General features: G+C 32.8%; 6 protein-coding genes across 15 annotated transcripts; 2 read left to right on the top strand and 4 right to left on the bottom strand.

Moving 5' to 3' along the window:
• On the top strand, positions 1157-2459 carry LOC109335551 (F-box protein At5g07610-like). The gene is made up of 2 exons (XM_019571687.1): positions 1157-1986; positions 2375-2459. The coding sequence occupies exons 1-2, from the start codon at positions 1157-1159 to the stop codon at positions 2457-2459; spliced, it is 915 nt and encodes a 304-aa protein (XP_019427232.1).
• LOC109335966 (probable ADP-ribosylation factor GTPase-activating protein AGD14) lies at positions 5048-26631 on the bottom strand. Of its 8 annotated transcripts, none has more exons than XM_019572254.1 (14): positions 26248-26628; positions 25725-25786; positions 11858-11945; positions 11706-11767; positions 11528-11624; positions 10675-11124; positions 7571-8560; positions 7331-7417; positions 7120-7233; positions 6943-7029; positions 6349-6481; positions 6118-6163; positions 5384-5464; positions 5048-5346 (listed from the first exon to the last, which is right to left on the bottom strand). In XM_019572254.1, the coding sequence occupies exons 1-13, from the start codon at positions 26341-26343 to the stop codon at positions 5410-5412; spliced, it is 2367 nt and encodes a 788-aa protein (XP_019427799.1). In that variant the 5' UTR covers positions 26344-26628; the 3' UTR covers positions 5048-5346; positions 5384-5409. The 8 variants fall into 8 exon arrangements, with proteins under 8 accessions (XP_019427799.1, XP_019427802.1, XP_019427798.1 ...); XM_019572256.1 differs by lacking the exons at positions 5048-5346; positions 5384-5464; positions 6118-6163; ... (7 more) ...; positions 11706-11767; positions 11858-11945 and adding exons at positions 17982-18280; positions 18318-18398; positions 19052-19097; ... (7 more) ...; positions 24640-24701; positions 24792-24879; XM_019572257.1 differs by having other exon boundaries at positions 5048-5464; positions 7162-7233; positions 26248-26629.
• On the top strand, positions 28028-33009 carry LOC109336420 (chaperone protein dnaJ 72). 3 transcript variants are annotated; one of them, XR_002106350.1, is made up of 4 exons: positions 28035-28611; positions 29800-29869; positions 32455-32617; positions 32743-33009. XR_002106350.1 is itself a non-coding variant. In XM_019573010.1 (3 exons), exons 1-3 carry the CDS (start codon positions 28175-28177, stop codon positions 31618-31620), a joined length of 546 nt encoding a protein of 181 aa, XP_019428555.1. In that variant the 5' UTR covers positions 28028-28174; the 3' UTR covers positions 31621-32280. The 3 variants fall into 3 exon arrangements, 2 of the variants coding, with proteins under 2 accessions (XP_019428555.1, XP_019428553.1); XM_019573010.1 differs by lacking the exons at positions 32455-32617; positions 32743-33009 and adding an exon at positions 31582-32280 and having other exon boundaries at positions 28028-28611; XM_019573008.1 differs by having other exon boundaries at positions 32455-33009.
• LOC109336419 (ABSCISIC ACID-INSENSITIVE 5-like protein 2) lies at positions 35408-39111 on the bottom strand. Its single transcript, XM_019573007.1, has 4 exons — positions 39075-39111; positions 37696-38615; positions 37533-37604; positions 35408-35701 (listed from the first exon to the last, which is right to left on the bottom strand). The coding sequence occupies exons 2-4, from the start codon at positions 38512-38514 to the stop codon at positions 35621-35623; spliced, it is 972 nt and encodes a 323-aa protein (XP_019428552.1). The 5' UTR covers positions 38515-38615; positions 39075-39111; the 3' UTR covers positions 35408-35620.
• Positions 42473-43960, bottom strand: LOC109336447 (TMV resistance protein N-like). The gene is made up of 2 exons (XM_019573050.1): positions 43457-43960; positions 42473-42756 (listed from the first exon to the last, which is right to left on the bottom strand). The coding sequence occupies exons 1-2, from the start codon at positions 43912-43914 to the stop codon at positions 42501-42503; spliced, it is 714 nt and encodes a 237-aa protein (XP_019428595.1). The 5' UTR covers positions 43915-43960; the 3' UTR covers positions 42473-42500.
• Positions 48361-53089, bottom strand: LOC109336445 (L-2-hydroxyglutarate dehydrogenase, mitochondrial). The gene is made up of 5 exons (XM_019573048.1): positions 52711-53089; positions 51562-51843; positions 50963-51399; positions 49849-50008; positions 48361-48506 (listed from the first exon to the last, which is right to left on the bottom strand). Exons 1-5 carry the CDS (start codon positions 53035-53037, stop codon positions 48393-48395), a joined length of 1320 nt encoding a protein of 439 aa, XP_019428593.1. The 5' UTR covers positions 53038-53089; the 3' UTR covers positions 48361-48392.

Genomic DNA, 53636 nt, shown 5'->3' with positions numbered 1-53636 from the left:
TATATGATAATTCTCTTTTTCTCCATAAATGTTATATATATTACTAACAAACAATTACGACTTTAAAATTTTCTAATCATTTATATATGATTCATATTTTTTTCTAAAAACAATATTAATATTTTTACTTTTATGAATAAACTATATATATTGTAATACATTTCGAACTTTCAATTGATGCAAGATTTTATTATAAAAAAGTAATTAGAAAAACTGTGGAATCGAATCGAATGAGAGCGGTTTGATTCGGTTCAATTCTTACGGTTAAATTTGTGTTTAATTGAGCGGAAACAAATCAAATGTTTGTAATCAGTTCGGTCACATAAATATACAAAAAATCGAAGTGGGCTGAACTTTTCCACCCAAAAAATAATAACAAACATTGATTGTTATACTCTTTGGATTTATCTTCATAATATACTATATTTTGTGTAATTTTTCACCCTTCATTTTCTATTTAAAAATTTATACTTATATATCCAATTGTAAGATATGTACATAATTACGGATGATTTAGGTAGGTTTAAAAAATGAAGAGTAGGTTATCCAATTTTACTAAAATCAAAGGATATCATAATTTACTTATTTTTTAATTATCAATTAAAAAATTGTATTTTGAGCAGCATATAAAATGCCATGAAATAAAACAACAAATTTAATTCCCGAACGAAAAGTCACCTAAAACTAGTGTTGGCTGTTGGTTTAAAGTGCGGATACAAACAGGCAAAGGTTACATAGACTGTATGCAGCAAGCAACTAGATGTTGGTTTAAATAGTACATGTTTGATTTCTTTTAAGTAAGATATTGGGTTTGAATCTTGTTGATGGAAAAAAATATTCGTTAGGAGAATTAACCCTATGTACTTATGTATTGGGTTTCTGGCTCGGTCCGAATTGCCTTAAGTAAGTGTAAGGATACACGTGGGAAACAAAACAAACTGTAGGTAACAATGTTGGTAATGCATGTGTTCACGTCTCATAGAAACCCTAAATGCTTAAATAGTTATGATTACAAATTACATCATTCAACAATCTGAAAAAATAAGTGAGATTTCAACAGACCCACGTTCCAACTATATATATATATATATATATATGCTATCTTGTTTAGTTATCTTCTACAAGTTTCTCTTTTTTCATCATCCTTTTCTCTCCAATGGCCACCATAGTTGCATCCCTTGAATACCTTGTCAGTGAGATTCTTCTTCGTTTGCCAGTGAAGTCAGTACTCAGATTCAAATGTGTTTCAAAACAATGGCTTGCACTCATTTCTGAACCAAAGTTCTGCCACTCACACACTCTTCGACTTTATAGAACCTCTCGAGTTTTTCCTTCTGCTATCTTGCTAGCTCCCGGTGATTCACCAACCTGTCAAATTTTCCCTTTAAAATCTATTAAGGCTTCTGATTCTTCTGAGTTTCATAATGTGAAAGTTCCTATAGGAACTGTTATTCAATCCTGCAATGGTCTATTACTTATTGAAAGAAGTACTTCGGAAGATTCATTAGAAGTTGAGTACTTTGTATCCAATCCAACCACCAATAAATCTGTTCCTGTTATTTTCCCTACCCAAGAATTTAGTTCTTCAGTAATCTCACTTTTTATCTGTTTTGAACCGTTGAAATCACTGCATTACAAGCTCGTTTCCATTAGAGTCAAGAATTATAAACCACAAATTGATCCTGATTACGTTATTACTGTGTTTTCATCAGAAACTAGTTCATGGAGTGAACCTGATTTTACTTTCACTCCTCCTCATTTTAAACTCCCGATTCAGACTAACACTGTTTACTTTAATGGTTCATTGTATTGGCACAGTGATAATCTTGGAAAGATTTTTTACTTTGACGTAGATTCTCAGATTTTTAAGACATGTCCAATGCCCTTGAACGTTAAGGAAAATGGAGTTTCGAAATTCTGTGAATCAAGTGGGCATTCTGATTTCGTTCTTTACATTATGGAGTTGAATGAAGAGAATTCTGAATGGTCATTGAGATTCAATATTAAATTATGTGAATCACCTTTTCGATTACTATTATGTTTTCCATATTGTGTTGTTAAGCAAGAGAATGATGAGGACTCCATGCTTCTGATTTGCTTGAATGAAGAGGTTTTGTTCTACAATATAGGGTTTGCTACATTTAAAGACCTTAATAGTTATAGCCCTTTTCTGAAGATTGAATCTTGTGCATTCGTTTACCAACATTATGAGAATCTTTCATGGGTTGCACCAACTGAGAAAAATTGTAAGTTACATGTTCTTTTTCTTTTCCTATTATTTGTTTCCATTTTTGGGTGAATGGTTTTTTTCATGTCTCAATTTGTTATCAACTTTTATCTTATGCATGTGATATTCGATGTTTCATTGTTGCAGGAAGTTAGATTTTGATGTTGTTGTTGCTACATGGTATAATCTGCTGAAGAATCAAAGTTTATATCGATTAGGACCTTCTATCTAATTTTATTTTATGTTTTCTACACTGTTATTGTATCATTCTGGTTTGTTGTTTTGATATTTTGATTATTGGTGTGAACTTGGTATTGGATCAGTTAAGTGTTACTTTAATTTTCTTATATTTGTCTTTATAATTTGTTGCGTGTGAGTGCAAGTGTGCAAGTATACACTCTTCTTGTTTTGATCACGGGTTTATGTTTAGGTTAATTATGAAAGACGTTAGTAGTTAATTCAGTTGTTGTGTATATTATTTTTGTTTATGTTGTTATAATAGAACGGATTTATTAGATCTATATTGACTGGGTAAGAGTTTTGATACTGTCAGCACATCATTCACAATTGATTTGTTAACCATGATTCTCAAACAAACAAAAGTAAAGTAAGAGTGGATGATGTGTTGACGGTAGAGAAAAACTCTAAGAGAACAGTGGTAGAATCTACTAATGATATTTTGAAGAAAAAAATCAGATTTTTCATTATAAAGTTGACGTAGGATTAAAATAAGAGGGTGATCTATCATGAGTAAAATATGGGACGATTATGGCTAATTAAAATAGGGGACTAAGTCTAAGTAATATTACTTGAACCGAAATGAAAATATATTTTATGTTTTAAATTTTATATTTACTTTTTTGATCAAAAACTGACTATAAATGTGTTACAAATTGAAATTATTTTATAAAAACAAGAAATGTTTATTGTTATTCTATCCTCACAAGTTATTTGGGACGCTCGACTTTGTTAGGTATGCAGATTTCATGTAATTAATTATTTTACTTCATCTTTTGATAAGTTTCTATTGGAAAAACTAAATCTTATTTGTATATGCTTATTTTCTATACTTACAAAATTAAGGTTTTTTTCTTTTATAATTATCGAAAATATGAGTCTTATATAAGTATATAAGAATGTTTTGGAGCATAAAACATGCAACATTATACCATTCTTATATTCTTTATAATTTTGTTTATCTTTGAGTATTGTTGTGATTGTACTTAGTTAATGTACTTCTTGTTGATTCATATATAAGAACTATTCGTTTTAGTGAGTGTGTATTGGTGCAAATGAATTGGATTTAGGTTATCTAGGCATAAAGTTTCATGTTTGATTAGTAGATTAGATTAACGTGTAACTAAAATTAATATAGAAAATGATCTATTGTAAACTTTTGACTGTATCAAAAAAGATTAATTTCTTGTCGACCTAGAATACTCTAAAAAAAAGGTGGCACAAATGCTAAAAGATTTTGGCTCTAGAAACAAAATTTGATTGTTTCTTTTCTTTGTTATAAAAGAAACCATTTATTTGGCTTCAATAATTGAATTAGGGGAGGAGATTCACTTATTTCAAGAGTAAGTGAAAAAAGCTACTTCATATCTTAATCATTGATTCTAGGGAAATCTAATAGTTAAAATCCACTCACTAATTGAAAGTATTGAATTTCCCCAGAATAAACAGTTAAAATGTGGAATAGTTTTATGTAAGTGGATCCATTCTCATTAAATTATGCTTATTTGAATGAATAAATTTGTTAGCTTTTGCTAAGTCACTTGGTTTAACCTCCATTTTTTTTGCATACATTTTTTCTATAATAACAAACAATCATTGACATGTTGTCATGTCTCCTATAAGTGACATAAGTTCATTATCTAGGTGTTTCATTATGACATGCTCTTTCTTTCTAACATCACCTAAGTATTCTAAGCATGTTAAGTCACTAATCCATTGCAATAACTCATCGTTGATCACAAGAAGTGTATACATAGCCTTCCCAATTCTAATCTTCCACTTTCTTTTCTCCACACTAGTTAGCGTCATTCTCTTTCAAACACTAATAATGAACCACAAATCGGCGAATAATACTTATCTCATATTCTTTTATATGTATATACACAATCCTAAAACAAATGTTAGTATATTAGTATTTTGTTGGGAATTAGACTCGAACCCACAATCTTCTTCATTTGATTATTCAGACCTTTCACCATAAACATCAGATCACCTTATGACTCTCAACTAATATGTTGTGTCCCCTATAAATTACCACTTGGTCCCTAATGACCTCGTCGTCACAACCTTCATCTCTACCATTGTTCACCACCACCCTACCTCAACAAAATTTCTGGACACCCACCTCAACCCGATCACCAGCATCAATTGTCCCTGCCCTTCATTCAGCAATGGTGGTACCAGATCCTCTTTAATTTGTAATGGTGGTATCAAGACTGCGATGTTAGATCCGAAAAAATGAGCAGTGGCAGTGGGTTGGAGCGGCATGGTGGTAACCGAGTGGCCATGAATGAGGTGATGCTGCAATAGAGGGTACAACGCCGTGATGGCAGTGGTGAATGGTGGTAGCTTGTTGCTGGAGGAGAGGAATATAGATCCGGTAGCGGCGGAGAAAATTGGACAGAGGAAGAGGAGTAATTTTCTAAATTATTTCTGAAAAGTCCTTTTAAGGGACTAAATAATAATGGGATGCATCATGCCTCCTACCAATGGAGCTGCATAGCAACCATTCCCCCAATCTACACAGACAAATACAACAATTTGAACACTTCAAAGAAGAAAAATATCACATAACCAGCATTATAGAATAGATGTGAGATGAACATTTGATGCTCTTGAACTCTTGCATAAGTACAATTATGAAGAAAGTGGAAAATAGTCTCTCAATCTAACTTCAAATTGGTAAAATTCAATACCTGTAAGAACTACTTAATAAAACATTAACAATTCTGACTATAATGTCATTCAGTCACAATTTTACAAATGCATGCCCTCTACATAGTGGGGATAATGAATTGCATTGTCTTACTCAAGCACAAGTAATGAACTTCATTGCTCTAACAAGGGATAAAAGCATTTAAATTACTTCCACGAGTAAAGATTAAGACTGGCTACACATGAATTTCTCTTATGAAAGTTGACACTACATTTTACAGGATAATCTTTTATGCAAAAGGATTTCCCCCAAAAGAAGCAACTGGTTCTGGTGTCTTGACGTTCCTGTAAATATGCAACTCAAATGAGACAACGAACAATTGAAAATGCTCAGAAAATATATACATAGAACAGACCATTTACCAAAAAAATTGAAGAAAAAACGACCATTTACCAAAAAAATTGAAGAAAAAACGACCATGTTGCCAGAAATTGATCAATCAAACACTATATATGCACATCAGATATTAATGCGGAAACTTGAGATATGAATAATCTCAGACTGTTGGTCAACAAAGAAGTTCATTCGGTACCACCAATTAAGCAACTTTCTTTTTCTTTCAGGATTAGTAAGGAATTGATACTATATAGTATATACTATCACATAGCTAAGGATACTTATAGAGAGGGTGGTCATTCCGAACACTTCAGAAAACCTAAGTGATGTTCTTTTTCTTCCAATATTATTTAATTGCCTCCCTCCATTGTGAGTATCTCAGGGTATACCAGTTAGATTTTGATGCATTATTTTTCGTATGTGAATTAAAATTAGAAATGTCAAAAAATAACAATCGGTAACAGTTACATGTTTAAACCTACAAAAATTCAATCTTGGTAGAAAGAATGAGACGAGAAAAACACAAGTTCATTGACTGCAATGAATTACATCATATACAAAAATAAAACAAAGATAGAAAAGAACCATCTACCAAACTTACTGAATCTGAGAACTTAGTGGTTGCGCAGACATGAATGACAAACCACCTACATAATTGAATCATAAGAGTAGGATTAATGTAAAAAAATTGTTCTGGGATGATCATTTAAATTGCATAAACTTGCATGGGCACAAAAGAGAATTGAATAAGCAGAGCATAAATAAAGATGGTATAGAATAAATGTTTTAAATTTATGATTTTGAAACTTCAGTAAGACACTTAGATGATTACCTTGGTCTGTCGAGGAAATACATGAGGTTGACATATTTTGAGGATGCTGCCATGGTTCAGCTATACCACCACCAAAGGTGGCAGGCAAAAGGGCATCCGGCAGAGAAGCTTGCAAAGAGCTCACATCAAGGAACTGCAATTGAAACACAAGGAATGTTAGATATTTGGAAACTAAAAAACAAATTACAATCACAACGTCTCCTATAACTCATGATTCAGGTTGTCAAATATGTATCTTTTCAGTAGCAGAATTACTACCATGGTACTGAAATCCTTTCCAAGCTACATGAATTAACTGAAATCCAATCCTTTAGATTTTTGGAGCTGTGGATGGTCTCTCACAAATCTTTAAATGGTCAGTCATAACATGAAAATGAATTGACTAGGAAGACTCTGGTACAATGCAGAATAGAAATGCTAACAATCACAAGCTAGGAACTTTCAAGAGTGAGATCAGAGGATTGACGACCATCATGAAAACAATTATCATTAGGAACTAGTTGAATGTGAGCATGATGGACACATGGAAAACTATAAAAAAAAACTAGTAATATTGATTAATAGATGAATGTTTATTCACAGTCCGCCACATACCATATTGGTGTGTTCTACATCAGAATCATAGGGATAATCAAATGGATTTGTTGACTTAGAACCGATTCCATTAGATTGCATATCTCCCTGAAAGAAGCAAAAATTAATAACTGAATAAAACGGAAAACAGAAGCACTCTTAATGTAAGAAAATCTCAATCAATCTTAGAGCACAAACCACTAGAGGAAGAGTGCGTGAAAGGTTTGGTGAAGCACTGACATGTGGTGGGATGTCATGATTATCAAATCCAACAAAAGAGGCAATCCCTTGTATACCACCTTCCTTGGATACCTGGTTGATTTTAAAATAAAATAAAAAGAAACCAAAAAAACACTGGTAAGATTCTTTCAAGATCATACAGAATCTTATGATAATATAGCATACGTACACCAAACTCAGAAGCTCTTGAACCCAAAAATTGATTATCAGCGTCCACAGGAAGATGGTTACCAGAACTTTCAAATGCATTCCATGGCTGTTCAGTCACAACAAACAAAACCTTATTTAAGTTGCAACTTATGAAATAATGTCTTCAAATTTGAAGTGAAAGAAGACACATTTCTTTTTCCTATGGAGTATAGCACAACACTGCAAAAACCATCCATGCATAATACTTTATTGTACTTACTTGAGTGTCTGTTGCAATATCAGGAACCTTTTCTTCTACATTCCACACACCATCAAGCCATAAGTTAGATGTAGCTGAAGAAGGTGGTGAACTAACAGATGGCAATTGCATGTTTGCATTGAAGTTTGAAAATGGGTCAAATCTTTCCTGCGAAGATCCTTCACTTGAAGGTGCTGCAGCAGGAGTCCCAACTTGTGCAGTAGATGATGTGCTCTGAGGCATATCAAACACTGCCCACCCTTCATTTTTAGGGACAGATAACTCCAGTGACTGCTCATCTGAGGTTACTGTAGAAGGCTTCTGAGAGACATCTGCAAAGAAGTCAATTGGTGGTGTTTGGGATGTTTGGGTAGATTGATCCTCAGTGAATGATGAAACTGCAGACAAAACGGATGATTGAAACAGGTTTACTGATGGAGCTTCATTTGGAGCTGTTGGGTTTGTAGTAAATGGCGGCTGAGAATGATCTTCAAAGAAGTCAATAGATGAGGGTTGCAATATTTGTCCAGGATGATTCTGGTTGAAAGATGGAGCAGCAGACAAAACAGAGGATTGAAAGAGATCCACCGATGGAACATGAGATGTTGCTGCTGAGGTTTCAGTAGATGGCTGCTGACCAAGATCTGCAAAAAAGTCAATAGATGAGGGTTGGGGTGTTCGCATAGGTTGACTCTCATTGAAAGATGGAGCTGCAGACAAAACAGATGATTGAAACAGATTCGCCAATGGAGCTTGAGGTGGTGCTCCAGGTAACTGAAAAAGATCAATAGATGGAGTTGATGAGGGAAACAGTTCAGAGGCCAGTGGTAACTTGGAAAGATTCATGCTAACAGATCTTGTAGGACCAGATGAATGGGGAGCACCAGCAGCTTTATTATGAAGGGATCCTGAAGCTTGGACAGGTTCAGAGAAAAAATCAACTACACCAACAGAATTGTAAGATCTTAAGGATGAAAAGTTGCTGTTTGCTGATTGTAATGATGTAGTTCTCTGGGGGAAATGGCACAAATTGATGTCATGTAAAGAGTTAGAGTAAGCTTGCTTCAAAAACAAGGCAACAAGCACTTGGAATGTGATGTAACAAACAAAACCAATGCATATTTACAATGAAAATTTATCAGTAACAACAAATTACAAAATGGAGTCAACTTCTAGTTTTTAGGAAGGTAAATTTAAATGTTTGGACATTGCACAAGTTAGGGTTAAAAAGAAGACCACATCTCAACTTCTAAATAGACCCTCATTCACTTAGGAGGATTGACATTAATAGACAATGAGATCTAGTAACCATCAAACGAGAAACCAAAATTTTGATAGCTAACAGCTCCAATTCCATCATCCTCCACAAATTGCAGATCTATGACCTTGATGGTTGATTTGTTCGGCTGATGGCAATAAGGATACGGTGTGAGTTGGGTGGGGTTTGATGGCATTGGTAGGTCATGGGTTTCTGGCGCTGGGGTTAGTAGGCGCTTTATTTGGGTTGTGTTTATTTGGCCCTTGTGGAGATGGTGAGGTTGAGTTGTGCAAAGGTTGAGATTGGAGCTTGCAGGAGGAGAGGAGAGGGAAAAGAGAGGACAAGAAGGATTTTATTGTACGGGGTGGACTTGTGAGGGTGAAGTGAAAGAGAGGAAAACAATGATGCTGGTGGCAGGAGTTAGAGGGTGGTAGGGTTGTGTGGAGGTGGTAGTGGCGAAGAGACAGCAAGAAGAGGAGGATGGGTGTGGTTGCATAATAGATGGTGGAGAGGAGGCAAACGTTTAATACCACATGTGGCAAGTACGATTTAGTGGTCTGTTAGCCATGTCATTACTTAACAGATCTGTGATAAAGTCAGGAACCAAAAGCTCACCGTTTTTAAAGGATTTGGATTCAAATTTCAAACTGAATCCAAAATTAAATAGGGACTGAAACCAAAAAGTAATATATTTGACAATGACCAAGAACATCTTAAAGTCTAGATCTTTTTATCCTTTTGATGTTCCCAACCCTGAACATTACTGTGATGATTACTTTCTTCGCATAATGTTATTTGATAAGAAATATCATAAACCAGAAACATCATGTACACTATGTTTAGTTGATTAAAAAACCATTTTTCTGTGGACAAAATTTATATACCAACTCCCCAAACCAATATGGTACATTAGAAATGAATAAAACTTAGAACCCTAACGTCTCATTTTAGACCACATTGCAGTGTTGTCCATGGCAGATGGCAGCCAATGGTGGTTGCCAAAATTCCGCCGTCATAGTGTTGCGGCCAAATAGCGGACATCATCATTTGACAAAAAATAATTAAAAAATTTAACACAATATAAAAACATAAACTGCATTTCAGAATATATATATATATAAACTGCAGTCCATAAAAAAATATAGAAACTGCAGTAGAGAAAAAAAATAATCTGCAGTTCGGGAAAAAATAACATAGAATACAGATTATGCATTTAACTAATAACAGTTTAATAAAATTAAAAGTTTACTATAAAACTAAATTGCAGTTCATAAAAAAATAGAGTATTAGTTTTAAAGTAAATAATATAATAGATAAGAAAAATAAAGAAAATGGAAAATGAAGAGACCGCATATGACAATGGAGAGGTGACGGAAGCCAGTGACAACAGCGGCGGCAGACGGCAACGGCGAAATACCGGCGGAGGCAGAAGACAGCAACGGCGAAACTACTGGCGGAGGCAGAAGACGGCAGAGAGGGGGGAAAGTTTCTCTAAAAATAGAAAGGATTTAGGGCTTATCCAGAATTGGGCCTAAAAACCTGACCCGATCTGCTATTTATTTCACCAAACCTACCTAGAAAAGCCCATTTACATTGAGTTCTGCCTTTTCCACCATGGCGCTTCCACTGCCATACCGCCATGGCGCCACTTTTGTGTAAATGGCGGATTTTTTGAAACGGCGATTGGCTAGAAAAAGCCATGGCGCCTATTTAACAACACTGCCGCATCATATCAAAAAAGAGGGGTGAAAACATAAATAAAAAACATTTGAAGCACTCCCATAATATTAATATAACTTTTGAGTAAAAAGTTAATGAAGCACAAAGATGGTTATATATGCTAGAAGCAAGAGCAAGAAAAACAAACCTGTGGACCATGAGTTCCACCTGCATCTCTTTTGGCATTAGTTCCCAGAACTGTATTCCTTGCTTGAGACCATACATCTTCAATTGAGTTGGATCCAGAACCCTGATAGGATGGACTGCTAAGCCCAACGTCCTTATGAAACGTAGGAGACTGAACATCAGATTTGAATTGGTCACCAGCACTAGAAACAGAGAAGTCAGAAATTCTCGGACCAGAACCCTCATTTGCAAATCTGTCGTCAAATGCATGATCACTAAATCGACCAGGACTATAGATAATATTAGACATCTTCCCTTCATATCGAACTTTATCAGAACCTGGCTTCCTGGTCAGAGAAGATGCCTGTTTCCCATATCGTCGATCCTCATATTGATTATCATATGGAGGACTTTGAGAAAATGAATGATAAGAACTGGCACGTCTTAAGTCATCCTCTTGGACTGTAGGGCTCTACAATGAATTGCACATATAATATATTTAGCATTTTTACTACAGGGTAAGTTAGTTTAATGATAAGATACCAATTCATGTCAAGTTGATTCTGATAGTGATTGCTAAGGCGACTTCACTACATGCACAAGTTCTAGTTTCCATTTAACAATTATATGCACAATACTAAAAATAAAATTAGTCCGCTCACATTATTCATTTATTTCTGTATTTAGTTACTAAATACTAAATTATTATATTTAAGAACAAAGAAGCATTAACAAATATCATACACCACAAAAATATGACCAGAAACACAATAACTTGTTTTCAGGAAAAATCTAGATCTCAAATACAAGACTACACCAAGCTTAAGACAAAATTGTTATCCAGATAAACAAATCAATAGCTAAGTATATATTGCCTGTGGATCTCTTGGAGGCTTTTCGGAAGACTTCGCTCCAGCATATCTTCTGTCCACATACACATTTCTTATGAACTCCCTTATTTTAGCAACATTGCTGCAAAAGCACATGATAATTTCACATGATGAGTTATGCATATTCATATAGGTAAAAAAACAGCAAACGACAGAATTGCACCTGTTATCTGGCAACCGCTGCCTTTGGAAGTCCCAACTATTCAAATATGTTTCCCTTGCACGCTTTAAAGGATATAGCCACATGTAAATCTCATTTCAGCAAGGAAAAAATGTAGCTCCATATATAAAAAAGAAGTAAATTCATCCTTGTACCTGGTTACCACCATTTTGAAGAGCATCAACTTCTTGTGAAGTGAACTTTGCCATAGACACAGACTTCACACGATGAGTAAACTCACGACTGTATGACATGAAAATAAAAAGGGGACTTTAAGAATCATAGACTATCACCAAATATAACTACTAATTCATCTTCAATAAAATTCCATAGATAGATAAAAAGGAAGTCCATTGCATGAAGCTCCCACACTAGTGGGGTCCGGGGAGGATAGATGTATGCATCCTTACCCTCACAAGTGAAGAGGTTGTTTCCAAGGATTTGAATCCATGACCTCTAGGTCATAAGGCAAGCAATATAACATTATGACAAGGACAAGACAGCATAAATAAATACCAACCATAAATAACAATAATTGAGTACCATTAAACCATGATGACAAGGACACCATAGTGCAGTGAGCATACAACATCAAAAATTAAGTGCAGAAGATAGAATATAATGCTAAAAAATACAAGCAAGGCAGGTAATTTTGACTGTACATTGTATTCAGATCATATATTTATGTGAATATGTAATCTATTTATTGAACATAAAAATCAAATATTTCCATTAATAAAGTAATCATTAATGTTAGGATGCTACCTCTTTTTCTATGACCTAATGGAATACCAAGTATGGTCCACAAGTACAAAATTAAAAGAATTCTCATTCGCAAATTTCAATTAAAAATTTCTCGCGACTATATGTGCTTTATCAACTATTTCAAAGAAGATACTTTTAAAGAATACATAAAACAGAATGCCTCATGGTCTCACCAAAAGAAAATCAAGTAAAATTATTTGTAGAAAAATGAGTGTTAACGAATATTCTCAACCAGGAGCATTTAAATTGCCATGGAATTACAAACATGTTATGACTTAAAAGTACAGTACAATCACTGTCTTGAAACCATAGATATAACAATAATACAATAATAATTCACTGAACCTGACTATGGAACCCAATGTATGCAATCATTCACTAACAAATAAGGTGTTTCTGAAGTTCCACAAATTTAAACATTCAGGTTAACCGGACTTTAATGGATGAATATCATATATATATATATATATATGATAATTCTCTTTTTCTCCATAAATGTTATATATATTACTAACAAACAATTACGACTTTAAAATTTTCTAATCATTTATATATGATTCATATTTTTTTCTAAAAACAATATTAATATTTTTACTTTTATGAATAAACTATATATATTGTAATACATTTCGAACTTTCAATTGATGCAAGATTTTATTATAAAAAAGTAATTAGAAAAACTGTGGAATCGAATCGAATGAGAGCGGTTTGATTCGGTTCAATTCTTACGGTTAAATTTGTGTTTAATTGAGCGGAAACAAATCAAATGTTTGTAATCAGTTCGGTCACATAAATATACAAAAAATCGAAGTGGGCTGAACTTTTCCACCCAAAAAATAATAACAAACATTGATTGTTATACTCTTTGGATTTATCTTCATAATATACTATATTTTGTGTAATTTTTCACCCTTCATTTTCTATTTAAAAATTTATACTTATATATCCAATTGTAAGATATGTACATAATTACGGATGATTTAGGTAGGTTTAAAAAATGAAGAGTAGGTTATCCAATTTTACTAAAATCAAAGGATATCATAATTTACTTATTTTTTAATTATCAATTAAAAAATTGTATTTTGAGCAGCATATAAAATGCCATGAAATAAAACAACAAATTTAATTCCCGAACGAAAAGTCACCTAAAACTAGTGTTGGCTGTTGGTTTAAAGTGCGGATACAAACAGGCAAAGGTTACATAGACTGTATGCAGCAAGCAACTAGATGTTGGTTTAAATAGTACATGTTTGATTTCTTTTAAGTAAGATATTGGGTTTGAATCTTGTTGATGGAAAAAAATATTCGTTAGGAGAATTAACCCTATGTACTTATGTATTGGGTTTCTGGCTCGGTCCGAATTGCCTTAAGTAAGTGTAAGGATACACGTGGGAAACAAAACAAACTGTAGGTAACAATGTTGGTAATGCATGTGTTCACGTCTCATAGAAACCCTAAATGCTTAAATAGTTATGATTACAAATTACATCATTCAACAATCTGAAAAAATAAGTGAGATTTCAACAGACCCACGTTCCAACTATATATATATATATATATATATGCTATCTTGTTTAGTTATCTTCTACAAGTTTCTCTTTTTTCATCATCCTTTTCTCTCCAATGGCCACCATAGTTGCATCCCTTGAATACCTTGTCAGTGAGATTCTTCTTCGTTTGCCAGTGAAGTCAGTACTCAGATTCAAATGTGTTTCAAAACAATGGCTTGCACTCATTTCTGAACCAAAGTTCTGCCACTCACACACTCTTCGACTTTATAGAACCTCTCGAGTTTTTCCTTCTGCTATCTTGCTAGCTCCCGGTGATTCACCAACCTGTCAAATTTTCCCTTTAAAATCTATTAAGGCTTCTGATTCTTCTGAGTTTCATAATGTGAAAGTTCCTATAGGAACTGTTATTCAATCCTGCAATGGTCTATTACTTATTGAAAGAAGTACTTCGGAAGATTCATTAGAAGTTGAGTACTTTGTATCCAATCCAACCACCAATAAATCTGTTCCTGTTATTTTCCCTACCCAAGAATTTAGTTCTTCAGTAATCTCACTTTTTATCTGTTTTGAACCGTTGAAATCACTGCATTACAAGCTCGTTTCCATTAGAGTCAAGAATTATAAACCACAAATTGATCCTGATTACGTTATTACTGTGTTTTCATCAGAAACTAGTTCATGGAGTGAACCTGATTTTACTTTCACTCCTCCTCATTTTAAACTCCCGATTCAGACTAACACTGTTTACTTTAATGGTTCATTGTATTGGCACAGTGATAATCTTGGAAAGATTTTTTACTTTGACGTAGATTCTCAGATTTTTAAGACATGTCCAATGCCCTTGAACGTTAAGGAAAATGGAGTTTCGAAATTCTGTGAATCAAGTGGGCATTCTGATTTCGTTCTTTACATTATGGAGTTGAATGAAGAGAATTCTGAATGGTCATTGAGATTCAATATTAAATTATGTGAATCACCTTTTCGATTACTATTATGTTTTCCATATTGTGTTGTTAAGCAAGAGAATGATGAGGACTCCATGCTTCTGATTTGCTTGAATGAAGAGGTTTTGTTCTACAATATAGGGTTTGCTACATTTAAAGACCTTAATAGTTATAGCCCTTTTCTGAAGATTGAATCTTGTGCATTCGTTTACCAACATTATGAGAATCTTTCATGGGTTGCACCAACTGAGAAAAATTGTAAGTTACATGTTCTTTTTCTTTTCCTATTATTTGTTTCCATTTTTGGGTGAATGGTTTTTTTCATGTCTCAATTTGTTATCAACTTTTATCTTATGCATGTGATATTCGATGTTTCATTGTTGCAGGAAGTTAGATTTTGATGTTGTTGTTGCTACATGGTATAATCTGCTGAAGAATCAAAGTTTATATCGATTAGGACCTTCTATCTAATTTTATTTTATGTTTTCTACACTGTTATTGTATCATTCTGGTTTGTTGTTTTGATATTTTGATTATTGGTGTGAACTTGGTATTGGATCAGTTAAGTGTTACTTTAATTTTCTTATATTTGTCTTTATAATTTGTTGCGTGTGAGTGCAAGTGTGCAAGTATACACTCTTCTTGTTTTGATCACGGGTTTATGTTTAGGTTAATTATGAAAGACGTTAGTAGTTAATTCAGTTGTTGTGTATATTATTTTTGTTTATGTTGTTATAATAGAACGGATTTATTAGATCTATATTGACTGGGTAAGAGTTTTGATACTGTCAGCACATCATTCACAATTGATTTGTTAACCATGATTCTCAAACAAACAAAAGTAAAGTAAGAGTGGATGATGTGTTGACGGTAGAGAAAAACTCTAAGAGAACAGTGGTAGAATCTACTAATGATATTTTGAAGAAAAAAATCAGATTTTTCATTATAAAGTTGACGTAGGATTAAAATAAGAGGGTGATCTATCATGAGTAAAATATGGGACGATTATGGCTAATTAAAATAGGGGACTAAGTCTAAGTAATATTACTTGAACCGAAATGAAAATATATTTTATGTTTTAAATTTTATATTTACTTTTTTGATCAAAAACTGACTATAAATGTGTTACAAATTGAAATTATTTTATAAAAACAAGAAATGTTTATTGTTATTCTATCCTCACAAGTTATTTGGGACGCTCGACTTTGTTAGGTATGCAGATTTCATGTAATTAATTATTTTACTTCATCTTTTGATAAGTTTCTATTGGAAAAACTAAATCTTATTTGTATATGCTTATTTTCTATACTTACAAAATTAAGGTTTTTTTCTTTTATAATTATCGAAAATATGAGTCTTATATAAGTATATAAGAATGTTTTGGAGCATAAAACATGCAACATTATACCATTCTTATATTCTTTATAATTTTGTTTATCTTTGAGTATTGTTGTGATTGTACTTAGTTAATGTACTTCTTGTTGATTCATATATAAGAACTATTCGTTTTAGTGAGTGTGTATTGGTGCAAATGAATTGGATTTAGGTTATCTAGGCATAAAGTTTCATGTTTGATTAGTAGATTAGATTAACGTGTAACTAAAATTAATATAGAAAATGATCTATTGTAAACTTTTGACTGTATCAAAAAAGATTAATTTCTTGTCGACCTAGAATACTCTAAAAAAAAGGTGGCACAAATGCTAAAAGATTTTGGCTCTAGAAACAAAATTTGATTGTTTCTTTTCTTTGTTATAAAAGAAACCATTTATTTGGCTTCAATAATTGAATTAGGGGAGGAGATTCACTTATTTCAAGAGTAAGTGAAAAAAGCTACTTCATATCTTAATCATTGATTCTAGGGAAATCTAATAGTTAAAATCCACTCACTAATTGAAAGTATTGAATTTCCCCAGAATAAACAGTTAAAATGTGGAATAGTTTTATGTAAGTGGATCCATTCTCATTAAATTATGCTTATTTGAATGAATAAATTTGTTAGCTTTTGCTAAGTCACTTGGTTTAACCTCCATTTTTTTTGCATACATTTTTTCTATAATAACAAACAATCATTGACATGTTGTCATGTCTCCTATAAGTGACATAAGTTCATTATCTAGGTGTTTCATTATGACATGCTCTTTCTTTCTAACATCACCTAAGTATTCTAAGCATGTTAAGTCACTAATCCATTGCAATAACTCATCGTTGATCACAAGAAGTGTATACATAGCCTTCCCAATTCTAATCTTCCACTTTCTTTTCTCCACACTAGTTAGCGTCATTCTCTTTCAAACACTAATAATGAACCACAAATCGGCGAATAATACTTATCTCATATTCTTTTATATGTATATACACAATCCTAAAACAAATGTTAGTATATTAGTATTTTGTTGGGAATTAGACTCGAACCCACAATCTTCTTCATTTGATTATTCAGACCTTTCACCATAAACATCAGATCACCTTATGACTCTCAACTAATATGTTGTGTCCCCTATAAATTACCACTTGGTCCCTAATGACCTCGTCGTCACAACCTTCATCTCTACCATTGTTCACCACCACCCTACCTCAACAAAATTTCTGGACACCCACCTCAACCCGATCACCAGCATCAATTGTCCCTGCCCTTCATTCAGCAATGGTGGTACCAGATCCTCTTTAATTTGTAATGGTGGTATCAAGACTGCGATGTTAGATCCGAAAAAATGAGCAGTGGCAGTGGGTTGGAGCGGCATGGTGGTAACCGAGTGGCCATGAATGAGGTGATGCTGCAATAGAGGGTACAACGCCGTGATGGCAGTGGTGAATGGTGGTAGCTTGTTGCTGGAGGAGAGGAATATAGATCCGGTAGCGGCGGAGAAAATTGGACAGAGGAAGAGGAGTAATTTTCTAAATTATTTCTGAAAAGTCCTTTTAAGGGACTAAATAATAATGGGATGCATCATGCCTCCTACCAATGGAGCTGCATAGCAACCATTCCCCCAATCTACACAGACAAATACAACAATTTGAACACTTCAAAGAAGAAAAATATCACATAACCAGCATTATAGAATAGATGTGAGATGAACATTTGATGCTCTTGAACTCTTGCATAAGTACAATTATGAAGAAAGTGGAAAATAGTCTCTCAATCTAACTTCAAATTGGTAAAATTCAATACCTGTAAGAACTACTTAATAAAACATTAACAATTCTGACTATAATGTCATTCAGTCACAATTTTACAAATGCATGCCCTCTACATAGTGGGGATAATGAATTGCATTGTCTTACTCAAGCACAAGTAATGAACTTCATTGCTCTAACAAGGGATAAAAGCATTTAAATTACTTCCACGAGTAAAGATTAAGACTGGCTACACATGAATTTCTCTTATGAAAGTTGACACTACATTTTACAGGATAATCTTTTATGCAAAAGGATTTCCCCCAAAAGAAGCAACTGGTTCTGGTGTCTTGACGTTCCTGTAAATATGCAACTCAAATGAGACAACGAACAATTGAAAATGCTCAGAAAATATATACATAGAACAGACCATTTACCAAAAAAATTGAAGAAAAAACGACCATTTACCAAAAAAATTGAAGAAAAAACGACCATGTTGCCAGAAATTGATCAATCAAACACTATATATGCACATCAGATATTAATGCGGAAACTTGAGATATGAATAATCTCAGACTGTTGGTCAACAAAGAAGTTCATTCGGTACCACCAATTAAGCAACTTTCTTTTTCTTTCAGGATTAGTAAGGAATTGATACTATATAGTATATACTATCACATAGCTAAGGATACTTATAGAGAGGGTGGTCATTCCGAACACTTCAGAAAACCTAAGTGATGTTCTTTTTCTTCCAATATTATTTAATTGCCTCCCTCCATTGTGAGTATCTCAGGGTATACCAGTTAGATTTTGATGCATTATTTTTCGTATGTGAATTAAAATTAGAAATGTCAAAAAATAACAATCGGTAACAGTTACATGTTTAAACCTACAAAAATTCAATCTTGGTAGAAAGAATGAGACGAGAAAAACACAAGTTCATTGACTGCAATGAATTACATCATATACAAAAATAAAACAAAGATAGAAAAGAACCATCTACCAAACTTACTGAATCTGAGAACTTAGTGGTTGCGCAGACATGAATGACAAACCACCTACATAATTGAATCATAAGAGTAGGATTAATGTAAAAAAATTGTTCTGGGATGATCATTTAAATTGCATAAACTTGCATGGGCACAAAAGAGAATTGAATAAGCAGAGCATAAATAAAGATGGTATAGAATAAATGTTTTAAATTTATGATTTTGAAACTTCAGTAAGACACTTAGATGATTACCTTGGTCTGTCGAGGAAATACATGAGGTTGACATATTTTGAGGATGCTGCCATGGTTCAGCTATACCACCACCAAAGGTGGCAGGCAAAAGGGCATCCGGCAGAGAAGCTTGCAAAGAGCTCACATCAAGGAACTGCAATTGAAACACAAGGAATGTTAGATATTTGGAAACTAAAAAACAAATTACAATCACAACGTCTCCTATAACTCATGATTCAGGTTGTCAAATATGTATCTTTTCAGTAGCAGAATTACTACCATGGTACTGAAATCCTTTCCAAGCTACATGAATTAACTGAAATCCAATCCTTTAGATTTTTGGAGCTGTGGATGGTCTCTCACAAATCTTTAAATGGTCAGTCATAACATGAAAATGAATTGACTAGGAAGACTCTGGTACAATGCAGAATAGAAATGCTAACAATCACAAGCTAGGAACTTTCAAGAGTGAGATCAGAGGATTGACGACCATCATGAAAACAATTATCATTAGGAACTAGTTGAATGTGAGCATGATGGACACATGGAAAACTATAAAAAAAAACTAGTAATATTGATTAATAGATGAATGTTTATTCACAGTCCGCCACATACCATATTGGTGTGTTCTACATCAGAATCATAGGGATAATCAAATGGATTTGTTGACTTAGAACCGATTCCATTAGATTGCATATCTCCCTGAAAGAAGCAAAAATTAATAACTGAATAAAACGGAAAACAGAAGCACTCTTAATGTAAGAAAATCTCAATCAATCTTAGAGCACAAACCACTAGAGGAAGAGTGCGTGAAAGGTTTGGTGAAGCACTGACATGTGGTGGGATGTCATGATTATCAAATCCAACAAAAGAGGCAATCCCTTGTATACCACCTTCCTTGGATACCTGGTTGATTTTAAAATAAAATAAAAAGAAACCAAAAAAACACTGGTAAGATTCTTTCAAGATCATACAGAATCTTATGATAATATAGCATACGTACACCAAACTCAGAAGCTCTTGAACCCAAAAATTGATTATCAGCGTCCACAGGAAGATGGTTACCAGAACTTTCAAATGCATTCCATGGCTGTTCAGTCACAACAAACAAAACCTTATTTAAGTTGCAACTTATGAAATAATGTCTTCAAATTTGAAGTGAAAGAAGACACATTTCTTTTTCCTATGGAGTATAGCACAACACTGCAAAAACCATCCATGCATAATACTTTATTGTACTTACTTGAGTGTCTGTTGCAATATCAGGAACCTTTTCTTCTACATTCCACACACCATCAAGCCATAAGTTAGATGTAGCTGAAGAAGGTGGTGAACTAACAGATGGCAATTGCATGTTTGCATTGAAGTTTGAAAATGGGTCAAATCTTTCCTGCGAAGATCCTTCACTTGAAGGTGCTGCAGCAGGAGTCCCAACTTGTGCAGTAGATGATGTGCTCTGAGGCATATCAAACACTGCCCACCCTTCATTTTTAGGGACAGATAACTCCAGTGACTGCTCATCTGAGGTTACTGTAGAAGGCTTCTGAGAGACATCTGCAAAGAAGTCAATTGGTGGTGTTTGGGATGTTTGGGTAGATTGATCCTCAGTGAATGATGAAACTGCAGACAAAACGGATGATTGAAACAGGTTTACTGATGGAGCTTCATTTGGAGCTGTTGGGTTTGTAGTAAATGGCGGCTGAGAATGATCTTCAAAGAAGTCAATAGATGAGGGTTGCAATATTTGTCCAGGATGATTCTGGTTGAAAGATGGAGCAGCAGACAAAACAGAGGATTGAAAGAGATCCACCGATGGAACATGAGATGTTGCTGCTGAGGTTTCAGTAGATGGCTGCTGACCAAGATCTGCAAAAAAGTCAATAGATGAGGGTTGGGGTGTTCGCATAGGTTGACTCTCATTGAAAGATGGAGCTGCAGACAAAACAGATGATTGAAACAGATTCGCCAATGGAGCTTGAGGTGGTGCTCCAGGTAACTGAAAAAGATCAATAGATGGAGTTGATGAGGGAAACAGTTCAGAGGCCAGTGGTAACTTGGAAAGATTCATGCTAACAGATCTTGTAGGACCAGATGAATGGGGAGCACCAGCAGCTTTATTATGAAGGGATCCTGAAGCTTGGACAGGTTCAGAGAAAAAATCAACTACACCAACAGAATTGTAAGATCTTAAGGATGAAAAGTTGCTGTTTGCTGATTGTAATGATGTAGTTCTCTGGGGGAAATGGCACAAATTGATGTCATGTAAAGAGTTAGAGTAAGCTTGCTTCAAAAACAAGGCAACAAGCACTTGGAATGTGATGTAACAAACAAAACCAATGCATATTTACAATGAAAATTTATCAGTAACAACAAATTACAAAATGGAGTCAACTTCTAGTTTTTAGGAAGGTAAATTTAAATGTTTGGACATTGCACAAGTTAGGGTTAAAAAGAAGACCACATCTCAACTTCTAAATAGACCCTCATTCACTTAGGAGGATTGACATTAATAGACAATGAGATCTAGTAACCATCAAACGAGAAACCAAAATTTTGATAGCTAACAGCTCCAATTCCATCATCCTCCACAAATTGCAGATCTATGACCTTGATGGTTGATTTGTTCGGCTGATGGCAATAAGGATACGGTGTGAGTTGGGTGGGGTTTGATGGCATTGGTAGGTCATGGGTTTCTGGCGCTGGGGTTAGTAGGCGCTTTATTTGGGTTGTGTTTATTTGGCCCTTGTGGAGATGGTGAGGTTGAGTTGTGCAAAGGTTGAGATTGGAGCTTGCAGGAGGAGAGGAGAGGGAAAAGAGAGGACAAGAAGGATTTTATTGTACGGGGTGGACTTGTGAGGGTGAAGTGAAAGAGAGGAAAACAATGATGCTGGTGGCAGGAGTTAGAGGGTGGTAGGGTTGTGTGGAGGTGGTAGTGGCGAAGAGACAGCAAGAAGAGGAGGATGGGTGTGGTTGCATAATAGATGGTGGAGAGGAGGCAAACGTTTAATACCACATGTGGCAAGTACGATTTAGTGGTCTGTTAGCCATGTCATTACTTAACAGATCTGTGATAAAGTCAGGAACCAAAAGCTCACCGTTTTTAAAGGATTTGGATTCAAATTTCAAACTGAATCCAAAATTAAATAGGGACTGAAACCAAAAAGTAATATATTTGACAATGACCAAGAACATCTTAAAGTCTAGATCTTTTTATCCTTTTGATGTTCCCAACCCTGAACATTACTGTGATGATTACTTTCTTCGCATAATGTTATTTGATAAGAAATATCATAAACCAGAAACATCATGTACACTATGTTTAGTTGATTAAAAAACCATTTTTCTGTGGACAAAATTTATATACCAACTCCCCAAACCAATATGGTACATTAGAAATGAATAAAACTTAGAACCCTAACGTCTCATTTTAGACCACATTGCAGTGTTGTCCATGGCAGATGGCAGCCAATGGTGGTTGCCAAAATTCCGCCGTCATAGTGTTGCGGCCAAATAGCGGACATCATCATTTGACAAAAAATAATTAAAAAATTTAACACAATATAAAAACATAAACTGCATTTCAGAATATATATATATATAAACTGCAGTCCATAAAAAAATATAGAAACTGCAGTAGAGAAAAAAAATAATCTGCAGTTCGGGAAAAAATAACATAGAATACAGATTATGCATTTAACTAATAACAGTTTAATAAAATTAAAAGTTTACTATAAAACTAAATTGCAGTTCATAAAAAAATAGAGTATTAGTTTTAAAGTAAATAATATAATAGATAAGAAAAATAAAGAAAATGGAAAATGAAGAGACCGCATATGACAATGGAGAGGTGACGGAAGCCAGTGACAACAGCGGCGGCAGACGGCAACGGCGAAATACCGGCGGAGGCAGAAGACAGCAACGGCGAAACTACTGGCGGAGGCAGAAGACGGCAGAGAGGGGGGAAAGTTTCTCTAAAAATAGAAAGGATTTAGGGCTTATCCAGAATTGGGCCTAAAAACCTGACCCGATCTGCTATTTATTTCACCAAACCTACCTAGAAAAGCCCATTTACATTGAGTTCTGCCTTTTCCACCATGGCGCTTCCACTGCCATACCGCCATGGCGCCACTTTTGTGTAAATGGCGGATTTTTTGAAACGGCGATTGGCTAGAAAAAGCCATGGCGCCTATTTAACAACACTGCCGCATCATATCAAAAAAGAGGGGTGAAAACATAAATAAAAAACATTTGAAGCACTCCCATAATATTAATATAACTTTTGAGTAAAAAGTTAATGAAGCACAAAGATGGTTATATATGCTAGAAGCAAGAGCAAGAAAAACAAACCTGTGGACCATGAGTTCCACCTGCATCTCTTTTGGCATTAGTTCCCAGAACTGTATTCCTTGCTTGAGACCATACATCTTCAATTGAGTTGGATCCAGAACCCTGATAGGATGGACTGCTAAGCCCAACGTCCTTATGAAACGTAGGAGACTGAACATCAGATTTGAATTGGTCACCAGCACTAGAAACAGAGAAGTCAGAAATTCTCGGACCAGAACCCTCATTTGCAAATCTGTCGTCAAATGCATGATCACTAAATCGACCAGGACTATAGATAATATTAGACATCTTCCCTTCATATCGAACTTTATCAGAACCTGGCTTCCTGGTCAGAGAAGATGCCTGTTTCCCATATCGTCGATCCTCATATTGATTATCATATGGAGGACTTTGAGAAAATGAATGATAAGAACTGGCACGTCTTAAGTCATCCTCTTGGACTGTAGGGCTCTACAATGAATTGCACATATAATATATTTAGCATTTTTACTACAGGGTAAGTTAGTTTAATGATAAGATACCAATTCATGTCAAGTTGATTCTGATAGTGATTGCTAAGGCGACTTCACTACATGCACAAGTTCTAGTTTCCATTTAACAATTATATGCACAATACTAAAAATAAAATTAGTCCGCTCACATTATTCATTTATTTCTGTATTTAGTTACTAAATACTAAATTATTATATTTAAGAACAAAGAAGCATTAACAAATATCATACACCACAAAAATATGACCAGAAACACAATAACTTGTTTTCAGGAAAAATCTAGATCTCAAATACAAGACTACACCAAGCTTAAGACAAAATTGTTATCCAGATAAACAAATCAATAGCTAAGTATATATTGCCTGTGGATCTCTTGGAGGCTTTTCGGAAGACTTCGCTCCAGCATATCTTCTGTCCACATACACATTTCTTATGAACTCCCTTATTTTAGCAACATTGCTGCAAAAGCACATGATAATTTCACATGATGAGTTATGCATATTCATATAGGTAAAAAAACAGCAAACGACAGAATTGCACCTGTTATCTGGCAACCGCTGCCTTTGGAAGTCCCAACTATTCAAATATGTTTCCCTTGCACGCTTTAAAGGATATAGCCACATGTAAATCTCATTTCAGCAAGGAAAAAATGTAGCTCCATATATAAAAAAGAAGTAAATTCATCCTTGTACCTGGTTACCACCATTTTGAAGAGCATCAACTTCTTGTGAAGTGAACTTTGCCATAGACACAGACTTAACACGATGAGTAAACTCACGACTGCACGACGTGAAAATAAAAAGGTGACTTTAAGAATCAGACTATCACGGAATATAACTACTAGTTCATCTTTAATAAAATTTAATATCATACCAGAAAGGAATAAATACTAACTATAAGTAATAATTTATTAACATTAAGCCATGACGAGAAGGACACATCATAGTGCAGTGAGCATACAACATCACCAAGTGTAGAAGATAGAATATAATGTTCAAGAATACAAACAAGGCAATTAATTTTGACTGTATGTGGTATTCAGATCATACGGTTATGTGAATATGGAATCTCGACCGCACGTTGTATTCACTGAATATGGAAACTATTTATTAAACATAAAAATCAATATTTCCTTTTATAAAGTAATCATTATTGTAAGGATGCTTCCTCTTTTTCTATGAATTTTATCAAATACTAAGTATGGTCCACAAGTAGAAAATTAAAAAGATTCTCATTTGGAAGTTGGAATTAAAAACTTCCTATAACTATATGTGCTTTATCAACTACTTCACAGAATATGTTTTTAAAGAAAACAGAAAAAGAAAACCATATACAATCATGATCAATTACAAACATGGTATACCCTATTATGACTTAAAAGTACAGTCACCGTCTTGAAACCAGGTATACCCTATTATGACTTAAAAGTACAGTCACCATCTTGAAACCAAATATAGATATAATAATAACAATTAGATGAACCTGGCCGTGGAACCCAATCTATGCTATTATGCACTCACAAATAAGTTGTTTCTGAAGTCCCACAAATATAAACATGCAGGTTAACTTACTTTCATTGGAAGAATATCACAAAGCATGAGTTAGTTAAGTGGAAAGAAACTCACTGTATTCCACTGCATGTCACACAAACAAAGGTCCAGAAACTTGTACAAACATACTGAGGTCCCTGTACAAATTATGATATTTCAATTAACTGAGAATCATCTTATAAGAGATATCAAACCTTCATAAGTTCCTATATAAAATATCATCATCTTACCAAAACTTCATAATATTAGTCGATGTACCAAAAAAAGTTATGAAGGTTTTCCAAAGGTGCTGAGTATAAAAATCACAGAATCAATTTACTTTTTCTCTTTTTTATAATCACCCTTTAAAAGTTATAACCAATCACAACTTCAGAATCAATATAAAGGAAGGTGACAGTTAAAAATTAAAACTTTCAATGTCAAAATCCTGAAACACTTTCAACCCTTCACAATTCTCAGCAAATAATCCCAACTTCAGAGCCAAAAGCTTGCAGATTTTCAGCTTCAAAACTTCGAATTGATCAATCATATAACACATAAACCTAAAACAGAAAGGTAACTGAACTAAACCCCAAATTGAAAAGGGAGTTGAATTTACCATGCTATTACAGTTTATACATCTTCGATTGGGTGGAAGCTTCATGAGACCCCTGATAATTTTCTCTCTCTTCTCTTCTTCCTTTCTGCTTCCCATTTCCGATACTCCCAAATCAGAAACCCTAGAAACTGCAACCAAAATCAGAGAATTTCCCAGGAAAAGTAAAATAATATTTCCCAGAAATTCGAATTTCAGCCACAATAAAGAGGAATTTCCACCACCTAGAATCACGAAACGGTGGTGTTAGCAACAGATCTAGGGTTTTGATGGGTTCTTGAATCAGCGAAAAGTTAGAAGATGAAGAAAGCGAAAATGCGTTGTGATTTGTTTGGTTCCAATGAAAAAATGAACCGCTGAACACCGCAAACAAAAGATACAATAATGATAGTCTATCAATTAGATTTTATAGTGTATACCGATAGTATAAGAGTTTGAGTTTTTTACACTACTAACTATCATTGACTCTCAAACAAAAATAATATAAATCAATAATAAATATACCGATAGCATAAAAAATTTACATTATAATACATTATAAGTGCATAGATTTTATGCTCCAATAAATTAACTTAGTAGTAAAAATGAAAAAACTCACAGTTTGGGATGGAAAAAAAATCAATATATTACTTATTTACTTACCATAAATTTATGGTATCACTATTTTATTATTAATAAATAATTATTTTTACTAGTGTGGCCACAGGCATGAAGTAGTGGACCTACATTTTTTTTTGGTATCAAATCTTTTTTTAAAATAAATATATTTTATATCATAATTTTTATTGCGTGCATTTTATATTATATTTTTTTGTCTTTGTTTTATTGGTCAAATTAAGGTAAAATGATAGTTAATATATTCATAGTGGTTACATATGATTATATTGTTTTTTGTGTAGAAATTAAAAAATAATAAGAACAAAATAGTAAAATTATATCATGATGGCAGTTGCACCATATTTTCCCTTTATATATAATTAGCGTGACGACTGTAGTCCTACATTTTTTTACCTTTTTGCATCAAATATTTAATTTTATATATTTTATTTTGGGTGAATTAGCATATTTTTTTAAATTAAATATACTTAATATTGTAATTTTTATTGGTACACTTTATATTACATTTTGTGTCTTTATTTTAATGGTTAAGAACAAAATAATAACATTATACCATAGTTATAATTACAACATGATTTCTCTTTACATCTATATCTATACTTCTATATCTATACTATTAATAAAGGGAAAACACAAAATAACCACCTATCATGGTGTAATTTGTGTTTTCCGATTTTGCCCTCAATATCTTTTTATTTCTACCAAAAAACCATATAATATTATTTTCTTATTTTATCCTTATTATCTTCTTATTTTAAAAGTGTATTTAAAAAATTGAATATTAAACTAATTGAATAAATTCAACCATAAATTTAGCGCAAAAAATTATATTTGAATTTATAAAATACAAACTATACATTACAAACGATAGGAAAGCGGATTGACAGGCACGACAGTGCATGTCAACACGCTAGTATAATATAGAATATAAATATATTAATTATTACAAAATATATAAATATATAATAAAAATGTATTTGTATATACTAATACATACTATTCATACACAAACTCACAAATAATGTGGGTTTAAAATGTGCCCACCCACCTCCATGCCATCCTTACTCAAAATCATACTTAAATATATTAAATTTAAAAATTATAATAATTTATAAAATAATATATAAGACCTAAATTTAAATGAAAATTAGTAAAAGGTGGAATAATGAGTATACCTATATGCGAAGGAAAGAAGTGGCCACATAATTGACACGACTCGTTTTATTGCGCGCCATGAATAACCAATTCGCAGATCTAAAACCTCATCAATGTTTTCAAAATCCTTCACCTTCAAACCAAAACCACAACAAAAATGGATCATTACAAGATTCTAGGTTTACACAAAACCGCATCAAAAGCAGAAATCAAAACAGCGTTCAAGAAATTAGCCTTTCAATTTCACCCAGACAAGCATTCTCAATCTCCCAAATCCGTTAGAGACACCGCTACTCTTCGATTCAAACAAGTTTCCGAGGCCTATGAAGTTCTCATGGACGATCGCAAACGCGCCGATTACAATATTCGATTTCGCTCCGGCGCCACCGGTTACGGTGGTGGTGGCGGTGGTGGTGGTGGTTATTATAGTTCTTATGGTTATGGATATGGTAGGAGTGGGAGTGGTTATGAATCTTCTAGGTATAAGAATTCTGCTACGTCTAGGTTTAGTGGTGGTGGATTTGCGTCGAAGTTTGAGATTGTTATGAGGATTTTGACGGCGAGATCTTCTCTTCTCAATCTTGGTTTTGCAGCGTAATTGAATCTGTTTTCACTTTCTCGTTTAATGCGTTTTTATGCAGTTTAATGTTATGGATTTGGAATTTGATGTTTGTTAATATATATTGTTTTGAAAGAATGTTAGTTACATTTTCATCCCTGTTAGTGAAGTGTGATATGTTTTTGTGGAGTATTGTATTTCTGCAATATTTCAATAAAATATGTTGCTATGTTGGTGCTACATTGGTTCAATAAATGAGTAATGCTAACAATTGTTCTGAAATATGTTTCTCAATTTATGGCCTTTTCCAAGGTTTTAAATAGCTATTGCAGTTTCGGAAAGTGCAGCCGATGTGGCCAAAATGTTGGTCGCGATACAGGTTTGGTGACTCGCAAAACCTTAACATGTATGTGTCTGTAATGGTCATAGACCCGCTTTTAAAACTTTGGTTTTTTCACTGCAGAGTATGCAAATAACTCACTAGAGTTTATTGTTTTAACTTTTAAGCAACTTGTAAGATCTAGTGATCTATAGAATGCTAGGAAATGTGGTTCTAACATTAAAAAGGAAATGGGCTTCCAAGTTAAATTAAAACTTATTTGACTTATATAGTGACTTCTTATAGGCACAGACAGTTTGTATTTTGTGTTATATTAATTTGAAGATGTTTATTGGCTGAATTGATCATCACATTGATAACAGCTCAATCTGAATTCTTTGACGTGGCCAGGTTTCTTTGTATATTACAATTTGTATTTATGTACACCTATAGTATTTAATATTTTCTTCTTGGTCTATGCCATGAAGTTTATTGCCTTTTCGTTATAAACATCCTAAATTCTTAGAGTTGAAATTAATACCTTATTAATATATAGGTGAAAAGAAAAATATTTACCTATTACTCTCTTTCAGTCTTTGCTTATGTACATGTTTTTTAAACTTTTACTTTAGTTCTGTGTGCTATTAGAAGTTTAGAACTATTTATGCTATTTTTAGACTTGTACTTCCTTTGCTGTGTGTTCAAGAAGGGATGTTGTAATTATCTGTTTAATGTTTGTAACTCGCTTCTTTTGTTGACATTCTTGCATGGAATGCTAGGTCCTGTATGCTTATATAGAATTTGCTTCTATTTCTCCTTCATCTGTATCTGCCAGTAACTATTAAGTGTTTAGATGCGTTTAGTTTAATGAATGCTGATAACCTGATGGAGGATTTTTATTCAGGGCTATTTTAGGTTCAATAGTTGTCATCAATACAAGTAGAGAATCCTTGTGGAATATGCAAAATTCTGGGGTGAGCTTCTATTTTTCTCTTCTCTTGTTAATGTTCCCATTTTGTTGTACCATAGCACAGCTGAACTATTGCCTACCACAACACAACTGAATTATTGCCTTTGTTTCATTTTCCTAGTCAGGTTAATTATGAATTTTGATATCATATTCCGTTCACACTTGTTGGGTACTTGGGTCAATGAGGATGGGATTTTTTTTATCACTTCTCAGTGATGTGAATTATAAATACAAACACGATTTAAGTTTTAATTGTATATGATTTATCCTGATTCTCAGAAAAAGTTAGTTACAATGGTAATACCGTAATAATAACACACAGTAGTATGTCATTGTTATCTATTTGAAAAGATAGGAAAAAGAAACCTTGAATCATCATACCTGTCCTTCAGGAATCAGACACCAATCACCTTAGTCCCTGGAGAATATAAAACTCACATGCAATCCCTCAAAATCACTTTTGCCATGCCAGTTAATCCTCATATAAATTGCCCTTATCTAAGTTAACAGATGTGCATGTGTGGCACATTAACTCCATGAAGTCTCACCTAGCTTTCACACCTGTTCTTTCCAGCTTAGCAAAACTTTCCCATTCGCCTAATAAAAAAATACATTGTGTTAGGACACCAGGAAAGAAAAATGCAGAAAAACACAGAAAAATCCTGGAGATAGAACCCACATGAACAGAATAAAATACTCGTGTATTATTCAATCTGAATGGATGCCTATAATGGCCCTGAGCCTGTGGCTTCTCAGAGGAAAATATCCATCTTTTCACACTTACAAGAGGTGGGAAAATCACTCTTCCCTTCACTCACCTCTCCCCCCCTCATTCAGATTAGTATTCCTCTCTTTCTGCTAACAAACTACTAATAGAATCAACCGCATCCTTCCCTGACTAGTTTACCCTTGGCCCCACTTTTCTTGTCCTTGAATACTGTCAACAAATTCTAGGCTTATCTCCCTGCTGACTAAGCTTTTCTCTTCACCATCTTCATCCTAATGCTTTTCTTTTTTCTCCTTCAAAGAACTGACATACTTCCCTTGCTAAAGCTCAGTTCTCCATTTCCATCTCTGCACTCCTCTTTATCACCTTCCCCCTTTTTACTCTCTCCACCTTGGAACCCACCATTCCCACCTTCACCATTTCTTTCCATCATCATTTTCTCTTGAATAACCAACAGTACCACGCCCCACCGCCAAATCCAAAACCCACAATTGGCCATAAACATCACTTTGATCCAAGGGTGTTCTATACCATCGATGAGGCTGAGATTGCCCTTCTCGGGTTGGCATTTCCCAAGATAATAGTGGCAGCATGAATTGATGATTGAGGTGTTTTTTGGAGACAATTGCTAGCACGGTAACAGTAAGGTTGTTGATTGGTGACCATGAGGTCATGAGTTCAAATCATTGAAACAACTTCTCCGCTTGTGGGGGTAAGCCTTCATACATTTACCCTCCCCAGAACCCACTAAGTGGAGCCTCATGCACTGAGCCACCCTTTTTTTTACAATTGCTAGCACTCAGCAGCAGAAAAGGAACATTTGGTATTGGTCACTAGACATTGATTGCAAATTAGCTCCCATTAATAGTCATGATTATTTGTTAAATCCTTATACAGTGATGGGGAATTTAATGGGTCTTCGTAATGATTGAGGCTGGTGACTAATACAGAATCATTGTTTTAGTTGACATCTCATTTCATACTCTCAGAGATTGCTCCCAACAAAAGGAGATGAAAGGAGGGTTTGAAGGTGCAATTGCTGGTGTGTCGTTGAAGCTGCAAAATAGTTCTTCCCATGGTACTATCAATGAGCACAATTCATGTGCTTTTGCCTATAGCTTCAAGCCTTCAAGGGTGAACTGTTTTGATTGTAGAGAAAGAATTTGAGTAAAACACATGTCCCATTATAGGTGATGTTGCTGGTGCTGCTTGTCTTACGCATTCCCTTTAATTTACCAATAAACCCATTTCTCAATCTACTGGTGATGCTAGTGTTAGGCTATTTAGTCATTTTCCTTTTCGCAGGGAAAATGAGTTTGGAAAATGCAGAAACAAGGGAGCAAGAATTAAATAATAATTTCGGGACTTCTGTTCCTGACACTGAATGATACCCTTTTCTTTTAATGGGAGGGTTTAAATTTACCAAGCTGGAAAGAGAACATCTAGGTGTGAAAGTTAGGAGCCACCTCGTGGAGTTAAGATGCCACATATGCATGTCCATTAACCTAAACATCGGCAAGTTAATGTGAGAATAAACTTGCATGACATGAGTATTTTGAGGGACTGCATGATTTTATATTTTGAGACCCCTGAGGATGAATTTGTGGTTTACTCTAATTATGGCTAACATTTCATAATTTCATTTCATTGATGGCATAGGGCAAAAGACTTTATGTATTATTTTTAGTGAAAAAAATTCCAGTTACTACATTGACAGTTTTGCTCAAGTGTATGAAACAAGTATCAGGAGATCGATTCTTGGAAATACATGCCTGCTAGATTTTTAAGCTCCCTGTGGTTACTTAATGTGCAGAAATACAGAAACTAACTTTGTACTTCTACAATTGTATCTTTTAACTCAGAAATCTTTTGAAGAAGCCATGAAGTCCATTGAGAAAGCCAAAGCATACAGAGAAGAAAACACGAAGGAGCATCCTTGATTGAATTTGTCTGTTCTCGCGCCTATGAGTGATAGAAGCTTTCATTTTTGGGGTTGATTGCAAGAGAGGACTGAGAAATGTGATTGTTGATCTGTCTGTTAATTTTGCTGTATCTTGTATATATATTCCTCATCAAATGTTCTCTCCCTTCTTTCATGTGACATGCTCTGCAATTTACATGTAACTACGCGATCAATGTACGGGAAATAGTTATACCTGTAAAGAAGAATAAATAGAGAAGATTGCAGATTCATGTAAGTAGATTCCTAAAAAACTCATTCTTGGGCAAATGTGCTAGTAAAATGGATTATCTAATGAACTCAAATTCATGTATTTAAGCTTCTATCTCTATCCTTTCTTAATTACAAAATTTAGATTGTAAATTGGTATTGGTTCTTGATACTAGTATGTGTTGTTGTACTTGTAGCTAACAGGTGATGATATTTAAAATTTGATGTGTTGCTCATTGTTTTGTTATAATGCCACTTTTTATTAATCTTGTGCACTAAAATCTCACCAAAACATGCACTCAAACTGCGGTTGAAAATACGGGTTTGAAGCTTTTCAAGTAACTTGTAAGTTTTTAACTCAAAAGATGAATGTAGATTTTAAAAGTGAACCTTGTAGTATTTTATGTCTTTGATCAAACATCATTTGTTTTCAAATATGATTCTGGAGCCTTTTTCAACGAAATGGGCTCTTCTCCAACACTAAAAAATAAGAAGACACGTGATTTTGTTATTTTTTAATTTAAAAATAAAAAAAAATCTAAACCATTAAATATTTATAAGTCTCACGTGTTGAAATTTGGGGTCGATACTGACTCTCCAGTACTAGAGAGAAGTTCGATCCTTATTAAACATGCTGCACAAAATTTGATAAATATCATGCACATATAACGTAAGTGATAGCGATTTAAATTGCGGACCGCATCATGTGATGTAACTACAATATTGCGGTTGCGGTGACCACCGCATCATACTGCAGTTGTAGTGTGACATCAAATCGTAATGATGCGGCTGTATCGGACTGCAATACAACCGAATCGGACCGCATTTGAGTTGCATCAGGCTGCAACATAACCGCATCGGGCCATATTAGATCACATTGATTTCAAAAATATTTTTTACTCACAAAATAATTCACATCATAACGGCCGTAATCCACATCACAACGGCCACAATAACCACAATCATAATAACCACGATCGCAATCACAACCACAATTTAAAACTCCTTCAAACATGACAAACTTTCTGTAGCCACTATTCATTTACTCTTGATTGGTATGAAATCCTCTTCATATTGCAAAGTGTTCATCTTTACATCTTGAGGTTGTTTAGACTTGGAAATCAGTTTGTAATGTTTTGCTTTATATATTCTAATAAAAAGAGTCCACCACCTTATTAATTATGATTTCCATTCTTGTTGTTTTTACTCATTCATGCTTTTCCCTTTTCATTGTTTAGGGAATCTTTGCAAACTGATTTTTAGTACATGTAACATTACCAATGAGCTCTATTTGAAATGAAGAGCACAATTATTTTTGGAATTTTGTGGCTTGAAGAGTTTAATATTTATCTATTATTATTGTCAAAATTTTGTACATTATCGGTGTATCTTTCGTGTAATTTATCAATGATTATTAAATAAAAGTAATGCAGATTATGATGAATATGTACCCATATGAAATAATTTATATTAACATTGTAGAAATATTAAATTCTTAAGATAAATTCATCACTGGTCCGTTTGATTTTTGTGGGAGCTTGGGATGTATGATTATACATAAAGACAATAAAAATACTTGACAGACAGAGATAATTGGGAGTTGTCAAGTACAGATAGATTTATAGATGTGAAAATCCAACTGGTCAAACTCGAAAACTGATTCCCAATAGGTATAACAATTATATCAATTATATAATTATATCAGTCTAAATTAATTAAAATTAGTCATATTGGTTAATTTTCATTTAAATCGTTCCAACCATACCAATTGTTTCCATATGACATATGATTTATGACCTACTACATCTCAGCATGTGCTTCTATGGTAAGGATGCATTGCTGCTAAATAAGATATTTATATCAAGATTTTTGAAGGACTATTTTTGCTACTATATGTTTTTAAAAATGTAGTTGTTTAAATTATCTATCATAGCTATTGAATTCATCTAGTATCATACTTTTGTTTTGTTTTGGGTGATGATGTATGTAATATATTGGTGCAAAGATCTTGTAGAGAGAAGATAGATGCATAAGTTTGCAATGTTGGTTTTTTATTGGTGTTACCCTTTTTCTAGAACCCTTTCTAGAATGTGAGAAAAGTTCTCAAATTTAATGTTAAAGCTAGATTCATCAATAAAATTCTGTTATTAAAAAACCTTATATAAGGTGAAACTTTATCAATCTTATGCTTTATAATGTTTATTACTTTGTCAAAATAAGAGTAAGAATGATTAAAGAAACAAGTTGGGCCAGGACAAAATTTTTAAACACTAATTTTTTTGGTTTCCCACATGTATCCTCGCACTAGAGGCAATCATGTCCAAGCCGGGAACATCCACAGATACGTGGGACTAACTCTTCCAGCAAACATTTTTTTCATCCACAAGACTCGAACCCGATACCTTGCTTAGGAGAACCAAGCATGTACCACTTGAACCAACACACGTTGGTAGAGACTAGGAACCAAAGTAAAGTAGTTTTTACACAAAATTAAATTAGTTAAAAGCTAACATTAACTCACCACTTCTTCTATCCTAAAATATATACCACTACATGTCATTTCATTTTCATTGCGAGAGAGAGAGTATAGTTAATATATATTAAATTCAATGTTTTACTTTTCTCACTAATAAACAATAAACAAATGTGGCTCTGAATTTTGGTATAGAATTAAACACAAGTACATTTATGGTGCTGCATAAATTGTGACTTAGACATGGAAATGTACATATGGGAAAACAATCCTACAATAGAGCAAAATGAGAAGAATTGACAGCATCACAAAACAACTAGAATATACACATAAGAGCTATGTGATGATATGAAAGGGCCTTAGGAACACATTTGCAGTGTAGATATCAAAAGGTTGCCGAACCTGTTCTGCGAAGCTGGTGCTTAGGGTCCGGTGGTGGCGCGCATGGCAATACCTTCTCTATCTCCTGCAACAAGGAAAAAAACTTGGAATCAGCAGAGATGAATCGTCTATAGTAATCTTTGTTGGTGTTCGCTAACAAGTTATTCGATAAATGCGCATTTTCTTCTTCAACAATGTAATAATTCAGCAAACCGAAGAAAAACAACAGTAGCTAGTAGGTAACAAACTCGAAGGACGACTTAACTACATACCATATAGTTGGTTAAAAGATCATTTGTGTTTGGTAAAGCCATATCACAGAAAGTATGGTCTGTTTCAAGATCTATGGTCCTAAAGATTGTTAAGAAAAGTTGGAATTCAATGAAAAAAATGTTCATAGCATCTCAACCATGAATGAAGATTGGGATCAAAAGCCATTCCCTGTGATTAACATTCTTTATTATCTTCGAGATCGGGATGTTCAAAACAATGATATGGGGTAGTTAGCACTTAGCATTCTTATATGTCATCAACTCTTGTTGATTTTTTTGGGTTGTTAGAATTGAAAAAAAAACGAAACACCAACTCGTAGTATGAATTAATTAATAACGAACTAACAACCGACTTATCGCTTTGCGGGTATTTAAAAGACCGATTCCCTTCTATAACCCTAACGGCCTAACCTTAAGCCCAAAAGAACAAGATAATTCTAATCCAAAGGGCCTAACATAAGCCTAAGAAAGAAAATACAAATGTTGTTGAATTACTTGAACCTGATAGTAAGTAGTTAGATAATAACAAAAGCATAAAGATGTACAAACACAATAATTTAGTTGTGAAATTATACATTTATATATATTATTAATTATATATGACATCATCTAGTCCTACTAGACGGTTTAACCAGCTAAACCAATTATACCTTATATGGAGTCTCTTGCAGTTTGATATTTGGTTCGGGTTTCATAACATTGATCGGTGTAAATGAAATTAGCAAACCAGTGAAAAGGAAGAGAACATGTTCAAAAATCTTCAAGGTTTTTTAGTGCTAAAATTGGCTACGAAATACGGCATAGAGATAAGTATCAAAGAAAGCAGACCGAGAACAGTGAAGAAGTGTCTGTCAATGTAATACAAACAGCATGATAAACCAAAAACCAGCATAGCAGCATAAGTTATGAAGTTATACACTTTAAAAGTGTTACTATCCAGAGAGAGACATCAAAATGAAAGCTATACAAGAGAAACATGAAAATCTTCTAACATCGTTGCAAAGGTTGATCGTAAAATAGCGTCTTAACAAAGGTTCTCTGAGGTGTAGACAGAACAGTAATAAATGAAATATCACAACATTGCTAAAAAGCATGGAATTTTACACATCATATCAAGTGTCAATAGCAACTACTAATAGGTGCATAATGGTTGTGAAGGAATAAGAAAATTTTGGCTTGTCCTGAGAAAGTTCACTTCGATTTTGGTAAATATTCCATAGCTTGATAAGCAGCTTCAGCAAGCAAAATACATATTTTTTATTGTCGTAAATACCACACAAAAGAGGATGGATATAGATGCAACAGTAAGGTCGGTACTCTTGACCTGCCTCACAGGTTCAAATTCTAGAAACAACCCCTCCACTTGAGGGGTAAAACTGCGTACATTTATCCTTTGTAGACTCTGTAAGGTGAGGTCTCGTGCACCAGTCGACTACTTTTTTATACATACCATACAAAAAATAAACTGATACAGACCATAAACAAGCATTGGCAAAAAACTAAAAAAGATGAAATCTTAATTTACGACAATTATTTCAACCATTGATTTCCCTGCCACTTTGGCAGGCCATGAAGAAAGACTAAAATATCTGCAAAAACAACAATAAACTAAAAATTCATACTGTCGAAGGTAAAGAAACATACACACTGTCTTCTAAGCCTTTCATTCTCCTCTTCCAAACGTGAAACTTTAATCTCCAGTTCTTGGGTGTAAGCCTGTGCATTGGCATAGACATCGACTTCTATCAAATTAAAACGAACTCGACTTAAAACAAATAACACCGTGCAACAAAAATATATGTATAACCTGTTTTCTTGCCCTTGACCGAGCTGCAGATTCCCTATTTTTAATCATCCTCTTCTGCTTCCGCTCCACAGTTTTCTCTACCACTACATTGCCAGAGGCAACCCTTTTCCGGCCTAGAGTTTGTGTATCCGATGGTGACATTGTCGCCATTGTTTTAGAGTATGCTGCATCCAAAATCGGATTCACCGCAACCTGGAAAGGCTGTTGAATGGCATTACCAGCCACAAAGCCAACCATCATATTATCCTGCAGATTTTGATGTTGATGTTGGTATTGCAACCAATTACCATGTTGTGAAGCATTTTTCTCGGAAGCCCCATTTGAATCAATCCCTGACATAGCACCACCACCACCACCGACATCCTTCGTAGGAAAAGAATCAGTAACCACTCCAGCCTTCACTAAGAAGTCCTCCAAAGTCATCTCACCCAATGTAGGACATCTCTCCCGAGCTTCCCTACCCCTATCACCGCCTTTTTTCATCTGCATATCTTTCCAAACCTCATCAACGGTTTTCTTGCAAAGATCGCCCGATAACGTTAAACTACCCTGCGGGTTCAAAGACGACCCCGAAACAAGCTCACCATGCTGCTGCTTGTTATTAGCACCACCACTAAAATCCAACCCGGAGGCCACATCACTACCAACTTCAGCACTCCACACACTCTTAAGCAACTCATCTAGATTCATGCTACCAAGTGGTTTTCCCAAATTCCCAAGGTGGTTCTGTACCTCATCAAGGGTTAGATTACACAATGAACCTTCCCTAGCCAAAGGTGCAATCTTTGGCTCTTGTATTGCCCCATTTTGAGACCCCATTTTTTCTAAGACCCTTTACCTATATTTTCATTTCCAAAGGTAACCCTCAATACCCAGAAAATAACCCAGAATCTAAATTTAGTAGCCAGCAACAAAGTAACCTGAAAAACTCAGAGTAGAGTGTCTATACAGTGAATTTGATATATAAAAAAGTGAACTTTGCACCAATCATGAAATAGAAAATTCAGAGAAAAATAGACAGAACATAGCCTGAAATAAACCAGATCAGATTTCAAAGGGGAATTAATGTTCCACAGAACAACATAGGAATGTTGTTAAGACAAAAAACAATCAAGTAATTATGCATGTCATTTCTATTGTAATAACTGTTCATTAAAGAATAATGAACAGACCAAAATTGATTTTCCTACAAAAGGTTAATCATAAATGAAGCCACTTTTGGAATTGGTCATATAACTAGGGAATTGAACATTCTCTGGAAGAATAAACAAAAGGGGTGATTGATTTAAGAAATTTGGAAAACGGTTGAAAGAATAGATAGTTATGGGTTTTGTCTGAGTTGTGAAATCTATGGGGTACTCTAATTTTTAGTATCTCACTTACTTGCTCCACGATCCAATCTCCGTTCTAGTTTTATTCGAATCGAAATCTTACTTAAAGGGAATCAAGCATATACCACTTGAGTCCCACGCTCTTATTTTTTTTTTTTGTTCTAAGCATCTTCCTCAAACTCAATAATTAAAACTTCAATATCCATTATTTTATTATTTTGTTGCTTAATATTTTTTATTATTAATGGTGTGAGATATGATTTAAAAATATATATATTTGCTCCTAGACTCATTTTTCTGTTTTATGGGCATTTTTCGTTTTTAAAATTTTATGCCTATGCAAAACGATCCCTCTCAATAGAATTTATGCACAATTATATTAGTTAGAGGATAAAAAGTGCACATAAAAAAATAGGGGCGAATTTTGCAAAAAAGAAAAAGATGAGTGATCAAATTGATACTTGAATGACACAAGTAATCAATGGCTAATCTTGGTTTACATTTTAGTAGGAGAGATAACAATTTTTAATTACAATTAATTAAATAACGAAAATTATAAAGAAGTATACATGATTGGATCAGAGAGAAAATTTTCAGGTATTTCCTTTTCAATATAAATCACTACGTTATCAACAAGAAATTGATATTTTATCTTACTATGTAATTCTGTTTAGTTATCTTCATTGCTGAAAATGATATTTATGTAGTAGTTGAACCATAATAGTTAATATAAAATGAATAACTTGATAAATAAGATATGACTAACGACTTATAGTTGAGAATTTTTTAAACTTGAATGACTAACGACACAAAAAAATGTTAAAATTGACATTTCAAATCAATCTTTTGTTTCTCATTGAATTCCATATGATAAAAAATTTGGATAAAAAATACATATATTATCAATATTAAATTACTTATAAGTGTCATTAGTGTATATATTATCAATATATACATAATGTCTTTCATCAAGTGTAAAATCATTACGAACTAATTAAAACGAAATCATATTATTATAAGTAACATTTACATGTATAAGATATTATGATCCATTGTGTATAATTTTTAAAAATACCACACAAATTGCATTGTATTTATTTAGTAGGCTATAAATTAAAGAAATATGTGAGCTTAATCAAGTATATCCATAAAGATGCCATTTGCGTGTAGTTAAAAGGTATGCATATGTTGTTTCAAAAAGTGTGTTACTCTATGTATCATTTTTTATAATTTAAAAGTTTAATAATTAAATATTTTTCTAGTCATCCACAATAAGTGACACATGAAACATCACATTTTGTAAGACAACAAATATATTTATGTAGGTAAAAAAGTAAACAAATATTTTAATATTTTAAAAAAAAATCATGGAGGCAGCTGCCCCCACCTGCCCTTTCAATGCTCCGCCTTTGCAAGTAATAACAATATCTAGGACCAAACTGAAAGACATAAGAAATATAGTTGTTTGATTTAAGAGGAAAAAAAAGAGGAATATAAGAGAAAGATGTATGAGTTTTTCTTGAATAGTCAATTATACCTTATTAAATTATCTCATTGAATTGATAAAAAAAATTTATTTCTAAATTTAGTTTAAATTATAATTTACTTTAAAATTTAAGTAATTAGCAATAATGCCCAATAAGCATGCATCTTCACCCTAAAACATAAGGTAATAGTGTGAAACCAATAGGGTAGTTTGGTCATTTTTTATAGTTAGTGTTTTCTTTCCCACTTTCTTCACACAATCGAGGAGAAAATAATTTGCATAAAATACATTACAATTTTCTTCCTTTTCTTTATTTCTCTCAACAACCAAATAAGTGAAGATGTTAAACTATTATTACTCTCTCTCTCTTCTTATCTTCTTTCTCATCAAACTTAATGCAAACAAATGAATCAATTATTAGAATTTTGGATATAAAGTTCACTTAAAAGACTATTTTTATACATTTATATAAGTTTAAGAATGACAATGGCCATAAAAAGTAAGAGAACTAAAATCACATAATTGAGAAATTTCACATACTAAAACTATATTATAACTTACAATAGAAACTAGAATATAGACCATACTTGTAATAAACTTAGGATCACAATTAGGAAAATGGATGAAGTTAATTTGCCATTTGGTGAATTTGAGTTAAAAAACGATTTGAATAATAGAACTTGGTGAATCAATTTTCGATTGGGTAACTATATTGACCAATCTTATGGATAAATGATGAATAGCAAATAAATTGAATCAAATTTTGATTATTTGATTTGAAATTGATTATGTATCAAATTAATCTTACATCACCAAATTAAAAAAAAGTCACCAATCCAAATCTCCAAGCTAACATCTTTTATGTCATTAATTATATTTGATTGAAGAATATATTTAAATTAAAAATTTAATTATTAATTATATTTCTGACTAATACAACTGATAATACATTAAAGAATATAAATTGTGGGATAGAAGATTGGTATGATAACATGAGTTGGATTATATCAGATTATAAGGGGTTAGGCGTATGATATTTATTAAATTAAGTAAAAAAATCAAACTTGTTGTCGTCAACTTTAATATTTACTATTATATTATTTTTAAATTATTTTAATTAGCGTAAAATGAGATGAGCACCAACGGGTGTTGGTTTAAGTGGTACATGTTTGATTCCCCTTAATCAAGGTCTCAGGTTCGAGTTTTGTGGATGGAAAAAATGACCGCTGAAAGAGTTAGTTCCACGTACCTGTGGATGTTCCGGCTCGGACAGGATTATCTCTGATTCGAGGATAAATGTGGGAAACTAAAAAAGAGCTTGTTAAAAAGTATGCTTATTGGAAATGAAAATTCTATTTTGTATTTATTGATGATGGCTTGTGTGTGATGAAGCATTAGTGATAAAAAGAGATAATAGTGATAAGGATGAGAATATTAGTAAAGAGCATCCAATTGTATGAATAATAATGATTTTTGCTAAGAGGATAAGGTGATGATGATAGAGATGTGTTGACAGATAATTATTTTAAATAAGGGTTATATTAACAAGTATTTTAATATCACATTATTTAAGTAATATAAAAAATAAGTCAACAATGAAAAACTTAGTCCATCTTTTCTCAAACAATACTTTTTAACATTCAACCTCCAACAAAAACTAAGATTAATTAATATGAGAATAAACTATCTTCTCATACTATGAAATAATTTATTTTTTCTAATCTAGTTAGTAAAAGTATGAAACATATATTGTTTTGTTTAGTTTTAAAAATACTTTTATAGAAAATGATTAAATAAAATATATGTTATGATTTTAGTAGTTGGATGAGATAATTTATAAGTATGCTATAATTTTTCATATAAAATTGATAAGTATCCTTAAAACCATAAATGAATCATACAATTGAGTCTCCAAGAGAGAAAATAAACACCATACTATCCATTATTAAACCCATTTTTTTAAACCAATTGCTGAAATTAATAAAATTCTAATTCAAATCATCAAAATGAAAACGAAGCAAACGAACACTTCTATCATATTTAAGCTTTGCTATGCGTAACTTTGTTGCTTGAAGATCTTTCCCAATTTGTACATCATAACCTACAGCAATAGTATGATATTGTTTCTGAGCTTCTAAAAGTTGTTCATTCTTTTTTATCTCTTTGTCTAAGTCACCAACATACACTCTATCCAGCTTTTCCAGAACTTTTATAGCAATTCCCTCTACAATTTCAGATTCTGACCTGTACACAATCATGCAAATCACTCTAAAAATAACGAGAAAAAGATGTATGTACTGACAATATAAGAATTTGTTATTTTGTCATTATGTCATATATTATTTATTTTCAATGATTAGTGACTGTTAAGTAAAAGTAATACAAATAAATGATGGATGATTGATTGACTGTGTATAAACATTTATATTATCAGTACATAAATATTATACTAAAAAATAATTTATTAAAGATTTATTTTTAAAGATCTAAAATTGTAGCAATGCATGTTAATATTTAATGCATGAAAACTAATATCATATTTATTTATAATTCATGAATTAGATGTTAATATTTATAACCACAATTACAATTTTAGATCATAAATTGAAGCCTTTTTTATAATCATGAATTAGAGACATAATTTCCATGAAAAATATTTAAGTTGTGATATACTATGACCAATCAAAATTTCTATGTTGCATTTTGTAGTGTAATTATTTAATTTGCTTCTACAAGTTTATACATTAATTATAAAGTTGCCGACAGAGCACATCTTCTATTTTAATATGTGTACACTTTATATATTATTTCATTTTTATTAGTTAGAAAATATAAAGTTAATATATATTTAATTCACGTTTTCATGTTTTATTTATCTGGTCAATAAAAAATAAGCGTATATAGAATGATACAAACTTTGAAATAAATCGTCACAAGTTATTACCTATTGTCAACGTTGCAATCCCAACCAGCACAATTAGCTGCCACTTCCAAACAATCCCTCCATTTTTTGATCATCTTCTCTTCTTCAACATTCTCTTCATGTTTAGCAAATGCTTCTTCATATGTTCCCTTTTGATGCCTTACATCCGAAGGATAAACATCATAGAAAACTGGCATTATAATTTGCCCTTTGTTTTTTGCACACTCGACTATCTTGACAAGTTCATCCAAACACCATTTTGAATCGGCGTAGTGTTTAGAAAAAATAATGAGTGAGAGTTTTGCTTCTTCGATGGCCCTGAGAAGGGCCATCGGAATTGCATCTCCTCTCTCAAGATTGTTGTCTATGTAAGTTCGGATATCTAATCTTTCCATAGCCGAATTAAGATGGCTAGTAAATGTCTTTCGGGTGTCATCACCTCTAAAGCTAATGAACATCTCATGCTTTGGAAGAGCCATATAGATACACAATAATATAAGCTAAAGTTTTATTATGAACATACAACTTAGACTAACTAAGATTTTATAGACAACAAGAGCACATTTTTAGCTTCATTTATAATTTTTTTTCATTGGTTAAGAGATGTATAATGTAAATTAAATTTTTTGATTGACTTGATATTTTTTGACAATTGGAAAGAAATAATATATACATTATAGGTTGGTTACGTTCTTGATAGAGACATGCATCAATTTATTTAAACCAATAGGGAAGAACAAAAAAAGAAGTACATTAATCCCTGACTTTTTTGAATAAATAAATAAAAATATGTTATATGTGCACCCAATTAACCTACAACTTTATATACAATTTTCTTAATTAAAAAAGAAATGGAACAAACACATTGTCTTTATTATTTTTTATTATCCTTATAATAGAAGCTATATATGTACATACTATAGGAATTTGATTGTACAACAACATTATTTATAATTTTATATAGCAACTTTCTAACAAGTTAAGAAATTATGGTAGATTTTCTTCTTTTTTGAATTGTTCTCTATATAAAATTTATATTTTTTTACATATAATGATTTTTACCTGTGTCATCCACAAGTTTTTAATTATTTATTACATCAAATATATAATTATATATTTAATTTGTCGGTTTTTAAAATTTTATAACATATATTTTGTCTATATAATTATACATCTAATTTTAGCAGATGTGATTTCTTTGTCAAATGAATATTGATTTGCATGATCAAATCACATGATTATCTTGATTTTTGAAAAAGTTTGGTTTTTCGATTTTAAAAATTGTCATAACTCATTAATGCTGTTCAATTTTTTATTTTTGTTATCATGTACAAACTCACTTTTAGCATTATGTACAAGACTCCTTAATGCGTTTTTATGTGGAGATTTTCCTTTTTCAAGAACTTTATTAATTGGATATTTTAGTTTTTCTCTTTTCAAGAAATTGATCATCAACCACTTGTCCTAATCATAGAAATACATATGTTATCCCATATTGACTCTATGTATCATCAGCTTTAACTAATTGAAAAATATATTTAAATTAATGTTTATTTATTAAATATTTTTTGATCAATTACAATTTATAATATATGAAGTGACACATATTATAAGATAATAGAAGAAGGGATAAATTAACTTTTTCTTCATAGCACTTGACATTCCAATTACCACAAATTTTGCACCGTTTGAATTATTATAGCATTTATTCATGTCTCAATCTGTATGTAATATAGATAGTATTTTTTTAAAATATGTACTACTATAGATAGCATTTATTTATTCTCTATTTTAGTACATTTTTTTCCTATTCTATTGATAGCGATAAATTGCAGATGTTGCATTTTGAACTTCAAATTCTGAAGGATGATCAAGTTTTATGTTTCAGTCAAATAGTCCTTCTACAATTTACTTTAACTACTTTATTGCCAATAATTTTAGCAATTCTAATAATTTCATGTTCCACTACATATATTTCTTATTTTTCATTGATCGAAAAAGTAAAACATAAATTAAATATATATAATTTTTACATTTTTGACCAATAAAAATAAAACGATAAATAAAATGACACATATTAAAATAGAAAATATGCCCCATAAAATTTATAAGCCACAAGGAAATTTCTTCTTAATTACTACATTAGGGATTGGTGTTGATGCATAAGGTTGTCCAATAATGTTAACAATGGACATTTTTATTATTAGGAGTAGTGTTTTTGACCAGCACTGCATATTTGTTTATCTGGATTTTTTAATTTAATAAATTCAATATTATTGATTAATATTATATGATTCAAAGTTATATAACATAAGGGGATCATGGTAGTTAGAAAAATAGGTTTTATTTTTTTACAAGTCATAGGATATAAGTTGGAAAACTTATTATTAGTAAAGAGAAAATAGACATGAAAAATATTAAAAAACGGACTCTTACTATAGCTTATAATCTTTTAATACGATTTTTTTTTAATGTTTATAGCTTTTCATTTTCTAAAATAATGCAGTTTGAAATTTTTTATGTACAAAAGATTTACACCGATAAGAATAACACTTGTTTTTAATACCTTCCAAAAGTCAACTTAAGAGAAAAATTAATAAACTGGTGGGAAATATAGATACTTTTATTGGGAGGTTATCTTCTATTTATGCATTATGAGTGTAAATCTTTTTACACTATCAACACTTCATACATCATTAATTTATACTATAATGTTCCGTATCATTCATACTTTATATTTACAATCAATTAATCATTTACTCTAAAATATAAATAAATGATAAATAATATATTCACTTCATATAAATCTTAATTATTAATACATACTATACTCTATGACAACTAAGATTTATTTGCTGGCAGGGAAAGTCAAAGGCAAAAGATGTAAAAAGATTAATAATAAATTTGGTGGATATAATATATATGTATTATTAGTTTAAAGATTTATACACAAACATTATATTACATTTCTTTTTTGAATAGTCAATAATAATTAAATATGAATAGTGGATGATGTAATAAGAATATATAAAATTCATAAATGCATTAATCTTTTTTCCTCATATTTTAAATCAACTTGACACCCAATTAGGGATAAAACACCTTGAATTTCTGATACATCGAAATTGAAATATTCACATGAAGAGATCAATCTTTGATAGACTTCAATTCAAGTTTGACTTCCAAATTGATTTATTAAAATATATATGATATGATAGCCACTACCCTTAAGGTTAAGGACTTAAGGGGAAAGACTAAAGAAAAAAAAAGATATTCTTTTTTATAGTTAGTGTTCAAAAGGTGGTTTTTTGTTTTCATACACATTTTTTTAGAAAAATCATTCTAGTTAAGATATTTACTTTTATTGTAATGCATCACCTCTACGATAAAGTATGTCACTTTTATTGTATCAAACCATTGAATTTCTCTAAAATCAATAGTTAAGATGTGGAAAAACGTATTGCTAAAGTAAGTGGATCTTTATAATCGGATTACCAAAATAACCATATTACCTTAATACAAAGTTATCATTTTGGTTAAATGAGTTTAGTTGGTTTAGTCGATGGATTTTTCTTTTGACTTTTGGTTGAGTTTCTAACTTCTAATAAATTCTTATATGTTGAATAGTTAGTTATATTTGAAAATGTGGCAAAAAATTATTTGAAAATATCTTCATAGTTCAAACAAGTATTTCAGATAATTATATATAATTTCCACAAACTTATGAGATTTTTTTAAACAAAGTTTCATTGTAGTTTTGAAATTAACTCATAATAGTCAAAAAGTTATTATTTGTTTATTAAATCATGTAAAATTAAGTTTTAAAATCAGAATACTCCTTAGAAAATTTGAAGTTGATTGGGTGAAAAATTTCAGAATTTCTTGAGATGGTTGATTTGTATGACCCTTTGACCTTTTATGAGTCTATTATTGTAGGATGTTTTAAAGGGTCCAATATTTTTCTTATGGGAAATTTTACAAGATAATAAATCCTAGAAAGCCATTATATATTATTATGATTAATTATAATTCCAAGATAAAGAATATTTTTATCATTATATTATTAGGAAAAACAATAAAATAATGTCGAGATAAATCATTTATGAGATAATATTAAGATATTATGTATTTACTTGATAAATAACTAGAAGATATTTCAATATCTTAATAGGATAAATCCTAACAATATCAAGGAAAAATATGGATAAGAGATAGATCTAAAGGAGTAATATAATATTCCGAAAGCTATGAATATTGAGTCTCGAGTGTCAAATAATACATTATTTCTTTCCTCGGAATTACATAAGTCTTGATTTCTCATTCATAAGGTACGTAGGACCAAAGTCATCATTGTCGGGTCCAAAAGTTTCATAAATTCATTTTCGGTCCTGGTTTTGCCATACCAAAATATTGATGCTTATGTAATACTCTAGCATTGTCATGTGATCCCTTTCGAACCATGAATTTATGAAAGGTTTGTTTGCAAGTTGAGTTATGGAGGGTAATGAAGAGAAATGGAAGGCTTTTGAGTCATCTCACAAATGCATTTCATGGCTCTTAACCCTTCCATTTCTCTTCTTTTCCCTCCAAAACTCAACTCGCAAACAGACCCTAAATATACCACCATTAAGCTCAAAAACACCATGCAAATGTGCAATATTTGATTCCCCTATAGGGAGTCTTCCGCGACTCGAATCTATGACCTCATAGAGGCTACAATAGCCTGATAGTAGCAACTCAATAAAATCTGGAATTTACAAGTTATAAGTATATGAGGTCACGAATTCAAGTCACATATCTTCCTCGGGGAGGAATAGAGTAAAATTTTGCAAAAGCTCAACAACTAGTACACTCAATAAGTTAATGGACTGATATGTAACATGTGAAAGCTGGAGTATTAAAACTATATATTACAAACCCCACAATGGAGTATAAAATCTTCAAGTTCCACACTGCATCATCCCAAAAATCTAGTAGAAATAAAATCTGCAATTGCCATGCTTGATGTTAAACCAGGTGACTCAATTCCATAAAGATTAATAAGACCAGGTACCCCATGAATGTCTTCTCCCTGCATAAATGAAGCATCAGTTATGTCAAAATTTCAAATGTTTGGTTAAAATATAGAAACACACTACAGTCAATCATTCATTCAAAGAACATATAATGCTATGGAAACACACTAGCATGCTTCTTCGAATACCAGGTTACCGATATGTTACTCCGTCTATATAAGAAAAGGTTGTTCAGTGCACGAGACTCCATCTAGTGGGATCTGAGAAAGGTAGATGTATGCAACTTTATCCCTGCAAGTAGAGAGGCTGTTTCCAGGATTTGAACCTGTGATATTTTGGTCACTAAACAACAACCTTCGCATCGTGTTGAAGCTCACCTTTAGTCCATTTATATCTATAACAAAAAGAGGGTGAGTTTGGCGTAACGGTAAGGTTGTTGCTTAGTAGTGATAATAAGGTTATGAGTTTAAATCCTGGAAACAGCTTCTTCGCTTGCAGGTGTAAGGCTGTGTACATCTACCCTCCTCATACCCTACTAAGTGAGAGCCTTGTGCACCAGACCACCCCTTTTAACAAAATTATAGTTAGATGGAAGTTGAAAAATCAAATGGCAATGGGAATGAGAAAATAAGAAGTGATGTCCATCATGGGAGAGGAAAATGTAGATAGTTTACATGTAAGAATAGAAGTAAACAAAGATCATCAAAGAGAAACTGAGAAAAAAAGATAAAAACAAAGATACATTGAAGCAAGAAAGTGAACAAGGAAGATAAGCACACAAAAATCAAGAAGCAAATTCATGCAATGCCATTTGATAAAAGTGCAAAAATGGACACAACATTAATGTTTATATGTACCACTATTTGAAACTCTGAACACACAAGTCTTGAAAATAACAGCAAATTTTGTGGAGGAAAAAGGATTATATTATAGAACACCAATGCCATTCTTTTTGTTAGTACTAAATTTCAGTGGACAACCTAGCAAAGATTTGACCATATAATTGCATAGACAGATAGACAACTTGGTTCCATAATAAGTGTCAATTAGAGGAAATCTAATGATAGTACTATTGGTTTTAACCAGAGGAAAAGTGGTACCGGTTGCCCGACATAAAACGAAAAACAATTACAATGGTATATGTAAAGGATAGTTTTAGGACGTTAATGCCAATCGATTTCATTGTAATACAATTGAAGCAAATGAACATTAGGCGACAAAATTGAGAATAAAATAGCTTGCACAAAAAACGGGTCAAAATGAGTGAACTGTATGGAACAAAAGTAACATTGAAATCTAACATCTTGCACAATATTGCCTCTATTAGTAAAACTATGGGACACACATTTCAGATTGCCAACAGAAAGGTAGATATGCTCTAAGAGTGTGAGAAACAACCTGTATTACAAAATCAACAGACGGCTGACCGGGACCTGAAAGTTTAGGCCGGATCCCAGAATATCCTGGTTCCAAAGACTCGTCCTTCAGATTTGGGTAGTACTTTCGTATCTCTGGATAAAACCGCTCAACACGATTTGCACGTACTGAATAGTCAAACCTAGGATCAATGCTTACTTAAGTCAAGTCTGTGATCCAAAGCAACAAATTTCCTTTTCAAGGGCATATATGAAAATGAAAATATGAATCAAAAGTTTTTAGAGTATCAAAATTTGTATTTAGCAGTAACTCAATTGTTTAAATCTTAAGATTAAGATATTAATAGATGTTTAATATCTCAAGTATTAAAATTTATGTCATCCAACTAAAACTTTAAGATGACACAAGATCCTAATGAGCCTAAGGGCGGTCCAATGCATGAGGCTCCCATTTTAGTGGGGTACGGGGAGGGTACAAGCAGAGAGGCTGTCCAAGATTTGAACTTGTGACATCATGGTCTCTAAGTAACAACCTTACTGTTCCGCCAAACTCACATTCCAAGATCCTAACGAGCCTAAACTTTTTAAATAAATAAGTCAACACAATCAGTATGAAAATGTAATTCGAGGAGCCAAGAGAAGCCTTAGAGTAAATTGGAGCAGTATCGTCCACTAACAGACTCAAACAAGTAGTAAATTGCAGAACAGCCAAGCTGCAGATTACTTTTATTGATGGGATTAGAATTAATGGATAATGCCTATTCTTATAAATTGTCATAATAAAGTGCACAATCTACCCCTCCATGCTAACAAAACCTAAGAAACTATAGATGCTTTGAATCAGTTAACATAAAGAACAAAGATCCTATGAATCATGACATGCCCGTCAGAGTCATTCAGGTTCTTAGTCAACTAAAATGTGAATCCGGTACTAGTACGGCGAGAAGTGCTCTAGGTTCTATAATCTGCTGGTGATGTTAGAATAGAATTATAAATAACGAATTAAAACGGAACCGTTTTCCGACATGACGAAACATTGCCATGGATCTTATGCAGCAGAAAGCAGCTTAGGACAAGGCATAGAACTATATACTAGTACAATCCAAAAGCATGAAAATGATGGGTTTAGGAAGTACTTGTTCAGAAAGCTTGAGCTATCATCAACACCATCGATCCATTCAACATCTGGTCCAAACTTGACCTGACCATTTAAGTCTATAGTAACATGCACACCAAGGCCACCGTCCTCTGGTATGGGATATATCAAATGCCTGAAAGGAGTGGCTTTAGTATTAGATAATGTGAAGTAGCAACCACGGGCATAGTAGGCAGGAGGAACGACTCGACTTTGTAGGCCAGTGAATCTTTTTGCGAGGATCGGGGCACTTAGGCCTGCAGAGTTCACTACGAGTTTAGGCATTAGTACTAGTTCTGGGCGCAAAATTGAAGTCCCATTCCATTCTTTAATAGATTTGGTTTCTGATATATGGAGACAAATATGGTTCCCTTCAAGATGGCCACCGGTGACTGTTGAATTGTATGTGAAGGTTGCTCTGTGATTTTCAGCTTCCCCCTGAACCAATACCGGGTTTATACTCCTGTCAATGTACGATTTAAACTCCAGATAAAGAAATCTAATAGCTACAAAAAGTAATGTCAGAATAGGTATATTTAAACCATATTCAGAAATGAGTTAATCAATTTTTACATGGTAAAAGGAGCTAGAAATGCATACCACTAAAGAAAGCATTAAAGAATGGGAATCAACAATCCCAGAGAGTGGCGATAGTATCGCTTTCACGCATTGCAATTCAGGTTCCATTTTCATGGCCTCAGCGCCATCCATCATCCTCAAGCTATCCACCCCATTCTGAATCCCACGATTTATTATATCATTTAGCTTTGGAATCTCTGAAGATCGAGTAGCGACTATAAGCTTACCAATTTGTTTATGTGGAATACCGTGTTCGGAGCAGTACTCATATAACATTTCTCTTCCTCTTACACAAAAAAGCGCCTGCAAAATAAGTAATCAAACAAACTACAGTCATCTTTCGGTTCATTGCCTAGAAGAACAGTCAGCTAATACAAAAACCATAAGTATACGAAGATGTAAACAATATGGTTCAGTAATTATTAGTAGAGAAAGCGACCCACTACTTTCACTTTCTATAGCATAAAGTATGAGATATTGAAACTTTCACATCCATACAACAGTAAGAAATAAGAATCATATATCAGCTAGAGAAAAAGTACCCATCTCAACAGATAGCCGAAAAGCTAGACAGCTTACTGTAACAGTTCATTTTGATATCCAAAGCATACTTTGATATATCATGCAAATTAAAGTTTCAATATCATGGTTTTGGTATTCTCCGCCATTGCATTGCTACCAGATTTTTCCTCAATTGTTTATAATTGTGGCAAATGCAAAATAACCACTACCCGCAACTATAATTTAAAGCCTTGCAACATCAATGAGTTTCCATCAGTTATTCAAATAGCAACCTACATCACGTGATGCAGCCACAATGTTGAAGTTGTTGTGACCGCCGCGATTGCAATTGCAGCATGACACCTAATCACAATGTTGTGGCTATATCATACTGCAACGTATCCGCATTGACTTGCATCTGGGCCGCACCAAATTCAAAAATATTTTTTAATCACAAAATAATTCACACCGTAAGGGCCGCAATCTACATTGCAACAACCACAATTACAGAAAGATGAAACTCAGCACATGATATACAAGATTAACTACAGACAATATCCATTTCTCACTAACCAACATGACAACATAAATATAAGTACCTTTTATCTTTATGGGTGTCAAAAAAAAGAGAACTTTAACAACAATTATAACATGGGTATGCTAAAAAACCTTGAAAGAATTATGTGGGTAATAGATTCCAGCATGAATAACTTCACTATTTCGAGAACTGGTACAAGTGCCAAAGGTTGGAGCTGATTCAATGACCAAAACATCTCTACCCTTGAGTGCTAGTGCTCTTGCCACTGCTATGCCAACAACACCAGCACCTATTACTATGCAATCAACTTTCTCCTTTGGGACAGTGTACGAGGTTGTTGTATCAGTTGAGGTATTGTTGGTGATGGTTCTAACACAATTGCCATAGAAATGTTTCAATTTTGATGATGACGATGATGATGCAAATCTGTTCAAGTTTGTTCTGAAATGTTGAAGCATTTCTTCCTCGTATGTACTTTGATCAGAGATTCAGAGAACACGAGTTACAAAAAATTTAAGGAAATTAAATGTTCTGAGTTATATCATTAGTGATAATACAAATAAATAATTTATGATATAAATACATATCTATATTAATAGTGTAAAGACACTCCAAATTAAATATAAAAAAATGGATAAGGGTTTCTGAAATATTCCTCATTTTCTATTTCCATTTCCTAAAAAAACTCATTTTCGGGAAATTAAAACTTAGAAAACAGGTTCGGTTTCATTTCATATATTTTTTTAAATGGAACAATAAAAATAATATAGCTCCATTTTGTAAAGGATAAAAGTGTGTTAGATTATGTTTACACTCATAAATAAGCATCAATTTTTAGTAAAGTTTAAAATTAATTTTTAAATAACTTTTTTAAATGTAGATTTTAATTTCATATACTTTAAAAGCATATTGTTATTGAATACATTTTTATGGTTAAAATTGCACACTTTTACACTCATATAACATATCATCAATAATAAATTTATTTAGTAAGAAAAAATGAGATCCAAAACTAAGGAATACTATATTTATGAAGTACAATTCATGTCTTATTCAA

The sequence above is a fragment of the Lupinus angustifolius genome, chromosome LG20 (assembly GCF_001865875.1).
Source record: "Lupinus angustifolius cultivar Tanjil chromosome LG20, LupAngTanjil_v1.0, whole genome shotgun sequence".
In the NCBI taxonomy this organism is placed as follows: Eukaryota; Viridiplantae; Streptophyta; class Magnoliopsida; order Fabales; family Fabaceae; genus Lupinus; species Lupinus angustifolius.
Note: the sequence above shows the minus strand (reverse complement) of the source record. Positions and strands in the feature narration are given on the sequence as shown.

What these genes read in the sequence shown, in the direction of transcription:
- LOC109335551 (XM_019571687.1), top strand. Translation starts at nt 1,157, where the DNA reads ATGGCCACCATAGTTGCATCCCTTGAATACCTTGTCAGTGAGATTCTT. An exon ending in AATGAAGAGAATTCTGAATG is followed by an intron (nt 1,987 to 2,374) that starts GTCATTGAGATT and finishes TCATTGTTGCAG; the next exon opens with GAAGTTAGATTTTGATGTTG.
- LOC109335966 (XM_019572253.1), bottom strand. Translation starts at nt 26,343, where the DNA reads ATGGGAAGCAGAAAGGAAGAAGAGAAGAGAGAGAAAATTATCAGGGGT. An exon ending in GTATAAACTGTAATAGCATG is followed by an intron (nt 25,787 to 26,247) that starts GTAAATTCAACT and finishes TAATTTGTACAG; the next exon opens with GGACCTCAGTATGTTTGTAC. An exon ending in AGCCTCCAAGAGATCCACAG is followed by an intron (nt 11,125 to 11,527) that starts GCAATATATACT and finishes AATTCATTGTAG; the next exon opens with AGCCCTACAGTCCAAGAGGA.
- LOC109336420 (XM_019573008.1), top strand. Translation starts at nt 28,175, where the DNA reads ATGGATCATTACAAGATTCTAGGTTTACACAAAACCGCATCAAAAGCA. An exon ending in CTCAATCTTGGTTTTGCAGC is followed by an intron (nt 28,612 to 29,799) that starts GTAATTGAATCT and finishes ATTTTTATTCAG; the next exon opens with GGCTATTTTAGGTTCAATAG. An exon ending in GGAATATGCAAAATTCTGGG is followed by an intron (nt 29,870 to 32,454) that starts GTGAGCTTCTAT and finishes CTTTTAACTCAG; the next exon opens with AAATCTTTTGAAGAAGCCAT.
- LOC109336419 (XM_019573007.1), bottom strand. Translation starts at nt 38,514, where the DNA reads ATGGGGTCTCAAAATGGGGCAATACAAGAGCCAAAGATTGCACCTTTG. An exon ending in GGTCAAGGGCAAGAAAACAG is followed by an intron (nt 37,605 to 37,695) that starts GTTATACATATA and finishes GCCAATGCACAG; the next exon opens with GCTTACACCCAAGAACTGGA. An exon ending in AAAGGCTTAGAAGACAGTGT is followed by an intron (nt 35,702 to 37,532) that starts GTATGTTTCTTT and finishes TCCTTGTTGCAG; the next exon opens with GAGATAGAGAAGGTATTGCC.
- LOC109336447 (XM_019573050.1), bottom strand. Translation starts at nt 43,914, where the DNA reads ATGGCTCTTCCAAAGCATGAGATGTTCATTAGCTTTAGAGGTGATGAC. An exon ending in GATTGCAACGTTGACAATAG is followed by an intron (nt 42,757 to 43,456) that starts GTAATAACTTGT and finishes GATTGTGTACAG; the next exon opens with GTCAGAATCTGAAATTGTAG.
- LOC109336445 (XM_019573048.1), bottom strand. Translation starts at nt 53,037, where the DNA reads ATGCTTCAACATTTCAGAACAAACTTGAACAGATTTGCATCATCATCG. An exon ending in ACCCACATAATTCTTTCAAG is followed by an intron (nt 51,844 to 52,710) that starts GTTTTTTAGCAT and finishes CTTATTTTGCAG; the next exon opens with GCGCTTTTTTGTGTAAGAGG. An exon ending in CTGTTGATTTTGTAATACAG is followed by an intron (nt 48,507 to 49,848) that starts GTTGTTTCTCAC and finishes TCATTTATGCAG; the next exon opens with GGAGAAGACATTCATGGGGT.